At 44.0% G+C, this 72,089-nt stretch overlaps 1 protein-coding gene and 1 pseudogene across 1 annotated transcript; both read left to right on the forward strand.

The window, feature by feature from the left end:
- The first annotated feature begins 24,460 nt into the window (after positions 1 to 24,460).
- Positions 24,461 to 26,261, forward strand: LOC109434642 (elongation factor 1-alpha 1; annotated as a pseudogene).
- Positions 26,262 to 29,641: 3,380 nt separating this feature from the next.
- On the forward strand, positions 29,642 to 36,231 carry KLF10 (KLF transcription factor 10). Its single transcript, XM_074316375.1, has 4 exons — positions 29,642 to 29,805; positions 32,893 to 33,126; positions 33,236 to 34,148; positions 34,640 to 36,231. Exons 1-4 carry the CDS (start codon positions 29,770 to 29,772, stop codon positions 34,897 to 34,899), a joined length of 1,443 nt encoding a protein of 480 aa, XP_074172476.1. The 5' UTR covers positions 29,642 to 29,769; the 3' UTR covers positions 34,900 to 36,231.
- The last annotated feature ends 35,858 nt before the right edge of the window (positions 36,232 to 72,089 follow it).

Raw genomic sequence — 72,089 nt, forward strand, 5'->3', positions numbered from 1 at the left:
TCAGCAGCTCACAGGGCCTTGTGTGAGCTAACCCCGAGCCACCTCCCCAAGCCACCTCCTGCTCCTTCCCTCTCCCTCACAGGCTCCAGCCACACTAGTTTCTTTGCTCTGCCAGAAACATTATCAAGCACGCTCCTGCTTCAGACTTGACACTTACTGTTCCTTCTGCCTAGCTTGCTTACCCACTTCCTTCAGTTCTCTACTCAAATATTCCTTAAAAGTTGTGCTATACCCTTTTCATAAATGATTTCATTTCATCCTCAGTAGTCCTATGAGTTAGGTATCATAATAGACTGAGCCCATATGAAATTGCCAATATTTAATCATATGACTCACATGAAAGCGGTTTCATATTGTTCAAACTAGCATTATCCCCATTTTATATAACAGATGAAGGCATTGAAGCTTAAAGGTTGGCAAAAGTCACACAGTTGTAAAGTGGCTTAGCCAGGATTCAGTCGTTAGACCGCTCTTATATTCAAGCTCATGCTCTTACTGTCTAAACTGTACCATTTTTCTCCCAGAAATTTCCTATTTCCTTCTTGAATTTTTATCTTCCATTTTGTCCAGGAACATATCACACCCTCTCTTAAGCTGAGATACAGAGAGACTGAAACACCCATACCCCTACTTGAAGAACCCAGAGTCTTTCAGTCAACACAGATGCTACCTGTTTGGATATCTTGCATCTCTGCCACCATCCACTCCAAAGCCCTTGGTAAATGAGCCCAAAGGATGTGCCCTACAGACTAGATTGAGAAGAGGAATCACGAGCTGCTACTACGTGGGCACCTGGCCTGAAAACAGAGAAGTGACTCAGACACCGCAGAAGAGAAAAGAAAGCCTGAGAATTCAAAAACACTTACGAGGTCTGACAATTAAGTTCACAAACTTGTTGCAACAATGTTGCTAACCTTTTTTGATATCGGGGGGATTATTCATTACGAATTAGTACCAATTGGACAAACCGTTAACCAAGTTTACTATTTGGAAATGCTGAAAAGGCTGTGTGAAAAAGTTAAATGACCTGAACTTTTCACCAACAATTCACGGCTCTTGCATCACGACAATGCACCAGCTCACACGGCACTGTCTGTGGGGGAGTTTTTACCCAGTAAACAAATAACTGTATTGGAACACCCTCCCTACTCACCTGATCTGGCCCCCAATGACTTCTTTCTTTATCCAAAGATAAAGGAAATATTGAAAGGAAGATATTTTGATGACATTCAGGAAGGACATCAAGGCTAGTACTACGACAGCTCTGATGGCCATTCCAGAAAAAGAGTTCCAAAACTGCTTTGCGGGGTGGACTAGGCACTGGCCTTGGTGCGTAGTTTCCCAAGGGGAGTACTTCGAAGGTGACCGTAGTGATATTCAGCAATGAGGTATGGAGCACTTTTTCTAGGATAAGTTCGCGAACTTAACTGTCCGACCTCGTAGACAGCAAATAACTCTGTAACTCTCTCACCTGTTGAGAAGCCTCCTTAAGTAGTAGGCACAAGGCCAGGGGTTTGGGGATATGGACTGTCAGAGTCAATATCAAAAGGGAGTGTGATGTTAATAAACAAAAACGTAGGGCCTGTAGGGCACACCAACCACCATCACATGTTCCTCTCAACATACTTGCCATCTGAAGGCCAAATCTGGCCTAAGCTTGATTCTGTGATGTCATTTTGAATATCACTCCCAGATAATAGTGTGCATTACAAAGTTCACCAATTATGGCAAATCTCCTCAGAGAAAAAGTGGCTCCCATCCTCTGTTTATCTCTCTGGGTTTCCACTTTTCCTCGGATTTGGCCTGACAACTTATTATCCTTCCAGGTCTTGGATACTTTTAAGATTTTTAGAGTAAGTGTTGTACCAGGAGCATCATTCTGGAGCTATCTCACCATGTTACTGAAAACGGTAGTCCAGTAAATATTCTTAAGCAGAGGAATCACGTAGTATCATACCTTTGGTTTTGTTTGTTAAAAGATGAGTCTGATAGTTGTGTGAAGAATGGACTAATTGGTGGCAGAATCTGAAGAAGGGAGACCATATAAGAGGCCATTGCAGTAGCCGCAGTGAGAAATGGTGTTTGCTTGCCTTGGCCTGGAGAGGTGGCAGTGGAGGGAGACGGAAAAGAACGAATCCAACAGTTACTGTTAAGGTACCTGCATGGCTACTGGCAACCTGCCTCAGTGGGTGAGCTGAGCAGGTGCTCCAAGAGGTCCATCCTACTTTCTCGACCATATAGCTAGTGGATCAAATGACCACTAAAATCCTTCTCAGCTTGATGATTCTCAGATTTGATATGGAATAGCGATGACACATATGCAGTGTTTAATAGTTATGCTCAATTTCCATATACATGCTCTCATTCGATCTTCAAGAAACCCTGGGAAGTACGTATTATTTTTCCTATTTTAAAAATTAGAAAATTCAGGCTCAGAAGAGTTTAAATTATTAATTCAAATACTAACTAAAATTACAACCAGGATTCAAATCCAGGTCTTCTAACTCCAGAACCCATTTGTTTCCTCTATCATGAGAGTAAATTACTCTTCTGAGCAAAAGTGCCAAGACCATAAAGCTGAGATGAATAAAATCAATGCTGTTATTTTCAAATAAATAAACATTACATATCATTAAATTGACACACATGAAATTATAACAACAGCCCATATTTTAATGTTTACTGTGTGCTAGGAACTGATCAAAGCACCAAGTATATGATCATATTTGGTCCTCACAAGAACCCAGAGAGGTATGTACTATTATTAACTCCATATATGGAGTTTCTCCACATTGGAGAAACTGGAGCATAGAGGTTAAGTGTAGTGCTTAAGTTCACACAGCTGTCAGCTATGGAACTGGGGTTAAAATCCAGGCCACTCTGACTCCTGAGTCCACACTTTAACCTATAACCTTTGGAGAAAACACTTTAAATACTAATTGTAACAAACTGTGGACATGATCATATAGGATTCCCAGGAGCCTCTTATATAGATAGATTCGATTTTGTTTTTTAAGGTGGTTATCTCTGAGATATTGCTCAGGCTGGAAAATCTTACAATATATTAAGGATATTTAATTTCACTTATCAAACTATGAGTTTGGACTCTATATAAGTTTCATACTTATGATTATAATAATAGTATAAAAATATGAAAGCTAGAAATGATGTTGGGAATGCATAATCATTCAACAAACATTTATCATACCCTCTGGTATGGCAGGAAAGAGAGAAATTAAATACAGCCCCTGCCCTTGACATATTGGTGGATTTAACAGGCAGCGTCTAGAAGTGAAGCTTCATTTATGAGTTAAGATTTATGATGGTTAGACCAAAGAAGAGTATTTTTCTCCCTCCAAAAACACAAATTCAGATGAAGTCTTCCGTTTTAGTCTTTTAACTCAATTTTACATAAATAAAATTGCCTTCATCACAAACAAAGAGTATCAAGCTCTGCTAAGAGCATACTTCACAGGAGGAAGTAGAAAGTGGGAACCTTTGGGAAGGGCTGACCACACAGAGCAATGGCCATAGTTACAGCATTTTTAAATCTGAAGGACAGTGCAATTATAACAAGTGCTGGAAAATCATGTGGCTTCAAAAGTTCAGTAGCCTTTTCCCTAAGTAAATGGTGGAAGCCCTATTGCTTCACCAAGTCTTATAAAAAGAATTCCAAAGAATCTGAGTCCACAAACATCAGCTTGTCAAATTTCCACAAAACTTTCTTCATGGACCAGTGTTAAAATAAAAAAATGTCTCTATGTGAAAACAGCTGAAGAAATGCTATATCCATGATCTGAATTCTTCTTTTACTCTACACCTAGAGCTTGCTTTATTTAGGCTAGAATCAAGTACTTTAATCCATGGCTCTGACAATAATGTCTAGTTAGGACAGCATTCAAACATCAACCGAGATCCACGTGAACAGATGTCCTTCCCTAAGGAAAGGACTATTGCATTTGAAGGGCAGAAGCCACCTCTACGCTCTAGGAGTCACATAGAAAGGAAAAGAGAAGCATATTGGATCTCAGACTATCTTGCTACTAGTATCCGGTGTCACTGCAGGGGGTCACAAATGGCCCTGAATCAGTCCAACTGGCAGATGGCTGAATAGCCTACGGGGCTATCCTAGGCTTATCTTTTTGGCTGCAAGGCTTCTAGCTCCTGCTCAGACTTGCATGAGGAGTGGTGGGGAAGTGTCCGAGCTGCCGGATTCCATCTGCAAGCAGAGACTGTACATCCCCGGTAACATCCAATGAGCTTCTAAGCAATTCTTTCAAGAGACTAGATAGACACCCGGAGCCAGACTTTATCAGACTTAGCAAAGTTTGACCCTTATAAAACAGTTCCATTTTCCAGAGTGTTCTGGCTTGCTTAGGGTTGAAAGCTGGACTCGGCCAGCTTTGAAATGTTTATCCTCCACCACCTGCTCCAAAACCCAGGATAAGTGGCCAAGGCTCATCGGCCACATATGTGTGGGGTTCCCTGACACCCCAGGGTCACATTACTGCAGAGATGGCCACCAACATGCTTCTGGGATTTTAGCTTCTGACAGTTTCCATTATGGCTCCTCTTATAAGCTATGTCTTTGGATCGTACTGGGGTCTTCTCTTGTACCTGTTGCCTCCAGGAAAACACTACATATTTTATGACTATATAAACACTGTTCTTCAGAGTTCCCTGGGGCTGAAGTGCAATGACAATGGTCATACCACCTTGAAGCACAAGTAGTTTACCTGAACCCTAGTCAGCAAAACATTACTCATACCTTCTAAATGTAAGGAACTCTTCCAGGAAGTGGGATGTGGGGGGAGAAAATACAAAGAAGCAAACGACACAAATACAAAGTAAAAAATGTGATCCTTACTTTCATGCAATAAAAGAGGCAAGATCTAAAACACGTACTTCCTGTGTCTCTTCTCCTCTGTGAAGTCTGATCACTGCCCCCAATTCAGTCCAAAAGATTTAGGTTAAAGCGCATTTATGAGTGGACCATACAAAATTGCCATTTTTCCGGTCAAAAAGGTAGAATTGTCAGCAACTTCATTTGGTTCAACCTACTAATCCGTCTCCCAAAGCACCTTGTCTACTGATCCATCGTGGCCCTGTTTTCAATCTGTCTTGCCAATAATCACGTATTTATATGACCTCTTCCTCTGTTTGATTACAAAGCTCCTTGGAAGCATCTGCAGGTAAGTACTGCACCTTACACTTAGTAGGGGAACAAATAAATGGGCAAACATTGTGTGTGTGTGTGTGTGTGTGTGTGTGTGTGTGTGTTTCTAAGCAATGTGCTGATGAAAGGCTGAATCAACAAGGTCCCTGCCCAGGATGAGCCTGGGTCTCAGTGAGACATAAAGAGAAAATTTCACATTGAGCAGTGGCACTACTGGCACTTTGTTGGGGGGGTGGCTATGCTGTTTGTTATAGGATGCACAGGCCTCTACCAGCTCTATGCCAGTGGTATTCCCTCGACCCCAAACCCCACCCAGTCATCACAATCAAAAATGTCTCTAGATATTGCCAAATGTCCCTGGGGAACAAAATCACCCTGACTGAGAACTACCGCCATCCACTGTGGATGTGCATATTGCCAGTGTGGTGAGTCAAAGAAACTTCCCTGAAAGGATGACACCTGGGGTAGGCCTTAAAGACATACAGGAACTACCAAGGTGGAGCAAAGCAGAGGCCCCTGCACAAGCCAAGACACGACGGCTTACCTGCACTTTACCTTGAGCTGCACAGGTGTGAGCCACACATGAATGAAAGGCAGTTTTCAAAAGTAAATTCAAACAAACAAAATCAGCCTACTCACTCTCTCTCTTTAAAAAATAGATTACACCAAGTCTGGTTTCTGATATAACCTGCTTTCCATGAATTATTCTACCTTCAGCAATGCTTGGCCCAGACGTAGGACCTTGATGAGTTAAGTGAGGTCACTCACAGCAGTTTTAATGCTTGTGCAGAAACAGCATCAAGAGGTACAATAATATGATCTTCTCTTAACAACGTACTTTACAGGACTTTTTTTCCTCCACTTTTTTCTTTTTGCATTAATTTTTTTAAGTGCTTTCATGAGAGGTTGAATACAAAAACAAAAGACTATTTAACATGCAAGCACACAGAGTACTAATGAAGCATGTAAGCCCCATGCAGCCATTGACATAGAACATCAGCTCTGCCTTCGAAGCCCCCTGTGTGCTGCTCCTTCCTGATCCCATTCCCCCTCTACCCCCAAGGGAGAAAGATTTTAGTGTTCACATTTATTCATTCAACAAACATTTTACGGACCACCTCACTACGCTATGGGCCAGGCTCTGTGCTGTAAATTAGTGAGCAAAACAAGACCTTCCCCTCCCTTACTTAAAGCACTTTCACGTCAGTCACTTCAATTTGATGTGATGTTCTCAATACCCCAATGAGATACATATAAGCAACTAATAATTACTCTTTCCTCCACCCCTTCACAGATGAGGAAATGGAGGCTCAGACTGTTGACTTGTCCCAAGTCACATGGTAACTAAGTGGCAGAACTGGAGCAAGCAGCCACAGGGTTGCCTCCCTCGGGTCCACCTCCCTCCATTGCACCACGTGTCCTCTCCTCTCTTTTCCTCTCCTCTCCTCACCCCTCCCCTCCCCTCCCCTCCCCTCCCCTCCCCCCCTCCCCTCCCCTCTCCTCCCCTCTCCTCTCTTTACCTCGTTACCCCTCCCATGACTGCATACAAGGGGTTCAAGTCACTGTTACCAAATGCCATATTCTGCAGCTAAAGCAAGGCAACTGCAGAGCACGGAGACGGGTGGGATTCAGAGACCCCTAATGGCCCACCTGGATTCAAGACAAAGCAGCCTGAATGTTGGGGCAGGGGGCAGTCTCTGCAGTGAAACAGCCCCCAGCCAGGCAGCCTTGTTCCCAAACATTGGGTCCATATCAAGCCCCCATTTTAAAGTTGCACTATATCATACAAACAAAGCCTTTTTTTTGCCTTTTTATTTTGATTGAAAAATAAAGTTATTTGTGGTTGGTTTATTGGCTACTTAAGTTGGATAAACTTGGAGCCATTTATTTATGACTCAATTTCTGCTTCCTTTGTTGGTATTCTTTGGTAAAGACCTCCCTGTAAATAAAAATACCGATGCCTCCAATGGCCCAGATGACAGTAAAACAGCTCTCAGATGCTGCCCAAAGGTGAGGAACAGCTTATATTTAGTGCAGCAACTCTGATCAATTGGTAGGAACTCTCTGGTGTGTTGTCTTGAGAAGGTTCCAGTGTTATGATGTATTCGCAATCATGGGCTCTGGAGAAGGGAGTGGGGCCCCTTATGTCACATATTTTTCAATGCTGATGTGGCCCTGTGATCAGTCAAGATTGATCAAGCACCAATGTGAGCCTCAGACCAGAAAGGTCCAGGGTTCCCGGTGGCTGACATGTTTCTCACTATGTGAATCACATACTTCCAGAGAGACAAAGACCTGGTCTTGATTCCAGACCCTTTCAAATGACAATATAGCCTGACAAGAAAGTCCCAGCTTCAGAACTAGATGTGACTTCTTGTGATATAGTAAGAACTGTGTATTTGGTCTCTGTCCCCAGTTCCTAACGAAGAGCTCCTAGGAATTTCCTGCGTGACAGGAGCATCTTTTGTTCTAATGAGGTGACTCTTGGTGGACTCCTGCATAGCTTCAGAATGGGGACAGATCATTAGAAAGACCAAGCCATGATTAGAAGCTTGGAAATTTCAGGGTGGCCTGTTTGCTCAGTGGTTAGAGTGCAGTGCACATAACACCAAGGTCGCCGGTTCAATTCCCACATGGTGCAGTGAGCTGCACCCTCCACAGCTAGATTCAAAACAATGACTTGACTTGGAGCTGAGCTGCGCCCTCCACAACTAGGTTGAAAAAGACTTGACTTGGAGCTGATGGGTCCTGGAAAAACACACTACACTCTTCCCCAATTAAAAAAAAAAAGTCCCTGCTTCAAAGCACCAGAGGTTCTGAGACACGTGTGTAGCAGAATGGCTTGGGGGAGTTCTTGAAAAGACAAATTCCTGAACCTCATCTCTCAAGATTCCAGCGTGGGGTCTGGGTGCCTTTTTTAACAAGCCCAATAGGCACAACTGATGAAAATGAAAGCTTGAAAACCACTGTCCTCTACCTTGTGAGCAACTAAAAAGTTATTAATTCAACTCGTGATCTGCTGTTGGAAACCCTCGATCAATAACCTGTCATTTTGGGACTCTGGGACGGTGAACCAGGTGCTACCCATGCTAGCCCAAATTCCCTCCTGAGCTGGTCTTTCATGGGTCTTCCATCTCCCTACCTGAACCCTCCCTAAAGCAAATTGGAGATCCACTCCCCAACTCTTCTCAGAGGGAGCTGGGTGTGGCTGGACGGCAAGAGAAATCTCACGCTAATACTGCCAAGGGGCTACTGGATTGGGAAAGTCAAAGATATGCTCCACCCTGTAAACTGGGTTTACCGGTAACTCACACAAGTGATTTATGTCATTCAGATGATCACCATCAAACAGTATGCACCTGACACCCCAAAGTGTGTGGGCATCCATGCAGGGCACTTCGTGAAGCAAGTGAAAATGACAGGTACCTACCTTAGAGGCCAGGGATGACCAGACTCACAGATCCTCCCATGTTCCTTGTTTGCCCTGGGGCTCTCAGACCCTCCCCCAGCCATCGATCCGCCCACTCACCTCCTACCCAGCACCATGGAAACTTTTGACCCAGCCGCCAAAACTACTGGCAGTGCCAGCCTCTAGCTCCTTGGGTGGTGAGACCGGCAACTGGAGAAGTCTCTGAGGAGGATGGGACAGGGCCTCGAGTGGCCCAGCTAAGGTGCAAGGCTCTGCTGAGAAAAGACCTTCCTGCAGAGCTCCACAGGGTCAGAGTCCAGGCCAGACTACCCCCTGCCCACGCTTGCCTTTTCCGCCTTTGCCAACAGACTCACAAAAGAACTGAAGAACGCTGAAATGCCCTTCTCCCGCTGTCTTCTTCTCCTTGTATTGGTCACTTTGAGCAGTACTGACTGAACAAATCTGTGGGCCAGGAATCCTCACACTTTAACGCGCCCCGACCACCCAAGTTGCTTGTCAGTGAAGCAGATTCCTGAGTTCCACCCTCAAAGAGCCTGACTCAATAGGTGGGACTGGGAAGCTGCATTTTAAAGAGGTGCAAGCAGGGATCCCCATGTTGTGTCCTAGGCAGAATTCTTGTGGTGGGGGGTGGAAGAGGAGGAAGGGGCAGACCAGAATAAGGCTTCACAGTCTAGTTGGGAAGGCAGATTGCACATAAATGAAAAAGACTTAAGGACAGGCAACACACATAGTCCCACTAGGACTCTGGACTGAGGGAAAGCTTACCTGGGTCCATTTATCTGTTCATGGTTGAATCCCAACACCTAGCAGAGCTGGTACTGGGGTAAGGGAAGAAAGGCACCTAAGACACACTTCAAGTGTTTTAAAATGTAAGGAGGTGGTCACTCTCAGGTGCCTGCACGTGCGTGACCCTAGAGGGAGCATCTGCTTAAATTTTGTACCCTAGGCACCTCACTCATCTCACCCTCCTCATAGCCCTGGCACCTGCAACCACGCCTGGCGTATAGTAAGCACTCTGTAAATACTGGGTGGGTGAATGAATTAATCTAATTAACAGACATTTACTGAGTACAAATCATTATACAAGGTGTGGGCAATTGGGTGTGGGGGCGGGTCCAGGAGAAAATGGCAGCCTAGAAATTAACTGGACACAGATCTAGCTCAGGCAGAAGCATATGAATCTAGAAGGCCAGCAGGCATGGAAATGAAAATGCAAGGGAGCTAAGACTGGTAGAAAGGAAAGTGCTGGAGGCAGGAGTGAGGGGGTCTAATATGTCTCTGCTAGACGACATGCTCCATGAAAGCAGAGACCCTGTCTCTTCTGACATATCCCCAGTCCTGGCACAAAACAGGCACATGGTGGGCACTTAATATACGAGGTCAGACAACTAGGTTTGCAAACTCATCCTAAAAAAAGTTCTACATATCTCATTGCTTAATATCACCACGGTCACCTTCGAAGTACTCCCCTTGGGAAGCTATGTACTGATGCCAGCGCCTTGTCCATCCTTCAAAGCAATTTTGGAACTCTTTCTGGAATGGCCATCAGAGCTGTCGTCGTATTACCCTTGATGTCCTGAATGTCATCAAAATGTCTTCCTTTCAATATTTCCTTTATCTTCAGGTAAAGAAAGAAGTCATTGGGGGCCAGATCAGGTGAGTAGGGAGGGTGTTCCAATACAGTTATTTTTTTACTGGCTCAAAACTCCCTCACAATAGTGCTGTGTGAGCTGGTGCATTGTCGTGATGCAAGAGCCATGAATTGTTGGCGAAAAGTTCACGTTGTCTAACTTTTTCACGCAGCCTTTTCAGCACTTCCAAATACTAAACTTGGTTAACTGTTTGTCCAGTTGGTACAAATTCACAATGAATAATCCCTCTGACATCAAAGAAAGGTTAGCAATAGCATTGCAACAAGTTTGCAAACTTAATTGTCAGACCTTATACATTTGTCAAGTGACTGAATGGCAAGCGCCAGCCTGGAAGTTCCAAAGATACACCCTGGTGTGTTGTGCAGCTTTATAATTTAATGTAAGTCCAGAAAAGCGGGTGCCTAGAATTAAGTGATGTTAATAACAAAGGCCCACTAAGGATCGAGCCCAGTGGTTCCCACACTTGGTTGATTATCAAAACCTCCTCAGGAGTGTTTGGAAAATACTGACTCCCAAGCCCCACCCCAGTGGTACCAAATCAGGATCTTAAGAGATGGGACTCAGAAATCGGTATTTGAACTCCCTCGGTGCAGCTCATGAACACCCAGGCCTGGGCCATTGCTCTAGTCAGGAGTAAAGACCAGCTTTTAGAGAGCATTGGGCCCCAGGCTCCAGGAGTGGTCACAGCCCTCACACACACCAGGAGAGGCTGGGAAGCAAAGGGCAGCCCCCCTCTCCCCAACCCCTGGCAACCACCATTCTACTTTCTGTCTCTAGGATTTTGATTACTCTATCTTGTTCAGGCTGCTATAACAAAAATATCATAGACTGAGTGGCTTAAACAACAATTTATTTCTCACAGTTTTGGAGGCTGAAAGGTTCAAAATCAAGATGCCAGCAGATTAGATGCCTGGTGTACACTGCCTTCCTGGTTCATAGAGGGCTGTCTTCTGCGGTGTCCTCATGCTTGAAGGGGCGAGGAACTCTCTAGGGTCTTTTTTATAAGGGCACTAATCCTATTGATTACCTCGCAAAGGCCCTACCTCCTAAGACCCTCACTCTGGGGGCTAGGTTCTCAACATTAGATTTAAAGGGGACAAAAACATTCAGTCTATAGCACTCAGGCAAGTGGAATCATACAGTCTTATTGTGACTGGCGAATTTCACTTAGCATAATGTGTCCAAGGTTCATCTATGCTGTAGCATGCATCAGTAGTTCCTTCCTTTTTAAGACTGAATATTCCACTGTATGTATAGACCACATTTTGTTTATCCATTCATCTGTTGATGGACACTTAGATTGCTTCCATGTTTTAGCTACTATGAATAATGCTGTTTTGAACACAGGTGTACAAATATGTCTTTGTGACCCTGCTTTCAGTTCTTTCGGGTATATATCCGTAAGTGGAATCGCTGGATCATACGATAAATCTTTTTTAAATTTTATGAAAAACTACCATACTGTTTTCCACAGCAGCTATTTTACATTTCCACCAACGGTGCACATGTTTTCCAATTTCTTCACATCCTTACCAACATTTGTTATTTTGCTTTTGCTTTTTTGTTTTAATTATAGCCATACTAATGGGTATGAGGCAGCATCCCATTGTGGTTTAGATTTGCATTTCCCTAATGATTAGTTATGTCGAGCATCCTTTCCTGTGCTTATTGGCTATTTGTACATCTTCTATAGGAAAAATGTCTATTCAAGACCTTTGCCCTTTTTTCAATCAAGTGTTTTTTTGTTGTTGCTGTTGAGTTTTAAGACTTCTCTATGTATTCTAGAATTAATCCTTTACCAGATAAATAAATTTTTTCCCATTCCATAGGTTGTAGTTTTACTCTGTTGATAGTGTCCTTTAATGCACAGAAGTTTTTAATTTTCATGAAGTTCAATTTCTTGTCTTTTATTGCCTGTCACTTTTGTGTCATATCCAAGAAACTATTGCCAAATCTAAGGTGTACGACTTGTTTTTAAACTTCTTTCTATGTGTCTCTCTGTTCCTTCTGCTGCACAAAGAGAGGCTACACTAGCTTTAATGAAGCCAAGGGATATACTGCTCACAAAGCTTTATCCCAGTGTGAGTGTAGTAGCGTTTGGCTGTCATCGCACGCATCTTTCTAGCAGCACACCCAGCTGCTCAGTTTCCTTTTCTGGCCTCTACGAAAGCCAGAAGTCGCATCAAAGGATTGGATGCCAATGGTAGAAGCTTCACTGATATTCATTAAACTTTGAGGAGAGTTGTGATCCCCAGCTTCCATTTAGGACCCAACCGTGGGGTTTAGAAACCTGATTTTAGGTAGTGCCAATCTTACTGCTATTTTCTTTCAAACACAGCCATAACCCCTGCCCACTTTTCTCTGGCTCCTTCCCGAGTCCTCTTCTAGCACCCCTGATCTTCCTGCCCTCTACCCACAGCTGGGGTGCCTGGGAAGTTTAGGTGTGTTCCACAGGGGACATGGGACATGTGGCTCTGAGAATGTCTGAAGCTGTGGGCCCTTGGGGACCAGCTCAGCAGGCCTTGATTCCCCTCACGAAGAGAGGAGGCCTCCATCCTTCATGCTGCTTTCAGGCCCAATTTTTCCCCCAGGTAAACGATGAGGAAACAGGTGAGCGAAGGAAAGCCCCTAAACTCCCAAACTCAGGAGCCTCCTTCCCCTTAAAAAACAAGAAAGCTAAAAGATTACCTCCTCCCTTCTGACACTGTCCACTCTCCACTTACTCCCCCATCTTTGCCCAGGGAAATAAAATTCCCAAGAGGCTGCTTCTTCCACTGCACCAAGCTTCTTATACTCCCCAAAGGAAGAAGCCAGCCAAGTGCCATCCCTTAGAGAAATTCCGCTTTAAAAAGAGGTCAGTTGTAATTAATTAATTGATTGATTGATTAATTGATTAAAAAGTCAGTTGTCAAAACGAATTGATTTAGAAGCACAGTCCCTAGAGGTCTCAAGCTGGTTGTAGAACGGAAGCCTGGGTCAGGCCCTGGAAGAGAATTAACAACCTGTGACCTTTCTTGGCCACATTCTTGTTAGTATGTTTGAGTCTCTTACACAGTTGTCTAGGGAAAAAAAGAAAATCCACCCTTTGTTGTGGAGAGCTTTGCAAACATTTTTAGAAGTGCTTTATGTGCTTGTGTTTAACCTTTATTTAATTGGTCCTAATTTACTTTACTAATTAACACTCAATTCCAGGAAAAGCTCAGGTTCTAGGTGTACAGCCTGCTGAAGAAGCAAGTAAGAAGTGCAAGCACCCAGCAGGACGAGTCTCACCACAGTTCAGGTGATGAGGAGCTTTAAACATGTGAAGGGCATCCACACCGAAAAGGTTTGTTTGGGGTGGGATCCCCACAATGGTAGAAGTGGGAGTAGTGGGAGGGAAGCCACAAGAAAGCCACTTGGCACAAAGAAAAACTTTTAAACAAGTATAATTATTTTAAAATAAAAATGAAGTGCCTCAGGAGGAGGTCAGCATCTGAGCACTGAAAGTATTGAATCAGGGGGTGGAACCTATCAAGATGCTGGGAAGGGTTTGAACTGGTGTCAGAGGAGATCCAGCCCAGGTCTAGTATTCTGTGATGAATGTTTGGGCTAGAAAGCTATCTATACAGAGATATCTTCTGTCAAGGGAAACGCTTTTCAGATTGGACTAAGGAGAAAGGATTTCCAAAAGTAAAGACCTGTTTCAGAACACTTCCAATCATTTCAGCAGGTAGTTAAAAAATAGAGCATTCATGTAAACTTATTTGCAAAACAGATGGCATGATGCATGTAAGTCACAGGGCTGCTATAAATTTTAAATAAGACAATACAGGAATGTGCTTGGAACAAAGCTTTGGCTCAACAAGTGTCAGCAATTATCACTAGTATAACAATGCACAAAAACTAGCTGGTCGATTTCTTTTTGAGGACATGGGCACTAGACAGCTACAGAAATGATTAGGAATCTATAAAAACGGATGATTAGGAATCTATGAAAACGGCCGGTGGTAGAGTAGGGGGAGGTAGGTTTTGAGTTTAGAAACTAAAACTTGGTTAACATGCTCACTTCCCCCAAGTACAGGAAATAGTAACATTGTCTATAATACTATATTCAAGTATAGGGTATAATAACTTGTGTTAATGAGCATATACTTCACAGTGTACATTTACCTCTTTTGTATCTATATGGGTACATGTGGCATAAATATATGTATATTTGTAATTACTCAAGTGTTAATTATCCAATTCCTTGAAGTTAGGAAGTTGAGTAGTGAAAATATTCTCTAATAAACCAATCACTTAAGAAAATGGTCCTTACTAAAACATCACTTCTCAACTGCTGCCCCTACTTCTTCTACGATAGGGCTTTAAAAGTCCAAGTGAAATAATATATAATATATAAATATACATATAGATATATAAATGATATATAATTTTGTCAGAAAAATATATGTTGAGAACAGTAACACACAAAATTTATTCTTTAAGGGGCAGACGGATGGCTCAGTTGGTTAGAGAGCGAGCTCTCAACAACAAGGTTGCCAGTTCAATTCCCACATGGGATGGTGGGCTGCATCCCCTGCAACTAAGATTGAAAACGACAACTGGATTTGGAGCTGAGCTGCGCCCTCCACAACTAGATTGAAGGACAATGACTTGGAGCTGATGGGCCCTGGAAAAACACACTGTTCCCCAATATTCACCAATAAAATTTATTTTAAAAAATTTATTATTTAAGGGTTAATGCATACTTGCTGTAATAACCTAGATTTGTTAAATCCAAGAAAACATATTTTAAATATTATTTAGTTTCATTTTTCAATATGAAGTTCCAGTCAAAGTTTCCCCGCACTGATTACAAAAACCATCATTCTCTTTTTAAATGGATTCATACTGAATGTCCTTGCCTGGTAGCAATTACCCTCTGATGTGGGAAGAGAAAAAAAGAGAGGGAGTGTGAGCAAGCACCAGCGACCTTTCTCGACAGTTGCCTAATTCTTTAGCTAAGTGGCAATGTGACACAAACAGACCCACTGTCCTTTCTTTAAAGTCTTGTGAAATGGAGGGAGAAGGACATTTTCTGTTACTAGAGAAGGCCCTAGACAGTTACCCAAGTTCCCTTGCAAGACTTTTGCTGGAAGAGTTTGCAGTGTGAGTTTGAAGAAGAGAACAACATTCAAATTAGATACTTCAGAGTTCAAACCTCAACTTATCTTCAATTGCCACTTGAATGAATTCTTAGAACTGCAGAGCTAGAAAACATTTTAGAAAATGATCCCTAGGGGTCAAAACCATGTTGCTTCCAGTCAAATCCATTTTGGGGAAATCGCCTCATTTCATAGGTGAGATAACTAAAGAGAAAGTGGGTAAGTGACTTTCCCTAGGCCACGCTGGCTCTTCATGGCTTGACTTGGAACAAAGACCCGAGTCTCCTGAATCTAGAGTTGTGGTTCTCAACCTTGGGTGCACATTGGATTCACCTGAGAAGCTTTAGAAACTACTGATGTCTGGGTCCCACCTCCAGAGATGCTGACTTAATTGGTCTTGGGTACAACTGAACTGGGGATTTTTATTTTTTATTTTTATTTTATTTTATTTTTTTAAGATTTTATTGGGGAAGGAGAACAGGACTTTATTGGGGAACAGTGTGCATTTCCAGGACTTTTTCTTTCCAAGTCAAGTTGTTGACCTTTCAATCTTAGTTCAGCTTCAAGTTGTTGTCCTTTCAGTCTTAGTTGTGGAGGGCGCAGCTCAGCTCCAGGTCCAGTTGCCATTTTCTAGTTGCAGGGGGCACAGCCCACCATCCCTTGCGGGACTCGAGGAATCAAACTGGCAACCTTGTGGTTGAGAGCCCACTGGCCCATGTGGGAATCGAACCAGCAGCCTTCAGAGTTAGGAGCATGGAGCTCTAACCACCTGAGTGAGCCACCGGGCTGGCCCCTGAACTGGGGATTTTTAGAGAGCTGCCCAGGTGGTTCTAACATGCAGCCAACGTTGAGAGCCATTGATCTTTCCTAATCTTTGCTCTTGCAAAAATAACATTTTCCACTATAGTCCTTCCTATCCTCCCAGTTTTTCCTCCCAATGAATACTATTCCTTCTCTACTGTTGCCATAGCCCAACAATTTTTAAAGCCCAAGGCCAATAAAGGCAGAGCTGTGTGAACTCAGGCAGCAGCAAGTGGGAGGAGGGTAGCAGGGCTGGGGACACAGCGGGATGAAGTGGAAGGTATAGGAAACCGTCGTCCACCCGCCTGCTTACACTGGACAGATGGTCTTTTTCAAAGCTGAATGTACCAGGGAAGCAATAGCAACACTCTAGCAGCAGCCACATCCCCCAGTTTAAGTTTAAATATTCTCCATATGCTTGGGGTTTGGATTTCCTCCTGGAGCAGCAGGCAGCAGAAGCTAACCACCCCGAGTCCTAGCTGACAGCAAATGACTTTTGGAGCTGAAAATGACCGACTCTTGTGGTGACGCAAGCATGAAGGCAGGCCCTACACCAATCCGTTTCACTACCTATTTGCTATTCCCTCAATGTGAGATGGTCTTTTTATTGCACTTACTTGGTGTGTAAAAATGAATGTTGGATCCGGGCCTAGAAGGGCAGCGGTGAGAAACAAATTTAAAAATGAATCTTTCCTTTTGAGAAAAGTGGTCAGTACAGGGAGAAAAGCCTCTTCTAGAAGCCCAAGCCCTTGTTGTGCTGGACTTTGTGTCCACCTTGGTCATAACGGTGACTGAGCTTTCCGCAGAGAGAGCTGCAGCCTGCTCTCCTCCCTGTCTCCAAGGCCACCGCTGTCAGGCCCTCAGATCTCACAAGAAGCTCTGACCTTGCCTCCAGGAAAATGCACCAATCAAGACTGGCTGTCTGTAATCCAAGAGAGGCTGGTAGATTCCAATGATGCTCTGTTACACAGTAGATAGTTCTTTGGAGGTGGGTGCAGGGCACTACCGCTTGTTCCGACCACTCCAAACGGGAATGCAGGCTTTCCCAGCTGGGCAGACAACCAACATTGTGGTCATGTGCACACTAGATCTGACTGCACAGAAGGTAGCTTCCATTTTTCTGAAAGATGCGAGACTCCTTTCTGAAAGGAGTGATGACTACCACTCCTTTCCTGCGTGGGCTTTCACCTGCAAAGTTGCACACAATTCTGCTTTCCATCCTAAATGATGGGAACCCAAGAGTTCACTTTAATGATATCCAAACTCTCTTTTTAGTTTTATCCAATCATTTCTGGAGCATGCATTCCACAATTTCTTGAAAGAAAGGAAAATAGAAATGGCACTTTATGACTCAGGACACAAGAGCTTGAGTAACACTCTCCTTGTTAGCATATATTAATTTTGTGACGTATTCTAAGACCACAATACAAAGCACTTTGAAACTACAACCAACTGAAGTTTCGAATTAGATGTGTAAGCTAGTTAGAGGCCAATTGCTCCACTGTTTGGTTTAGAAGGCTGGGGAATCCATTTCTCAAACATTATTAGAGTGGAGCCTCTTATGTGACTAATTCTGGGCAGTAGACACAGAAGCAATAAAGGGTCTAACCCTCCATGAGCTTACAGTGTAATGGAGGACAGACATACTTGAATTATAGATGACCTTGCTGTATGGTGTGTCCTATAGGAGAGATGTACAATTAAGTGACTTCCTGAGGTTGTCTCTCAAATCAATGATGTCACCAAAGCTGGGGAAAGCAAACCTCCTGATCTAAAATATCCTAACACATCTTTGCTAATGTTGCCCGCATTACATTGGTACCCAGCAGCTGTCTGCTAGCGATCTATCAAAGGTGAATGTAGCAAGAAGCCAAAATGAAAAGAAGTCGAGAGCAGCCCAAACAATGTCAAAGAGAGGAAGTCCATGAGCTGTCATGAGACAACAGTGAGGAACATGGCACCTGAAATCGGGAGTTAACTTTGGGGTACGTCACGTAGGGCTGGATTACGAAGGCCCTTGTACGTCTAGTAGAGGAGAGTTTTTTTTGGGGGGGTCGTTTTGTTTTTATCTTTTCTGAAAATCTCAGGTGAAAAATTTGAGTTAAAAACTCAGTTTTGAAACCCTTCATTGTTAATCTATGCAAGGTTCTTCTTGTTTTACTTTTTATTTTTTGTTCTTACCTCCAAACCCTAATTATATTCCCTTTGCCCCCATAGCACCCACTCTAATACGTTTAGTATGTCTTTAGATGAGCATGCATACCTTCTTCAAAAGATATATAATTTCTATGTGAATGTATCTTTACAAAAATGATAATGTGCTATAAATCCTGTTCTGTTTCCTGTTTTTCCCTCAATGCTAGGTTTTTAAGACCCATCAGTTTTGCTACAATATGTACATCTGGTAGACATTTTTTGCTGCTATGTAGTTTTTGACAGTGCACATCTGCCATAATTTACTAATCCCTTTCTCTAATGATGAACTCTTAGGCTGCCTCCAACATCCAGCTACCCCAAGGAATCCCATGATAAACATCCTTATGGACCCATGGAGAATTGCCTTAGACTATAGATTCCAGAGTTTTTCACAGGTCATAGAGCATGTGCATACTCAGTTTCAACAACTGCCAGATTGCTTTCCTGAGTGACAGTACCAGTTGACAGTCCCTCCAGCAGTGCCCCAGAGTTCCATCTTCCACATTCTCAGCTGCACCATTATGTCCCTTCAGATATAGGTTGTTCTTGGACATTCTGCAAGCGAAGCTTAGAGTAGATGCAATAGGTCACAGGGAGCTATCCAAGGCTCTTCATCTATGAATGCCATGAGAAAGGTTGTGCTTTAAAAGAACTGTGCAGGAATGAATGATCTGACCCATAAAATCAAAAGATGCAACATATATGTTTTCTCTGGGAAGTTTGGGAGACATTTAGCATTACAAATGCAAAATATTTTCTACATCTACTTATTTTTTTGGTACAAATATCCCATTCAATATTTGTTCCCACTCCCTATGTTTGGTCAGTTTCTGCTGATTTGGCCTTTAATAGGATTTGACTTGGCCATGGCCAGTCTTCACCATGTCTGGTAGAGGTAGACAGGGAGGTGGAGCTATAAGGATCAGAGTCTCCTCCTGAACAGAAGCCCGGCCTCCCTCCCTATCTTCAGCTATTATCCTCCTTGTGTTATCAAGATCTCCAAGGGATTCTATGTACATTAGAGTTTGAGAAGCACTGCTTCAGTCTTTGCCAAATATTTTCATATTGATTATCTTATTTAAACTCTTTCCAACACCCCTGGTTTCCTTGGATATAGTATTATGTAACTCCCATGTTGAGGAAACTGAGTCAGGGCAGGTTAAAGTGACTAGCCCAAGAGAATCCAGAAAAGCCCAGTGGAAACTGATTTCTAGACTCTGTAACTGCCTCCCAAAGTCATATTTTGCTTATATTGCCTTCTCCCCATGCCTCATGTCCCCTTGTTCCAAAAGGAAAACATCCAGGAAGAGCTCATTTCACAGCCAAACCAAAGTGGATTGGAGGTGAAGCCTCCCAGTCTTGTGGGCCTCAGGGATGCAAACTGCCCACTGAGACCAAGACGCACTCACTGCTATTCAGCTTCAATCCTGCTTCACCGCAACTTCGAGTTAGGAAGGGCAGAGCCAAATCTTCATGGAGTGTGAGGTGGGTGGAGACATTGGTGGGTCCCTCCGTTGAGTGAAGTGCACCAGGTTCCATTTTTCCTTCTTAATTACAGGTTAAGCAGAGGGGCCTAATCTGGGCTTCCCCAGACCCCCAAGGCATTTGTGGAGAGAATTCAGGAATCCGTGAATTTAGCATTTTTCTTCACCATAACTACAGGACACTAACCACAGTAGCATCAGCAGGACATGTAACTTTGTCACTAATAGAAATCATAGACATTTCCATATTGAATTGCAACAGTCTCACATCTAGAAATTTCGTTTTTGCTTATCACAACTTCAATATTACTTCAGTTATTAGATTCACACTGGATCTTGTTATTGAATGTGTTCATAAGAAGGTACAGTATTGCTAAATTATAATTTTATTTTTCATTATTTTCATAACTGTATATTAATACAATGGTTTCCTTTGTAATCTTACAAATTTCATTTTATGAACTTAAAAACATTCTGAGAAGGAGCCCATAGGCATAATTAAACTGTAAAAGGATGATGTCAAATTGTGGAACCTTTATTACCTCCCCCAGTCTGTTTTTGGTTGGTTTGGGTCACACCCTGTATTGTTTTATATCTGTTATCAGTAGCAACATAGCACTTAAAACCAAAAAGACTTATGTACTTGTCTTCAGGGGTGATAAAAAGGATTTCCTAAGACTATGCACTCCTTTGGACAGCAAGGCTTGGTGGGAGTGGGGTTGATGAACCCCAAGGAAGAACATTTATGACCTTTGCCCTTCTAGAAGATGTCAACATTCAGAAGACTACAATTAAAAATGCCATGCAAGGGCTGGCCCGGTGGCTCAGGCGGTTGGAGCTCTAAGCTCCTAATGCCGAAGGCTGCTGGTTTGATTCCCACATGGGCCAATGGGCTCCCAGCCACAGGGTTGCCTGTTTGACTCCTCGACTCCCACAAGGGATGGTGGGCTCCGCCCCCTGCAACTAAAATTGAACGTGGCACTTTGAGCTGAGCTGTCGCTGAGCTCCCGGATGGCTCAGTTGGGTGGAGCGCGTCCTCTCAACCACAAGGTTGCCAGTTTGATTCCTCGACTCCCACAAGGGACGGTGGGCTGTGCCCCCTGCAACTAGCAACGGCAACTGGACCTGGAGCTGAGCTCTGCCCTCCACAACTAAGATTGAAAGGACAACAACTTGACTTGGAGGGGAAGCCTGGAAGTGCACCCTGTTCCCCAATAAAGTCCTGTTCCCCTTCCCCAATAAAATCTTAAAAAAAAAAAAATGTCATGCCACATGGTAGACCGAGGGTCCACTAACTGAAGCTTTCTCTGGTTACTTACCCCTTGCAGAGAAGCTGGAAGATGTTCAGCCTTTGAAAAGGAACACCCCTCCTTTCATACCTATGACACTAGCCAAGGTTACCAGGATTCTGAAGTCTGAACAGAGAAAAGTAACTGGGACTATCCAGAGAAAATGAAGACGCATACTTTTAAGTAAGTTCTACCTTTATTATTGATGTGCGGAGAGATGTTCATTATCAAGTAAAAAAAAACAGGTTGTAAAATAGCATATTCTATTATATAGAGAGGGGAAAATAAGAGGGCAGGGCAGAGAAAAAGAGTTTGAAAAATATATATATAAAAATGTGAACAGTGGTTAACTGGGTAGGGTGATTACAGATTTTCATCTTTTTGTTCCTTTTTTAACTTTTTATGATCGGCATGTATTACTTTTGTTTAAAAAAGGCAATCAGGCTATTTTCATTTGTAAGAATCAAAATGTCAACTAACTAGATTTTACTGCTAGTTGCAACTTTGCAGAGCCACTTAACCACTTAACTACTTCACATGTTGGGGAGATAAAAAAGTGTAGAATGGAGAGTGGAAAATTTTAATTCTTTACACACACAAAAAAAAATCCTAAGGTAAAGTGTTACAATATACTATGAACGTTATACTGTGGGTCAAATTAGGTCTTCCCTATTCTTAGTGAACCAGGCAACAACTGGTGCATAGCAGATGCTGGGTCAAGGTGAACTCCCTTCCTTCCTATTACACATTTCTTTCCATCTCAGCGCACTCAGTACAGTTCTCATGGGGCAAGGCCGGGGGAGCACAGGGTGTGGGGGGGATTTTTCTTCCAGATCTACATACTTCCCACTTCTCCAAGTTAAAATAGAAAAAAGATGTCTTACTCCAATTTCTCTTCCTCTTCTACTTTATCAGTTTTTCCAGTCCTCCTTCTTGGGGCTTTCTCCCAGCTCTTTCAGATCCTTAAAATATATATAATATATTAGATATATTTTATATATATATATATATTTATTTATAAAATGAATATTTTGAAAACTGTGACTGTCACTCCAGAGCTGAATGAAATAAACACATACACATTGTTTCAGTTATCTCTTGTGGCATAGCAAACCACCCCCAAACCCAGGGTCACTCCTGCAAACAAGTGGGAGTAGGTGACTATTAGGTAGAGGGGAGGCTGGAAATGCCACCTGGGTTGCTCTTCCATTTAGTGTTTGTGATTCTGTGGGTCGGGAATTCAAGTAGAGCTCATCTCTGCTCCAGGCTGTGTCAGCTGGGCCTGCTTGGCTGGAGGGTTCCAGGTGGCCCTGCATCTGAAGTCTTGGTCCTGGCTGTTCTTTGGGGTGCCTTGGTCTCCTCCACATGGCCATTCTCCCTTCAAATGTTCTCTCATTGTTCAGCAGTTCAGCCTAAGCTCCTCTGCCTAGTGGCTGGTTTCTAAGAGGGTGAAAACAGAAACTACAAAGGCTTCTTAAGACCTAGTCATGAAGTCCCACAGCACCACAAAGGATTCTATTGGTCAAAGCGAGTCCCATGGCCAGCACCAATCGAGGGCTGGGGAAACAGACTTCACATTTTGAAGCAGGAAGGGGAAAATTACATTAGAAAAGATTATGTGGAATGGGAGGGGTTGTTGTGGCTATCTTTAGAAGCAATCTATTTAACATAGAGATCAAGATTTAAAAAAACATTTTTTTAATGAACTTAAAAACCATGGTAATTAGTACAATGAAAATAACTAATAATATTCACCAAAATATTATTATATTCCCGTCAGTCAGACGGGATCTTTTTTTTTTCTAAGCTCACACTTTCACTTTCTGAATCAGCCCTTGCTTGCCTCTCATCACACCTTTATGTCACAGTAGGCTAAGAAATCCTAAGTGTAGTGTGTGTGGCATATACGAAAGAAGTCCTCACCGTGTTACCCCTTTGCCAGTATTTCACCATGTGGCTGTTCCCTCTTCTTCTTCCTGTGCCTGTAGTTCCCCAGAAGCCCACCCCTAGTTTTATCTTTTGTCCTTTGCTCTTTCTAGGGGATTTTATCCACTCCTCTAGCTTCAACTGCCACCTATATATTAACTACTCCCACATTTTAATCACCACCTCAGATCTTTCCCTCCTGGACGGCAGACCTGAAACTCCAACTGCCTCCCGGCATCTCTATTTGGATGTCCCACAGGTAATCTCATCTTTACATGTCCTAAATCAAATTTGGCATTTTCTTCCTCTCCATCAAAATCTACTGCCTCCCTGTGGTCCCTTCCTTGGGTCTTGTTTTTGTCCTGTTTCATGCAGTAAATGAAGCCAGAAACACAGCAGCTCTCCTCCACACCACCCTCTTCCTCATGCCTACACGCAATCAAGTACCAAATCCCGCTAGTTCTTGATGTAGCTCGTCCATTTTTTCCGAGCCTGCCACCATTTCCTTAGTTTAGGCTAGCATTATCTTTGCTGCCTACATTACTACAAAAGCCTGCCCACTGGTGTTAGACCCTCACCTCTCTGGTCCATTCTGCACTAGGCCAGAATGAGCTTTCTATACCACCACTCCTGGCTAAAACCTGAGGGTGAAAGTTCCACATCTATATTCCTTAGTATGGCACACCAAAGCCCTTCATGTTCTGGGCTGCTTCTCTTAACATCCTGAGCTTCTCATCCTACCTCTCAAATCTGTAATCCAGACAATTCAGAGCATCCTGAATTCCCCAAGTTCTCTCTCCTCTCCACCTCCACCCTTCTATTCCTCCCGCTTAGAGATTAACCGGGGAAGCCTTCCCTGACCCCTTCCTTGGCCTACTAGGACATTCTGGACACACCCTTTTCTTAGCATTTATCACACTCCATACTGTCTGGCTCACTTATTTACTTCTCCCACCATACCGGAAGCTCCTTCAACAAAGGAGCGGTGCCTTTTTTATGCTTATTCCTCAGTGTTCAGCTAGTGCCTGGAACATGGTGGGGCAAGGAATGAATGGTGATGATATCCATTGATTGGAAGGAGCAAAGAGAAGATGACTCATGGGTACTATGTGTTTTAAAATCCATAAATGAACTGAGGGCTTTTTACATGTAAGCCCCCACCCCCACTTCCTTCATATTCTGATAGAAGGAGAAACCAGCACCATCAGTAGGAAAGGTCAGCATCTATCTGAGGCACTGCTTACTACTACCCAAGAACTTTATTTAACTCATGCCCAAGACGACAGATTTCCATGCCTGGTCCTGCAATAATACAAGCGAAGGGAGAGGTATGAAAGGATCCAGACTTCTGCCCAGGCATTTGTCCACATTCTGTCTGTAACTCCAGTAGGTCTTCAGAGACAACCTCCAATTTTATTTTCTCCATTTAAAAAATCTTGCTTTTTGCAACAGGTTTGCTACCAGAACACAGGTGTAGTGAAAACCACCGCTGAATCTAACCCAAAATGGGAAAGGAAAAGACACACATCAACATCGTTGTCATTGGACACGTAGATTCCGGCACGTCTACTACTGGTCATCTGATCTACAAATGTGGTGGGATCGACAAAAGAACCATCAAAAAATTTGAGAGGAGGTTGTTGAGATGGGAAAGGGCTCCTTCAACTATGCCTGGGTCTTGGATAAACTGAAAGCTGAATGCGAGCGTGGGATCACCACTGATACCTTCCTGTGGAAATTCGAGACCAGCAAGTATCATGTGACCATCAGTGATGCCCCAGGACACAGAGACTTTATCAAAAGTATGATTACAGGCACATCTGAGGCTGACAGGGCTGTCCTGATTGTTGCTGCTGGGGTTGCTGAATGTGAAGCAGGTGTCTCCAAGAATGGGCAGACCCGTGAGCATGCCCTTCTGGTTTACACACTGGGTGTGAAACAACTGATCGTTGGTGTTAGCAAAATGGATTCCACTGAGCTGCCGTATAGCCAGAAGAGATATGAGGAAATCGTTAAGGAAGTCAGCACCTGCATTAAGAGAATGGGCTACAACCCTGACACAGTCACATTTGTGCCAATTTCTGGTTGGAACAGTGACAACATGCTGGAGCCAAGTGCTCACATGCCTTGGTTCAAGGGATGGAAAGTCACCCGTAAAGATGGCAGTGCCAGGGGAACCACCCTGCTTGAAGCTCTGGATTGCATCCTGCCACCAACTCGTCCAACTGACAAGCCTTTGTGTCTACCCCTCCAGGATGTCTACAAAGTTGGTGGTACTGGTACTGTCCCTGTGGGCCGAGTGGACACTGGTGTTCTCAGACCCAGCATGGTGGTCACCTTGGCTCCAGTCAATGCTACAACTGAAGTAAAGTCTGTTGAAATGCACCATGAATCTTTGAGTTACGCTCTTCCTGCGGACAATGTGGGCTTCAATGTCAAGAATGTGTCTGTCAAAGATGTTCGTCGTGGCAATGTAGTTGGTGACAGCAAAAATCACCCAGCAGTGGAAGCAGCTGGCTTCATGGCTCAGGTGATTATCCTGAACCATCCAGGCCAAATCAGTGCCAGATACGCACTGTGCTGGACTGTCACACAGCTCACATTGCTTGCAAATTTGCTGAGCTGAAGAAGATTGATCGTTGTTCAGGGAAAAAGCTGGAAGATGGCCCCAAGCTTTTGAAATTTGGTGATGCTGCCATCACTGACACGGTTCCTGGCAAGCCTACGTGTGTTGAGAGCTTCTCTGAATACCCTTCTCTTGACTGTTTTGCTATTCATGACATGAGACAGACAGTTGCTGTGGGTGTCATCAAAGCAGTGGACAAGAAAGCAGCTAGAGCTGGCAAGGTCACCAAGTCTGCCCAGAAAGGTCAGAAGGCTAAATGAATATTATCCCCAATACCTGCCACTCCAGTCTTAATCAGTGGTGGAAGCACAGTCTCAGAACTGTTTGTCTCAATTGGCCATTTAAGTGTAATAGTAAAAGACTGGTTAATGATTACAATACATCGTAAAACCTTCAGCAGGAAAGAATGTTTTGTGAACCATTTGTTTCTTTGTGTGGCAGTTTTTAAGTTATTAGTTTTTTAAAATCAGTACTTTTTAATGGAAACAACTTGACCAAAAATCTGTCACAGAATTTTGAGACCCATTAAAACAAAGTTTAATGAGAAAAAAAAAATCTTGAGTTCCTAATATGGAACAGACACTAGACCAGAAAAATGATGATCACATGGCCACCATCTTGAAGGAACTCATATGTGGGTGGAGCACGGGCAGTGTCGTAAAAGAAGTGTGGACAGAGTGCGATGGGAGCACAAGAAAATAAATTCACCTTAGAGTCAAGAAGGAAGGCTTCAACAGGGTGGCAAAGATGCCCTTATAGGAGAAAAATATGTAGTTTTCCCCAAACAATGGTTTCCTTGTCTACTTTAAAGACAATCTAGATTTCATATGGTAGCCTATAAATTCCTCAGTCCTCTGGCTTCTCCTGCCTCACTTTCCAACTCTGTCCCCTCCCACTTTCCCTGGCACCCTCTCTACCTCAGGCCATACTGCATCACACAGGGCAAGCTGCTTCCTGCTGCAGGACTCTGGCACAGCTGTTCCCTCAACTAAGGTGTACTCTCTCTGGATCTGCCTATCCTCTCATTAGATTTTTCGCTTAAAAGTCTCTTCTTCAAAGCAAACTTCTCTCCCAAATCAAACCAGCTACCCACAGTCACATCACCCTATTGCAATTCTAGGCATTACAGTTAACTAACTTACCTGCATAAGTGAATAAATGTGTGTGTGTGTGTGTGTGTGTGTGTGTGTGTGTGTAGTTTATTGTACTTATCTTTGTCTTCCTATCCAAGGTTTTGAGAGCAGGGACCTGTCTGTCTTGTTCATTGCTGTTTCCCAGTGCCTAGAACACATAGTAGGTGCTCAACAAATATTTGTTGGAGTGGATAAATGAGCAACACAATATTTATTGAATGAGGATGTGGCTTAGAGACATGTAAGTGCACCATATGTTTGAGGAACAGCAAGTCATTTGGTATGGCTGTGACTGGGGTATGTTGGAGTGGGAGATCAAGTTGGGAGAGTAGGGCAGACTATATCCTAGGCAACAGGAGCAAAGAATCATTTCTAAGTAAGGAGTGTCATGATGGGATCGTGACTGTCAAAAAGCTACTCTGGATGTAGTATGGAGAGTCTGGGTACTGGGAACTGGCTGGGGTCGGGGTGGAGGCTGGGTTGGGAGATTAAACATGGTTTAATCCAAGGGAGAGCTGATGACAGACTGACCTAGAGCAACATTTGAGGGATAGAAATGGAAAGCAAAGGAAGAGAGACATTTTTGAAGTAAAACTGCTGAGACTTGGGGACCAAGTGGACACAGGGAGAAAGGAACGGCTGGATGAGAGACAGTGAGCTCATACAAGGAGCAGAAACAATTTAGTTTTGGTTATATTGAGTCTGTGGTGCCTGGGGAACATCTTTCTCTGAATCTCTAGGAATTGTGCCACCACCACACTGTTCCTCCTACCCCTTTTCTCTTTTCTTTCCTGTTTTGAATCACTCCCACAAGCCATGAATGCTCCCTGCTTCTCAGTGAGTTGGGGCACCATGCCAGCAGTCCCACATTCCTGAGGAAGGGACGAGGTTCAGACCTGGAGAGCTGGCTGTGGCCACCCAAGGGGGGCGGCTCCCTGACAGGAAGGAAGGCTGGCCTGTAGGCTGCACACAGACAGGAGCTTCCTCTGCTGCAGCAGGTGCCCAGGGCCAGCTGCTCCAACCCCTCAGGCTCGGATCAACAGGATGGGACAGCCCAGGCGGAAGGAAGCCTGCAGGGAGGGACACCCTGCCGACAGAAGCGGGGAGCGGATTGGGGCGGAGGAGACAGGAAGAGCTGCCTGGGCTGCTGAGCTGGCGCCCCTCCAGCAGATTCAGGCGAGGCAGTGACAGGAGGCCATTCAGTCCTCTTGCCCTCCCACCGTGGGCGTCTCTGGCCCTGTCAATCATATTAGTATTACTACTGTTGGCTAGCCTGAGCCTTATACCAGAAGAAACCATCGGAAGATTTTCATAAATTTGGCAGTTTCTAAAATAATTGTTCCCTTTCTGTGCTCATTCTGTGCTTACTGGGAAAGAAAAGACACTTACTTTTAGCCTTTCAGTTACACAGAGTGGTGAGACAGCTCAGGGGAGTGATCTTTGCAATGCGCGCAGCCTATCCAAAGGAGATAAAATCTCCGGTTTGCTTAAAGCCGGTTTATCACTACCCAACTCTCCAACAACAGCTGCTGTGAACCGGCATCAAACGGCTAAAAGGGGGTAAATAGGGAGCCAAGAGCCAAAGCAGAGGCAAGCGCTCCTAATCAAGAGGCCCGCCCGCCTCGGACTAGCCCAGCGGGGTGGAGATGGGGGTTGTGCGTAAGTGGAGAGCGAGTGGTGCTTTGAAGGGGCGCTGTGTCTCTGACCTAGCAGACATCCCAGCAGCAACCCCACCCCCAGGCGTGGCGAAGAGGGCCCCAGCCGTGCCGGGGCGGGCCCCTGGCGACCCTGGGTAACTCCTCCCCACCCCATCCCCACAAGCAGTTTCCAGGCAGGGCGCTTCCGGAGGCCTTGGCTCAGAGTGAGGGTGGGGGTGGGGAACACCTTTGAAACAGCTTGTAGACTGCAGTTTAAACTTTAACTACACCGACCGTCTGCATCAGAAAGGATAAAAACTCGGATCTACGGCACCCCATCACTCCATTGGTCCAGTTCTCGAGCTCCCCGCAGTCCCTACACCGTTTTCTCGGCGTCCTGGAGGGAGGATGGGCGGGGCGGGCAGGGGCGGGCACTACTGCTAGCGACTCAGATAGGGAGGGCGAGTCCGCGCCCGCCGCCCGGGCGTAGGCTGGGGGCCTAGTAGCAGGTGCCGGCTCAGTGACAGGGCTCCCTTCCCTCTCCTCTCCGCCCCCGTGATCCCACGGCTCAGCGAGGCAAAACCCAGCATATGTTCGAGAAATGCAGCCCAGTCGGTCAGCAGGCTCTGCTTTCTCGCCAGACGCTCAAGGGGACGGTGCTTCCAAATGCAAATATCTTGGCTCGGACCCTTTAGCCGCCACCTCCCCTGTCCAGCTGCCTGGTCCTGTCCACCCCGCGGCGGGCCGAGATGGGACCCCGCGCCGTGGGGACACGGCGGAGCCGGCTACACTCCCCACCTCCCACGTGGGACCGCAGTGCCTCGGCGCTTCGCAGTCGCCGCGCCCCCAGGCTAGGCCCCCGCCCACGTCACCGCCCCCTATGCTAGGGAGGGAGACGACAGGCGAGGAGTGGGCAAAGAGTAGGGGGTGTCACTGAGTCAGTGGGCAGCAGGAGTTCCCTGGGGCAGGGCTGATGGAACATGCTGCCGGGGATTGTGTACACGCTCCACTGACATAAGCTTCACGCTGCCGGGCAGCTGCTGATCACGCGTGGCGCCGCTAGTCCATTGGCCGGCGCCTCACACACCTTTGTCGCTGATTGGCCGGCCGCAGGCTCCGCCCCCACCCCCACCCGCGGCGCGCGGCTGGCGGAGCGGCTACCTGAATGGGGAGGGTGCAGACGGCGCGGAGCGCGGCGGCGGCGGGAGTGGCGTCGAGTGTCTCCGGGCTCCCGTCTGTGGCCAAGCAGCTTAGCAGCCAGTCAGTTCGCCGCCGTCAGACAGGCAGCCAACCATGCTCAACTTCGGCGCTTCTCTTCAGCAGGCTGCGGTAAGTCACCTGGGGATGCCTCTGTCCTTCCTTGCCTCGCCACGTCTGAGAGCCCGCAGGGGCGCGAACCCCGAGCCCCTGACATCAGCGGCGCCTGAGAACCTGGGCTGCAGCGGAGTCGTGGGGGAGGGGGGCTTCCTGCCTGCAGACTGGTCATTGGTGAGGACGTGTATCGCGAGGGGGTCAGGAGGGGGGTTTAAATCAGGAGACAAGGGAGAGGGATCTTGCTCAAGGTGTAATGAGAGGAAGGGGCAACTCCACAGGGAGACTTGAGGCAGGTAAGGAGGAGGTTAACTAACTGGAGGAGTCGAAAGAGTGAGGAGGGGGATGCTGCCTTGGCGGTGATAGGAAAAGGTATGGAAGGGGAGGGGGGAACAAGGGGGCCACCCTGCACCTGGCGCCGGGGAGAGATGCCCCCGCCTGGATCGGGGCTGCAACCCAGGGTGGGAGGGGGCTGCTTGCATACATTTGAGGGGCCAGGTGTCCACGGGAGAGGAGGAAGGCTACTACCTCTCTTGGAGATCTGAACCGAGGCTTGCAGGACCTGGGCTATTTAGCAGATAGCTGGGGGCTGGGGGGTGGGGTGCCGGCGTAGACGCGGGGGAATGGCACACTGCCGCAAATTGCCGAGGGGGAGACAAGGAGTGGACCCCCCCAGACGTCGGCAGGGGACTTCTCATTCTCGGTGGGGGCAGGTGGCCACCTTATGAGAAACCCTTGGAAGGGGTGGGGAGCCGCCTCAGGGATGGGAGGGTGGAAAGCGGGACCCAGCAGCGGGGCGGAGAAGGTGGGCGGGGGAGCCGGGGCCGCGAGACGCGGGGGCCGCGTGTCTAGGCGGGAGCCGCCGGCCTTGGGGCCGCGTGTATGGAGCCGGGGTCTGGGGGGGGGGGCTGCACGTCTGGGAACCCGTGGAGACGCGTGGCGGGCGGGGGCCGGAGCTGCTGGATCTGCGGGGAGGGAGACGCCGCGTCTGCCGGGAGAGACCGGGTGGTCTGTGGTCCTGCGGGCGGTGTGGGCGGGAAACGCCGAGGGCTTGGCCGGATCCCCGGGGGCTACGGCCGGGTGGAGGGCGGGGGCCGGGTTTCCGCGGGGACCCAGCTCCTCCTCTGGCAGCTCAGGCAGAGGCCGGGGGTGGGACGGGAGCGGGTGCGCCCGGGGAGCTTCTCGTCCCCGAGTGACCCAGCCCTGGCCTCCGCCAGGGGCGGGAGCGAGGCCCGGCCCCGCTGTCGGTTCCTAAGGGAACGGCGGCTCGCAGGGAGCTGGGAGGGGCGGGCGCTCCGGGAGCCGGGCGTTCGCGGCCCCGCCCCTCCCTTCGGGCTCGGGCGCGCACTGCCGGGCGGTTGGCGGCGGTGCCCGCGGCCCCTCCTCCAGGCCGGCGCGAGGGCGGGGGCCCTAGAGCTCAGGAAGTAGGTGAAAGGTGACGGCGCGGCAATTCCCAGTTCACGTTTCCGGCGCCGCCGGGAGCAGCGGCTGATCACGCTTTGTTCACATGCCTCGCCCCCTCCTCCTCCCCGCCCCCGCCCTTGGCGGCCCAGCCAATCCGGACTGGGGCCGCCGGGACGGCTGGCCAATGGCGGGGGCAGGGACTCAGGGACGTGCGAGCCGCGAGGAATGTTCCCAGTGACTCACCCGTGAGCCTCATTGAGGTTAGGGCGGCCCCATTCGTCTGTCCTCGCCAGCGAGGATCTCCCCCGCCGCGCGCCTCCGCCCCTTGTCTGCCTCCCCCGTCCGCGCCTCCGCCCGCGCTTCCCTTTCCTCCCTCCAGCCCCACTCCCTTTCCTGCCCTCCCCTCATCTCTCAGCTCACACTAGCTTCCCTGCTGCCTGCCTTTTCTCTATCCTTTCTTTGCACTGGCGTCTTGAGGCTTTTACACATACATGCGCTGTCCATTGCAGCTTACATAAAGGCGCGCGCAATTATGCAATTGCATTGTTAGATAAATTTCAAGAGCAATGGCTCGTTTTCTAAGCATTTCAACACTGAAGGTTTACGGATTTTTTTAAAACGAGCGTTGAGAATAACACTTTGTAACGTAAAAAATGTTTTTCGGTATTTTTACACAATCTCTACCTCGACAAAAAGAATAGGATCACATTAATGGAAAATGGGAAAGATGGGTACTACAATTTTAAGTGCAGTTTAAGGAACTTGAATATGAAACATTAAACACTTGGTAGAAGGAGCTGTACAAATAGAAAGAATGTGCTCTTGTCATCAAGCAGTTCTTTAAAAAATTAAAATAGTTTTGTTTTGACTATTGCATACTCCTTACAGTCGGGGTTTTTGTAAATTCAGAGTGGAATATTAAATTTTCTGATTTTCCTTGTTTGGGTATTACTGCATTAGCTGGTCATAGTTGTGAATATCAAGCCATTGTTAAATAGATCCAGTTAAAGGGAACACAGATGTGAAGCTGACACTTAAATAAAATAAAGCTTTGGAATTTTTCCATAGATTATCAAAAATTTTTAGATATCAAATAACTTAATACACTTTTTTGGAAGAGACTGAAAATTTCATATCCTATTGATTTTATCTCACAATGCAGTGTCTTTTTAAAGGTCAGATCCATTTCAACAGTCCAGAGCTCTGTCTACTACACTGCATTTTTAAGAAAGTTTTGGCTTTTGTTTTCTGTTAGGAACTCACGTCCAAGGTCCTCATGCTGTATCTGTAGTGTTGAAAAAAGATAACTTTTTCAGAGCCTTCCCTTAGTTATTTTGTCTGACCCCAGTTGCAGGAGGCCACTCTGGAAAGAATATAAAACTTTCTTTTTTTTCTAAGCTAAGAGCTTTAATTTTTTGGATCACAAATACATTGATACCTTTGGCCTTGGTCCCCTAATGATAAATAAGATGCTCCTCTTTACCTCATGGTGATATCAGTGTTCAAGCCTAAGTTTGAGAGGAACAATGAGGAAGATTTTATTACCTTTACCATCAGAGTAGGGGTGAGAGAAAAATTCTTATTTCAGATTTTAACTTGGAAAGTTGTGCAAATAGTAAAAAAGTAAAAAAGTACATTGCTCTGTGTCTTATTTCGATGACAAAAATATGCTTATAAGCATTTAATCTTTTGTTTCTATAGGAGGAAAGAATGGAAATGATTTCTGAAAGATCAAAAGAGAGTATGTATTCCTGGAACAAAACCGCAGAAAAAAGTGATTTTGAAGCTGTAGAAGCCCTTATGTCAATGAGCTGCAGTTGGAAGTCTGATTTTAAGAAATATATTGAAAACAGACCTGTTACTCCAGTATCTGATATGTCAGAGGAAGAGAATCTGCTTCCGGGTACACCTGATTTTCATACAATTCCAGCGTTTGTAAGTATTATTGTTTTTAAGATTAATGTAAATGATGTAATTTCTTGTAATTTACATAATGAACTTTACTTTAAATTTCTCACTCTGTTGCCTGTATATTTCTTTGTAGTGTTTGACTCCACCTTATAGTCCTTCTGACTTTGAACCCTCTCAAGTGTCAAATCTGATGGCACCAGCACCACCTACTGGACACTTCAAATCATTCTCAGATACTTCCAAGCCTCACATTGCGGCACCTTTCAAAGAGGAAGAGAAGAGCCCACTACCTGCCCCCAAACTCCCCAAGGCTCAGGCAACAAGTGTGATTCGTCACACTGCTGATGCTCAGCTGTGTAACCACCGATCCTGCCCAGTGAAAGCAGCCAGCATCCTCAACAGTCAGGACAATTCTTTTCGAAGAAGAACCCACCTAAATGTTGAGGCTGCAAGAAAAAACATACCTTGTGCAGCTGTGTCACCAAACAGATCCAAATGTGAGAGAAACACAGTGGCAGATGATGACGAGAAAGCTAGTGCTGCACTTTATGACTTTTCTGTGCCTTCCTCAGAGACAGTAATCTGTAGACCTCAGCCAGCCCCCATGTCCCCACAACAAAAGTCGGTGTTGGTTTCTCCACCTGCAGTGTCAGCAGGAGCAGTGCCACCTATGCCGGTCATCTGTCAGATGGTTCCCCTCCCTGCAAATAACCCTGTTGTGACAACAGTTGTTCCTAGCACTCCACCCAGTCAGCCCCCTGCCGTGTGCCCACCTGTGGTGTTCATGGGCACTCAGATGCCGAAAGGTGCCGTCATGTTTGTCGTGCCCCAGCCTGTTGTCCAGAATCCAAAGCCTCCAGTGGTGAGCCCAAATGGCACCAGACTCTCTCCCATTGCCCCTGCTCCAGGGTTTTCCCCTTCGGCAGCAAAAGTCACTCCTCAGATTGACTCATCGAGGATAAGAAGTCACATCTGTAGCCATCCAGGATGTGGCAAGACGTACTTTAAAAGCTCTCACCTGAAAGCCCACATGAGAACGCATACAGGTACCAACCATTATTTATGTCTTAGAAATTTAAATGAAGATTTTTTTGGCAGTAATCACAGATATAATCTAGGCATATTAAGGAAGAACTTGTCTTATTAGCCAATTCAGTGGATGATATTTACTTTGCAAGCTCCTCTAAAAGATTTCATTAAAACAAAACATTAAGGTGTTTTGTTGTCATTTCTCAAATAATGGTTCTTTAAATGTCTTGAGTAGTTACTCTTTAAAGCCTTTGTATCAGAGTTGAGGTCAGAAAACTTTTATGTATTGGGCTTCTTTTATAAGGAAAAGATTTTAATAAACATGACAGTGAAAGTTAAAAATAGTGTGATACACAGTATAGTACTCACTTGACAATTTATTAATTTAGTAGCTTTTATTTTAAAATGTATCTCTTGAGATATACATTTAATATCTTTAGATATAATTAAGTATGTAACTTAAAGTGATTTAATAAATGTGTAGTAATAATTGAATTTTGTGTTTCAGGAGAAAAGCCTTTTAGCTGTAGTTGGAAAGGTTGTGAAAGGAGGTTTGCCCGTTCTGATGAACTGTCTAGACACCGACGAACCCACACAGGTGAGAAGAAGTTCGCCTGTCCCATGTGTGACCGGCGGTTCATGAGGAGCGACCATTTGACCAAGCATGCGCGACGTCATCTGTCAGCCAAGAAGCTACCCAACTGGCAGATGGAAGTGAGCAAGTTAAACGACATTGCCCTACCTCCAGTCACTGCTCCAACGCAGTGACAGATCGGAAGGTGAAGAATTAGTACTAACTTTGGTCACAGCTGGGAGCCAGTGGTGATATAAGACTGCTTCCACTGCAAGTCTGTGGCCCTCCAGTGGGGGCTGTGAGCAGAAGCCCCGCAGCTTGGGGAGAAGGCCCAGACTGGGTTAGATGACAAGTGCTGTGGTCACAGGCCAGGTCACAGAGTGGCAGGGTTCATTTCTTACCACATAAGAGAGATGAGAAAGCCTTTATTCCTTTAAATATTTTTTGAAGGTTTCAGATGAGGTCAACACAGGTAGCACAGATTTTGAATTTGTGTGCACAATTTGTTACTTTACGCTTGTCATTTATACTTGAGACCAACTGTTTTCAATGTGATTCTTCTAAAGCACTGGTTTCAAGAGTATAGAGACTGGAAATCAGCATTACGGTACAGAGATGGAGATACAAAATCAATTTTTAGTATTACAAATATTGTCATCTTTTCCTAGAGTTATCTTGTTTACTATTCCTAGTCTTTCCAGTCAACTTCGTGGACATAGTTGTTAAACATATCTAGAACTAGCATTTTTACACTATTGCTGACATTTGGAATTGATTAGCTGTATATTGCTAAAGAGGACCCAAAGACTTGGAATCCTCAATAATTTAATTGCTTTGAAGTGTAACTACAAATTTTTTGCATTTCTGTTTTGAAAGTTTAACAGATGACTATATCTAGGCATTTTATTATGCTTTGAACTTTGCCTGCCGTTTCTTGTGTAGATTTGAAATTGTATACCAATGTGTTTTCTGTAGAGACTAAGATACACTGCACTTTGTTTAGAAAAAAAATTCAAAGATGAAAATATATATTGTAAAGAAGGGATATCACGAATTTTAGATAACTCCTTGAAAAGGATGGCGTATGTCATCAGTAAAGTACCCTTATGTTATGAGGATATAACATGTGCTTTATTGAACTAGAAAATTAGTGACCATTATTCACAAATGGACAGTTATTGTCCTGTTAATTTATAGGAGTTTTGGTGGGAGATACGGAACTGGGTGGGTGGAAAAATTACTGGAACATTCGCTTTTGTTAACAGTATTTCTGTTATATTCTGTTGTACACATAGTGGTAAAACAAAAGTAAATTGTTTAAAATATATAGTGAAAAAATGTCCGTATATCTTCCCTTTTAACATTTTACTCTGTGTTGGGTCTAGATTTCTGACATCAAAACTTGGACCCATGGAAAACAAAGAGAGTTTTCTTTTAATAAAAAATCCTTGTGATTTACAATTTGCACAATATTTCTTTTGTTGTACTTTATATCTTGTTTACAATAAAGAATTTCCTTTGGTATATATAATTGGTTGATTGCATTTGTTGAAAACCATTCTCTAACCTTGACATTCATCACTACCAAAGGACTTAGTGTCTGAATTCCTCTAAGGCCCTCCTTCAAATTTGGAACTGAAGGAGTGTGTCTTTAACATATGAATCAAGTTAGTACACAAATTTAGAGAGGCCAGGTATCTTATTCATTAAGATAATATAAGAGCCTGCCTGTTCTAAGAAATCAATACATTTTAATTTTTAAACATTCTTGTGCATTTTGATGATTTGGGGTTGAAATACAGCTCTGGCTCTCAGCAAAGCCTTGTTAAGTAGCATTAAATTAAAGGGAACACCACAGTGTAATTACAAGCAATGAGACTGCTGTGGCAAAAGAAAAAAAGCCTGACCTATTAAATAGAGTAAATTATTCACCTCTAAAGATTAGATTAGCTCAGACCATTAAATGATACCTTAAATGCAGTAAACGTACTGGTACTTAAGCACCGATCAAATGAAAAGACCTGATGTATCTGCTCCTGACATCCAACCATCATCATGTTCCAATGATCCAGCATAACCCTCCTTCTGATACATCATTAGGTCAGTTAGTAGCCTAATGCTACATCACAATGCCTACATCATTTACCTCCTTCATCTCATCACTTAGGCATTTTAGTATCTCACACGTTCATAAAGAGACAAAAGAAAGGTGAGTGCAGTACAGTAAGATATTTTGAGAGATACCACATTCACTTAAGTTTTATTACAATATATTGTTATAACTGTATTTTGTTAATCTCTTACTCTAATTTATAAATTATACTTTATCATAGTATATGTAGAGTTTGGTACTATCTACCGTTTCAAGCATCCATTTGGGTTCTTGGAACATGCCCTCCATGGATAAGGGGGGACTGTGTGTGTGTGTATAAGAAGGTTTATTATGAGTAATTGGGTCATGCAATTACAGAGGCTGGCAACACTTGCCCCAAGATCTGCAGTGGGCAAGCTGGAAATTCAGGAGGGATATAGTTCCAGTCCAAATGCTGGCAGGCTCAAGACTCAGGAGGAGCTGATGCCTTTCAGTTGTAGTCTGAAGGCAGGAAATAAATGGATGTTCCAACTTGAAGGCAATTGAGTAGCCACAGTTCCCCCTTATTCAGTGCTTTTGTTTTATTCAGGCCTTCAACTGATTGAATGAGGCCCACCCACACTAGGGAGGGGGATCAGCTTTACTCCGTCTGCTGATTCAAATGTTGATCTCATCTAGAAACATTGTCACAGACACACCCAAAATGATGTTTGACCAAATAATATGGGCACCTCAGCCTAGGCAAATTAACATACAAAATCAGCCATCACACCTGGATTCTAGTCCTGGTTACAATGATAACTATACCTTGGGAAAGCAGCTTTGTCATGCTGGATCTCAGCATCCACCTTTAAGAATGGGCTAAACACAGCTACCTTATTTAGCTCATAGAGCTACTGGCAAGCTCAAATAAACACTCTTGGAAAGTATAATACATTCTCCATTTGTTGGCACTGTTACAGCACCCATGTATGGGAAAATATGCATGGCAATAAACGGATTAGAATGCCAACCTGGGTGGCCACCCATTCTGGAAAAGGGAAGCCACCTAGATCTGGGATGATTAAAGAATTCTGATTTCCCGGGTTCCCACACTTCTACATACATATCTAGTTATTTGGGTGATCCATTTATAGTAACTCATTACAATGAGGCCAGTCTAATAGGAAAGAAAGCACAAAATATAAAGACATGGCCATTAGCATAGCTAAAGCATGGACATTCATCAGTTGATTATAAAGTACAAATTTGTCCCGTTACCATGAAACATTCTACGTACTGAGTGATGAGTTTAAGTTCCCTTTGTTCGCCTGGTGTCAACCCCAGCTTGAACGATTTCTCCAAGCCTGAGCTTAGAATTCATGATAAAGTGCTCAATATCAGATACTCTTTCAAGCATGGGCTAAAAATTCTATACAAAGTTCTAGGAGTCAGAATCCCAGGGAAATGAGTGTCAACATGAGTGACAAAAACATCGTGCCTCCTGGGAAATTAACAGGCCACACCTGTGCCAAATCTGCCCAGATAACATGGCCTTCTTACATGGATACACAGAGAATTCCAAAGAAGCATAATTCTCTCATCTTTGGCTTGGAAGGAATAAAACTAAGCGGGGCCACATAACTGAGGTCTGTTGTTTTAAGCTTCCCCTGCCAGCTGGCACCCTAATTTTGACAAGACTTAGAAATTCATTGCTTTCTACCCAATGAATTCCAACAATCCCTGGGTGACCTTGATTGACCAGCTTGGCAGTGGGGTGCTCAAAGTGGGGGAAATACCCTAAAATATAAGAAGGTAATACCTCATCTTGGATTTTCTTGTTTTAATTTCATTTTTAATTCTAAGCTGAGCCAATGGTCGGTGGAGGCTCAGCCTAAGTTTGGAAAAAATCTGTATGAGATTCTGGGAAGAAAGAGAAGTGAAGAAATAACATGAAGTAACAAAGGGATGACCCAGTGGGATGCTTTGGTAGAATCCGTTTTCCATTTCTCTGATTAGATTATCTGAACCTTGAATATCACTTTCCAAAAGGCACCCTTTTAGTTTGCACAGTCTCATTGAAAAGATAAATACAAGCATTGAGTGTTTCTTACCACTGGACAAAGTAAAACAGTGTGACCTTGTGAAAGGAACCTTCTCCTGGGGTCATGGAGCCTGTGTGTTCGTATCAGCTCTAAATTGACTGAAATTTTGGACAATTTAACTATTTCATGGCTTTGTTTCATTATCTATAAAATGGGGATTATAATGCTTTTCTGATCTGCTTCCCAAGATAGATTTGAAAACTGGAAACAAGCAAACAAATGCCAAGTGGGCTGCTCTAATACCAGGGTTGGGTATTGCGTTTTTACAACTCAGATCAATCATTAAGACAGAAGAGGCCCCTAGAGGTGGGGCCAGCAATCTGATGTCAGTTAGAAATCGTCATGACACGGTCCCTGTTAGAAAGGAAAGTCAAATACCAAATAGTTACAAAATTGTCACAGTTCTGGAGGCTAGAAGTCTAAGATCAAGGTAGCAGCAGGGTTGGTTTCACCCTCAGGCCTCTCTCCTTGGCTTGTACATGGCCGTCTTCTCTGTGTGTCTTAATATGGTGTGATCTTCTTTTAAGAACACCGGTCATATTGGATTAGGGCCCACTCCAATGACCTCATTTTGCCTTAATGAACTTTTAAAGAACCTATTTTCAAGTGCAATCACATTCTGAGGTACTGGGCCTTCAACATATGAATTCTGATAGGGCACAATGCAGCCCATAATATTAGTCAACATGTATCAGTCAATAGTGTTCCATCTTAATGCATTTAACAATAGCATTCTCTAAATTGGTCTTAAGTTCCTATTTCTAGTACAGTCATGCCTTGGTATCCACAGGGATTGGTTCCAGGGCCCCCTGCAGATACCAAACTCCCTGGATGCTCACGTCCCTTATAATAAGTGGTGTAGTATTTGCAATATAACCTATGTACCTCCTCCTTTAGATAATCTCTAGATTGCTTATAATACCTAATACAATATAAATGCCATATAAATTGTCGTTATACTGTATTGTTTTGGGAATAATTAGAAAAAAAACAAAGTCGGTCCATATTCGGTACAAATACAACCATTGGAGTCCTAACTACATAGTATACTTGTACATCAGCAAAAATGTAAAGATATTTTTCCCAAATATTTTTTATGTGAGATTGGATGAATCCACAGGTTCCAAAGAACCCAAGGATATGGAGGCCAACTCTCTCTGGTAAATATTTTTATGAGAGCTAAGTATCCTCAACCCCCTAGCCAATGTCATGTAGTGATATCATGCCCTGTGCCGTGTGTAATTCCCAGCCATTAGGGAGACATATTTGTTTTTCTTTTATTTTTTATTATTATTGGGGAATGTTGGGGAAACTTTATCCAGGATCCATCAGCTCCAAGTCAAGTTGTTGTTTTTTAATCTAGTTGGTGGCGCAGCTCATCTCCAAGTCTAGTCGTTTTCAATCTAGTTGTGGAGGGCACAGCTCACTGGCCCATGTGGGAATCCAAACCGGTGACCTGGGTGTTATGAGCCCTGTGCTCTAACCAACTGAGCCAACTGGCTGCCCAGGAGATATTTTTCAGTTATGCACTCAGGTATTTTTTAATCATGGAATACTCTTTATCCTCAACAAAGTTTTCCTTCATTACATACTTAAGCATTATTCGCGACAATCCCTTTTTTTTCTCTGAATTATCTCAAAAGATAAGCTTGTCCTGCCTCAGAATCCTCTCCCTGATTCCAACAATATTGTGAATGGAACAGGCACCATGATGGTCTTTTGGTACCCATGTTTGTTCGGTTTGATTTTTCTAAGGAACTGTATATTTTCTTTCCAAATTTGAGCTCAGTTCAACCAGGAACCTTTAGTCAAGGCTGTAGTCAGCCTTGCTGGTTGGAGATACAATCTAGGATGCTTTCTGATATTATTCATCACATCCATTATATTCTTTGTGTGGTTCTAATACCAATGCTTTTCAAACAGAAAGGGAACCTGAGTCCCCATCCCTGTAGAGGTCATAATGCTGAGTTCCTCAAATATTTCAAGCTCTCGGCTTTTCAGACACATGGCAGCATTGCACTTCTTCCTTGTGGCTGGACAGGGTCATGCATTCAGGTCTGGTGAATGGCTTGTGAATGGAAACGACAGGTGTCACTTCCGAGGCAGAGTCTTGAACTGCCGGTGTTAGGCTCTCCAGAGCTCTCTTTCCCTCTGCTGTGGTGACCAGCAATATTCCAGCTAGTCAACCTTAGCTTAGGAATGAGTATGGCAAAGATCATGAGTGAGAACTAAATGTCCGAAGTTTTAAGGCATTGTTATTAGGGGGGTTGTTTGTTGCCGAAGCATAACCTTGGCTTATAAATGTATACCGACCAATACAACACCTTTTATCCTGTGAGGCTGCTATGCTCCAAGTCAATTATTCACCTCCCTACAGGGACCACTTCTGCATATCATGAGGTATTGAGGGGGGTGACTTTAAAGAACAAATGGACCTGTGACACAGCTTCTCCACCCCCCCCACCAAATGGATGTCTTACATTTGCATAACTAAGAGGTGCCAAGTCCCAGGTCATGGAAAATGAACAAGGAAGCTCTGCTACAAGGTGTTTGGTATTATTTGTGGCAATCCCTTTTTTTCTCTTGTAAAAAAGTGCCTGTGTAGTTTACCTAGAGAGAAGCGAGCCGCCTTAGCCCACCCCCTTCATGCCCCGCCATCACCCTGGTTGAGCTGGTGGAGAGAAAGAAAAGATTATCAATCACTGTTTTAATAGGTGCAATGATGTCATCCCAGATAATCATGACACTTTCTGGAATTAATGCCTTAATTTTGATATTCATAAGTATTTAATGGAGATAATCTACTCCTTTCACCGGAAGCATCCTGCATTTAGGAAGAAGACTGGAGGATGGAATCCTCTGGGCAGTGCGGAAGGAATCAGGGAAGGGTGAGCAGGTATCTCCCAGCATTTCCTACCTAGCAGCTGTAGGGAGTAAGAAAGAAAGTGCCTAGGGCTGACAATTGCCGCCTTATGCCTGGTTTTGGTGGTAGGGGTATCACAAATGTTAAATGGGTAAAACGCTGATCTCCTCCCCTAAATATTTTCAGAAGACAATGTGATATGGTGGTAAACAACATGCGCTCTGGACTGTTGGCTTTCAAATCCTACTTCCACCATTTACTGGCTATATGATTTAGGGTAAGTTAGGATTAAGTATGAGGGTGAAACGAATCGGCACACATAAAGCTCTAGGAATGCCTGGCACACAGTGAGAACGGCACATAAGTGTTTTTGAGAATGGTGATATCCACTTTTCAAACACCCAAGCCACAAGGATCCTGTCTGGGTATGAGATTGATCTACTTGGGATCTCTGCCCTATGGGCCAAAAAGGGGTTCAACCTTGAGGACTTTAAAGACACAGTTTTTGGAGTGACACATGTGCTGTTTTATCATAAAGACTCCAAGATCAGGCAAGACAACTGTGTCTCTGTCCCATACTTTGGGCTGAAGCTGGAGCTACAGGCCAGCTTCTTCTCCCCAGACCTGTTGCTTGGGTGAGGAGGTGTTTAATCTTTTTTTCTGAATCTGAATGTTTTGCGGATTGTTCGGTTTTGTTTTCAGTCTTTCTTCGGCAGCTGTGTAGTCAATCCTTTTTAATGGGAGTAAATGTGGCTGTGTTCAAACCACCCTGCATCTCTTGGCCAGTGTGTAGACACCCTGGGTGGCCTCCGCAGTAGCCACCAGTCAATGTGGGAGAGACTTGGAGCAGGAACTTGGCCGGGGCCCTAGTTGCTCTGTTCTGGTTTGGCTGGCTTCTCACTGAATCTGCCCAGTGGCCATGCTTTGGACAGGGTTAACAGGGAGGAACTGCTGTGGGTCAGGCTGGTCAGAGCAGACTTAGCCCAATCGCAGGCTAACTGCCTGAGGGATCCCAGGCCAACCAGAAGATCAAGGTGAGACTTAAGATTCTACTCTCTTCTGCTTGGAAAGTTGAAAACAAACGTGATCCTGGCTTCAAACCTGGTTTCCCCACTCACCTAATCTTGGGCATATTGTTTAACTTCTCTGAGCCACATTTTTCTCCCATGTAGAATGGACATGAGAATTAATACTAACCTCAAACCAGTTTGTTTGAAGGATAAGTGGACATTGTGTTTGACACAGGAGGTGCTCAAGAAATGTTAGCATTGTTACTTTAACTCCTACCTCCCCTGTCCATTGCAACAACATCCTATCATGCTTGTTTCTGCTCACATTACTTCTCTTGTCTAGAAATATCTCTTTCCTCTCCACTGTACATCAACAAATCTTGTTCACTATTAATGTCTATTTCAGGGCAGGAAAGGGGAAGGGCCCTTCCTGGAACCACTGGGAACTAGTCTGTATTGGTTTGCCAGAGCTGCTGTAACAAAGTACCACAGACTGGGTGGTTTAAACAACAGATGTGTATTGTCTCACAGGCCTGGAGATCAGATGTCTGGGATCAATGTCTTGGCAGGAGTGGCTCCTTCTGGGGGCTGTGAAGGAAAATCTGTTCCATGTTCCTCTCCTTGCTTCTGGTGGTTTGCTGGCAATCTTTGGTGTTTCTTGGGTTGTAGAAGCATCACCCCATCTCTGCCTTCATCTTCACGTGGTGTTCTCCCTGTGTGTCTATCTCTGTGTCCAAATTTCCCTTTTTTATAAGGACACCATATATATTGAATTAGGGTCTACCCTAATGACTTTATCTTAACTAATTACATCTGCAACAACTCTATTTCAAAATAAGGTCACATTTACAGGTACGGGGTGAGGATATATGAATGGGGTGGACACAATTCGACCCATAACAGGGTTCAATTACTAAAGCAGGGGTTCCTCAGGATTCCCAGTGCCAGCGTCTGGGCACCAGTGATGCCATCTGCTTTCCTCTCCTGGCTATCCCCCCACCCTCCACCATGGTCCACTCTTACTCATTCTGGTCTAACTGCTGGCAGGGAACTTCAGATTTCCCTTTCCCTCCACTGTTGGCTCCTAAGACAAACCCACAGGACAGGCTTTCCGTGCAATTGACTACTGAGAAATAGATGGGTACTAACAAATCAGGAAAGACCTGAACCCATGTAGCCCATGGGGCCCATGGAGCAGCTGGGGATCCCCAAGGAAGGGAGCTGGACCCTGTATTTCTGACATCCGGGCTCTTGTGCCCTGGGTCAAGGTGAAATACAGGGTGGGTGGGAGTTGGCTGCCCTAAAAACCACATTTTCTTCTAACCTTGAGATTCTTTTGGAAGGGTGAGTCCAGGGTCTCAAACCCAAATATCTATGGGAAGGGTTGGGTGGATACTACAAAGGAGCCAAGCCTCACATACAGGAAATGAGCAGAGATGGCCAAAGTACCAATGTTGCCATGTGGGAAAGCAATTAATAGTCTGATTTTTCAAAGAAGCTGTAAACATAGATTTTTTAAAAACATTTTTTATTGCAGTGGAATATACATAACATAAAATTTCACCATGTTACCCATTTTAAGTATACAATTCTGCGTCATTCACAATGTTATGAACCACCATCACTATCCATGGAAATCTAGATTTTTATATCAAATGTCCTGATTTTTAACTTTTGGCATTTAATTCATGTAAAAATAAACCCTTTATGTTGGCCAGTTTGGAACTTCTAGGCCTATTCAGTGATTATTTGGTATTTTTTTCCGTAGGAGGTATTTTTTCCGAAGGCTGGGAGAATGCTAGGCAAGGTGGGCCCCAAATGCTGGAGCTCTGAGGCCTGGAGCCAATAAGCAAGGTCCCTAAGGCAGAGCCTGGGGGTAGGGGGAAATTCCCTCAGAGGAGCTGGGGCCCTCCAGGAGCTGCTGCCAAGTTCACTGGCCAGTACTCAGCATAGGCATTGCACTGAGGGGTCATCCTTTTTTTTTTTCCTGAACTAAGTAAGCACCAAGATTTCTTGTACAGAGTAGAGGAAGGAAGCTCCTAAGAGGACTGATTCTGGGCTTGTCTCCAGTTTGGCAAGTAGAAGCTGGAATGGACTTAAGTTGATTGTTAAAACATGACCTTTCTTGCAGGCCTAGTGTCCTGGAGTGGTTTGCAGCAGTTATAGGTGAGATCTGTTCATAGCTTTTCATACTCTTGGTCCCTGATCCAAGGCTCCTGACTCCCCTACCCCCTCCTGCTCCCAGTGGTCCCTGGTGGCCATTTGAACCCTGTCCTCCATGTTTATTTCCAGAAATGGGGCTCACTGAAATCCCCTCTTTGCCTGGCCTGGAGAAAGGCCCTGAAGACTCGTTCCCCTGAGGCCTGGGCTACATCCAGTGAGGGAAGCCAAAGTATGGGGCATTGCCAGCAGACACTCAGTCCAAAGGCCGCATCCAGGGGGAAAGTGTCCCTCCCAGAGGGTCTCAGGGGATGGAGGGGGAATCTAGATGTACAAACGAGAACTGCAGAAGGCAGCAGCAGAGCAGAGTAAAGGTGAATGGAAGCTCAAGGAGGAGGGAAAGGGTCTAGAGCCTGAGCCAGGAGAAGGAGCTGGAATTTCAGCAGCTCCGGGTTCCTGTCCAGTGGATCTCTGTCCCCATATGGCCCATCTTGATCCCTCCTCTAGAGGACCACGGGCATATTAGATGCTACAGCGTCTTAGGATGTTTACTCTGAACCTCATTTTCCCACAGTTTTCTCAGAAGTCTCTGCCCTGCCCACCAGTTTTTCTCTCTCCTGAATGTCTATGTCCTAAGCTCCTCAGATCCTGACTAAATCCTGTCCTGACCTGTTATCATCTTGACCCATGACCTGTTGTCACACTGATTCATGTTGGCTGATTTTGTCTCCTTCCCTGGGCAGGGCTTTGGGGTGGACCAACAGGATGGACACAAACCTGTCAAGTTACCCAGGACTCTCCCTCGACTAACCTACCTGAGCTGAGGGATTTATTGCTGGTACAAATGACGCTCCAGGACTTCTCTGGACCTAGGCTTCACAACAACATTCTCAGACCAGGCAAGAAAAGGAAGAGAAAGAAGGAAAAGACAGGGGGAAAAAAGCAAAACAATTGGATGCCAGGGAAACCTCACTGGCCTGAAATCCCTCCCACAATAACTGACAAGCAGAGCTGCCTGCTGACTGTGCCACCGGCTGGCATCCTTGCCCAAAGGTGCGTGCCTACACTCTTGGAGCACAAATGCAGGATGATGTGACACTATTTGTGTGGCTCAAGAAGCCTTTTTTATGACAACGGGTGTGGCACTTCCAATCCTTACCCTGAGTGACCTCTGTTTTCATTGGCTGATTCCGGCACAACAGAACCCTGCATCCAGCCTGCTGTCTGGGAGCCTACTGGAAACGAGTCATCCACATAATGCCCTTGTTTTTAGAGTCAGGGAAAGGGGGAGAGGTGTGTAGATAAGAGAGACTGAAACATGTTACGTGATGACCGTTAATATTGAATTGTGCTTTCACTGAGCTACACAAGTGTTTACTGTGGTCTTACTCTGTGCAGGCACTGCTCTGAGTTAATGTTCTAAAACATAGATCTTAAAACCACTCGTGAGAGTCCCCTCATGACTCACACAGTGGAGACCAAACTTCTCACGGCATTCAGGGCACGTCACAGTCTGACCTGAGCCTCCTCTTCTGGCATCCTCCATTACTGCCGCTTCCGTGAACTTCTGACACACAGGGGCCCAGTGTCCAACAGATTTCATTCCTGCCATAAAGGAGCTCAGAGCTGGGGTGGACAGAGGCCTTGTCGCAAGTCAGGTTTGTATGGCCAAGCTCCCCTGGAAAGAGCCACTTAGGCTGTGTTTGGTGACCAGAGTGGAGGCAGAGAGGTTGCTGGGCAGCAGAGCCCAGATGGCAGCTGTGACCATCCTCCTCAGCTTCATTATTCCTCTCCTACCCTCCCTCCCTGCTCTCCTAGCCAACCAGCTGCTGCTTTCCCTGTAGCAGGCAGTGTCTCCTCTTGGAAGGGAGGAGAAAGCTCTTTCAGGCAACACACTGTTTGCTTCCACGCAGAAGGGGCAGAAATGGGGCACTCGCTCTGGGCATGACCTTCCCAGCCCAGCCACCACTCACCCCTTCCTGGTACAGGCCTCTGCTTATACAATTGGCAAGGTTTGGGTGGGGTGCGAGAGACAGCACTGATGGGGATAGCTGCAAGGTGGCAGCTGCGTGCTGGCTGGGCCCCTGGCCCCCACTTTTGTTTTGTTTATTTTGTTGTTTTGGAGGGAGAGGGTCTGATTCTCAGTTTCCTGGTTCTGACAATAGGACTTTTCAATGTAGTCATAGATGATCTCTCAGTGATAGACTAGAATGATAAATTCCACTGTTGTGTAAAGCAGCATGTCAATTTATTGTTTTATGGTGTGTGTGTGTTGGGGGCGGGGGGATTAAATAACGTTGACCGCTGTAACAGAGAAATCCAGAAAGGAGGCTCATTACCTTTTAAAGAGGTTAGTGTGGTTTCTGTCCCACCAGTGTTCCTGCTCCTTTGACCAGTGCTTCAGGATCCAGGCTCATTCCATCTGTGGCTCCCTTGGTCTCAGCAGGATCACCCCAGGGGTTGTCTCCATGTCAGCCATCCAGGGAGGCAACCAGCAGGGAACATTCTGCACCAGAGGGTTTAGGGTCTGTCTTAGGATCTAGGGCTGCTGGGTCGCTTAACACAACAAAAATGTGTTCTCTCACGGTTCTGGAGACCAGAAATCCAAAATCAAGGTGACTGACTGCAGAGTTGATTCTTCTGGAGGCTCTGAGGGAGAATCCTTTCCTTGTCTCTTCTGGTGGCAATGTCCCCTGGGTATAGATGCATCATTCCAATCTCTGCTTCTGTGCTCACCTCGTCTCCTCCCCTGTGCCTCTCTCTGTCTTTCCCTTTGCTTTCTCTTATGAGGACACTTGTCATTGGATTTACAGCCTACTCTAATCCAGGATGATCTCATCCCAAGATCCTTAACTTAATTACACCTGCAAAGACTGCCAAATAAGTCATTGTGACAAAAAGAGAAATATGTGTTTGGTCTTCACCCCCAGTTCCTGACAGAGAGCTCCTAAAATCCTTAATCTCCTGAGTGCTAGGGGTTGCTAGGAGCATCTTGTTTTTGATCTTTGACCCCAGTTCATGACACAGAACTCCTAAACCCCTTGGGATTTCCTGAATGATAGCAGTGATAGTTTGTTCTAATGAGGTAACTGTTGGTGGGCTCTTGGATGGGGGCTGGTCATCAGAACCAAGTCACGATTAGAAGCTTGAAACTTTCAGCCCCACCATCCATCCTCCGGGGGTGAAGATTGAATTATCAATCTGTCATATCTACTCGATGAAGCCTCCAGAAAAATCCCTAAACTATGGGATTTGAAGAGCTTCAGATTGGTGAACATATCCATGTGTCAGGAGGGTGATGCACCCCAACTCCAAGAGACAGAAAGCCCTGCACTCAGGACCTTTCCAGACCTCGTCCCATGTACCTCTTCATCTGGCTTTTCATCTATATAGCCTTTGCTATATCCTTTATAATACACCAGTAAATGTGTTTCCCTAAGTTCTGTGAGCCATTCTAGTAAATTCTCAAACTTGAGGAAGGGGTGTGGAAGACGCCAATTTATAGCCTATTGGTCAGAAATAAGGGTGACAACTTCGGACTTGCAACTGGCATCTGAAGCAGGAGGCAGTCTAGTGGGACTGAGCCCTTAACCTGTGTGGTCTGTGCTAACTCCAGGCAGTTAGTGTCAGAACTGAGTTAAATTATAGGACACCAAGTTGGTGTTTTTTGAGAACTGAAGAATTGGTTGGTGTGGGAACCCCACCCCCATCCCACCTCCTCTCCCATATTTGGTGTGAAAAATATTCTGTGGGTATAGAAAAAATAATTTTTATTTTAGTCACATTTTGAGGTTCTGGGTGGACATGAATTTGGGGGACTATGAATTCCATTACAGCGGCATACCTGGACATGGTGCACCTCTTGTGCCCACTTTCCACTGGCCAGAGATTAGTCACATAGCCACACCTAAGTACAAGAGACACTGGAAAATGTAAGCTAGCCCTGCCCAGGACAATGAGAGAACCAGTTTCGGGAACAGCTGCTCGTTTCTGCCACATGGAGTAGGGTCCTTGTCAAGGACCAGGAAACTCAAGCTTCCAAGGGAGGAATAACTCTCCCTTAGGCAGAACCAGATATATAGTGATAACAACTGTTACCTACTAGCCTCCCTGGTTTGTGGCAAACACTAGCCAATATGCCATCAGACATGTTCTCTTAAATACGTACATTTCAAGGTCTGCTTCATGTGCTTGTATGTGCTAACAGAGCTGGTTTCACCACTTTCCCTTGGGTGAAATCTTTCAAGGCCCATGTCCAAAACACTTGGGCCCTTTGTGAATCATTCCCACCCCTCCTAGGCAATCTCTCCCTCCTCTGCTTATACCCTTGTCAGGAGGAAATTTGTAGTGGATGCTCCTTTCATGAACCAGTATTTCCACAGACTATATAATAAGCCCCTCCTAACTTCCCTCTAGCATGACACTGCCTCAAGGGAGGCAAGACCTCTCAGGTGGTGATTTGGAAGGTGGAACCCAGGCTTTTCCTCTTTGTTTTTTCTTGGGTGCTAGTTTCCAATGAGGAGCACAAACTATGTTCTGCTCCTCCTGCTGAGTGAGCAGGCTGGTCTGCAGATATAAGCCAGATTTTCCAATAGCAAAGTAATAAAGCTGATATTTTTCACCCCAAATGCCTCACTTCTTTGTCATATTTCTCATTTGGCTTAGCACTCAGGCTAGGAAGAGAGGTGCCAGTGCTGAGACCTAGTAAGTCCCCGAAACCTCTGCTATAGCCCTTTAACTTCATACGATACAATCACGAGCCGCTGACTGACGTGACACATCCTGAGAAATGTGCCATTAGGCGATTTTGTTGTGCGAACATCATAGCGTGCATGTACACAAACCGAGGTTGTGTAGCCCACTACTGTAACTGTATGTGCAACACACAGTAGGTTTGCTTACACCAGCATCACCACAGACACCTGAGTCATGTAGTGTAAGTCCTGACAGAGGGCTTTTCTTTTGGTAAAGCAAGGGCCTGACAAGCTTTGATTGCTAAGACATCCACTTCAAAGACAGCACCCACTTCAAAGAGGGCTATCTCAAACACACTGCTAGCCCCACCACTATGCAGTATAGATAGCCAGTCTGCCTCCCCACCACCCCTCTTTGTTTGGGAGATCTTGCTTTAGATAACTGTTTGGGCTACTTGGTTTTTTTCTTTTCCTGAGCTTTAAATTCTTGCCCCTGTGTTTCAAGTCACTAATAAAAAGGAAGCCCTCAAAACCCTAGGCCCCCACGCTCAACCCTAATTAAAACAGAACTCCAGGCCAGAGCTCAGCTCACTCGGGCTCTCTCTTTCTCTCTCTCTCTCTCTCTCTCTCTCTCTCTCTCTCCCCCCCCCTTCCCCTCCCTGCATTCCTGCAACCTTACTCCTGCACTCCCCCGCCCCACCCCAAGCCTTGTACAATCCAGGTCCTGAAAACTTTTTTTCTTCAAGGTTTCCTAATAGTTATCACTGAAAGTTGTCTTGCAATAGTAGTAAAAACCACAAGGGTCCCTACAGTCATAACACTGGTACAGAAAGTGGAGATGTGTGTGGGACGCTCACAGGGAGGGGGGAAGGCGAGGTCCGTGCCCCCAGACATTTCTAGCCCGAGGCACGACTATCCTACACAGGCAAAACACAGTAATGCTATGACCTTCCAAGGGTTATGTCACTAGGCAAGAAGAATTTTTCAGCTCTGTTATAATCTTATAGGACCACCGTTGTATATGTGATTTGTTGTTGACTGAAACATCTTTATGCAGGACATGACTGTAGTTAGTTGAATACATACTTATTTTTAAGGGCCCTGCACAGTGCCTGACACATAGTATGCATTCATGTTTGTTGAAGGAATCAGTGAAAACTGGAAAACTAATATACATACAAAGAAACATCACCTCCAAAAAACACAGGGAACTGCAAAAATAGGACATTAAAAATTCTGGTTTTCTGGAGCATAATTTAGCAATATTTGTCAAGACCCTAGGAAATACTCATTCTTCTGATTCAGGAATGCTTCTTATAGGAATTTAATCTACAGAAATTGATAGATGTGTACACAGAATTATGTCCAAAGGATGTTGGCCACAACGTTAGCTAAAATGGCAAATGTTGAAACAAACTAAATAATTTTTTTTATCAGTCAGGGTTCTTTGTTACAAGCAACAGAAATAAGTCCGACTGCTTTAAGCAAAAAAAAAAAAAAAAAGAAGAAGAAAGAAAAAAAGGAGTGATGGAAAAAGAACTGACTCTGGGTGGTGAACATACCATGTGATATATATAGATGATGTATTTCAGAATTATACACCTGAAATCTATGTAATTTTACTAACAATTGTCACCCAATAAACTTTCATTTAATAAATAAATAAATAAATAAATAAATAAATAAATTTAATTTATTAAAAGGTAGTGGATAGTTCACAGAATCTCTAGGAAAACCAAGATGTCAGGATTAGATGAGTCCAAAACCAACAGTCAGAAGACTCAAGCCACAGTATGTTTAACAAATACCCTCCTGCTGACACCCCTAGGCACAAACACTGCAGCTAATGCTGCCAGCACTACAGCTGCTGACTGGTGAATTCTAGAACCTTCTAGAGCTGCCACCTCTGCCCTACCTTTACTTGGGTAGAGGCTTTGAAATCCCTGCTTCTTCACAGTCCAGATTCCATTCCAAGTTGGGGCAAATTCATCTCATTGGCAAAGCCTTGGGCATGTGCCTACTCTCGAGCTGTAAGGGAGCCTGGGAAAGTGTGTGTTATTTCCAACTTCCCTCATGGGATGCAGGCTCTGTCTCATTGGGTGGAAGAGTCTCTAAATATAGGGAGAGGGTTATGACACGAAGGGTACTGCGTGGTCCATAAGATGATGAATATCCACTACAATGTCCCCTATGAGGATCAGTAAGTACATTATGGCATATCCAAATGATATGATTCTATGAAGGTCTTGTTAAAAAGTCATTCTTTACAAGAAGATATAATGACCTAAGGAAATTATCATTATATAGTAAGTGAAAAAGAAATTGCATTGTGAAATGGTATAATCCCAAATATATTTTTAAAATGCTATGGACATAAAAATGGAATTATACACAACCGAATGTTAATAGAAGGACTCTGGGTAATGGGACTATTGACGATTTTTTTCTATTTTTATACTTGTCTGGGATTTCCAAACTTTCTAAACAAACACACATTTTTATAATTAGAAAACAAGTAATGCAAAGATTTTCAAGAGACTGGGAGTGAGCAAAACTGAAACGTCAAGTGAAACATGTTAGTAACCAGCTCTTCAGGAGCGTGCTAGCACTTCACTTGAAGGACAAAGACTGACAGCAGTCTGTTTCAAATCATCAGACACACCAATATCGGTGTAAATCAATGACAACTTAGGAGACACAGTCAGAGCTGACTTAGATTTTTCTTCATTTTCCATAACTATCAACTTGTCTATTTCACTTAGAGGAGGTACTTCTGTAGGAAAAGGCCTGTAGAGCTGTGTGGGCGTGGAGGCACTATTCTGTACCTTCTCCACATCTGGGAGCATTTAATCCAGAGAACACAGTAAGTATATGTATACAAGTATGTAACCGGCATACCTCGGAGATATTGTGGGTTCCCTTCCACACTACTGCAATAAAGCAAGTATTTCAACAAAGCGAATAGTAATATTTTTGCTAGTGGAGGGTCTTGCATTCAATTTGTAAAAAAAATAAGCAACACCTTGGAAGTGCAATGAAGCAAAGCAGAATAAAACGAGGTATGCCTGTAAATTACACGGGGGCAGGGGTTGGTGGGGTGGACAGCAGGGCTGTTTTGGGCTCGAGGTTTGGCTGTGGGAATGGCGAGATCTAGTGGGTCACAGGTGGAAATAAACTGATTGCTTCAATGAGACTGAGCCCTAAGAAATTTTTCAACTAGGGAGACTTTGGTGTGTGAAAGGAAAGGCCAAGCTTTCAGGAATTTGAAAGATGGGAAAAAATTGTGACGACCAGTGGTGTTTTCAGAAAAACAGCTAAAAGTAAAATTGGGGCAAAATTCAAAATTAGCCTAAGAGTATACAGCCAAAGGTTACTGGCATTGAAGAGAAGGAAGAAAGAAACCAACACTCACTTATTGAGTACTGCCTGAGAACCCAATAGTAGGTTAAGGGTTGTAGAGTGTTACTTATCTTGTTTTAATGGGTTAATCACTGTGAAGGGGCCCCCAGTGGAGCTGAGGCCAAGGGCTTGAGGGTTTCAAGCACAATTTTTCCTTTCGAAGGGCTGCCAAATTCTCACCAATAAAATAGTTTATTTTTATCAAACCACATAAAACAGAAGGAGTTTGTTAAAATGCCTATTGTTCTGTTCACTTCAATTGGAGGTGCACATTAAAATGCAAATTGTTAGGTGCACTGAACCCTCTTAATGCTCTGGGAGGGTTGGAGATCTGCTTTGTAAATATGCTCCTGGGTGAGTGGTAAGCACAATCATATTTGAACCATGTGGCCAGCTGCCTCTCCCAGACCTGACCCGAGCAAAGGCCCAGACCTTGATCATGGCACTGGCTCTGCCAGTCATCAGGTGACCTTGAGCACATACTCAACCGATTTGTACTGTCAGATGGGGTTATAATACCCTTGTACTTCCTGGAGGATGAAATGAGATAAAGCAGATAACAAAAATGAAATCGTGTTGAAAGTTACCCGCTCTGCATACATGAGGCAGTGTGACCACATCAGATAACTTTTTTGCAAGGTTTAGAACTCACTGTTCCACTGGGGGGGACGCTGTACTGCTTTCACTAACTAGAGCCAGCCCAGGAAGGGCGAACCTTACCCCTGGGAAGGCTGGATGGCAGCTCTGTGTTGTTTAATTGGGTTAAACCACCAAGAGTTCCTGTGGCCTCTCCTGGGGCTGACCCCAGCACCACCCTCCTGGCACAGGGTGGCATGGCTGTCTGCACGTCTGAGGTTGGTTCCTGTTCTGCCAAATTCCAATCCTGAGAGCCCAGCTTAGTTGGCCTGGCAGTTTGTTGGACAGAGAAACATCTGACTGCAGGGTGGCCGTGCTGAGTTCAGGGCCAGGGCTAGGACTTCTCAGCTGTGGCTGAGCCATAGTGCAGGGTAAAGGGAGGCGGCGAAAAGGGCAGACGAGAGATGCCAGGCCCCACGCGAGCGTCCAGGAGGAATTGCTCTGGCCTCAGCAGGCTTCAGCCCTCCAGGAGACCCTTCCTTTGTGAGCTAACCCCCACCCCAAATGATGGCTAAGCAGCCTCTGGTATTTATTCATTTATTCACTAAATAGTTGCTGATCACTTACCAGCCATCGACCCTGTGCCAGGCTCCAGGAAGGCCACAGTAGACGACAGCATAGCATTTCTGTTTTCAAGCTGTTTGTCATTTAGTGGTTCTTACCCTTGAGTTTAGATCTGGAGAGTTTGTTTAAAAATCTGATTCCTGAGCCACAGCCCTAAGCTTCTGATTCCACAGGGCTGGGAGGGGGCTGAGCATGTCAAGTGATTATGGAGGGTGGGTGGGTCGGTGGGACGGTCTCCCCACCAGGCTTGGAGAAGCACTGCTCTGGCCCAAACGTTTTGAGAAAAAACCAGGTGAAATGCAGCCTTTGAGAATGTCACTTGTGTCCTGGTGACTACCAGAGGATTAGCTTTCAAGGGAGGAGAGGGCGCCCCCTGGTGAACAAGGTGGGTTGTTGGGAGTTGGAGAAGGCGTTTCTCTAGGGGCAGTCACCTGCTTTCAGCCGGGTGGGCTCTTTTGCCTGAAAGCCTCCTTTTTGGGGATGCTGATGTTAAGACCCATGTGAGGTGTGATGTTTACCTGGCAGGATGGCTCACTGGGCCTGGATTTCCCTGTGCTGAGGGACTGTCTGCAGTTGGCCTGCCTGATGCCTTTTAGGTTATTTTCTGGATGTCTTGCCCCTTGATTATTTTCCATCCTGGTTTTCTGGCACACTGTGAGTCTAGGTAACTTTGTACTTCTCACTCATTCTAGATCTTAAACAATATCTCTTTTCAGAGTCAGAAAGCTGTTGTAAGTAACCCTGCCCACTCTCAAACCTATTTTAATGCTTTAGGAACTCCGTTAAATTCAGACAATGAAATCAGGACTCTATTCCCTCCTTTCTTTCCCCTGCAAGTTTTAAAATTCTATATCAAAACTACAACAATGATTTAAATGGAAAATAACCAGGTTTAAAATTTTTTTTAGTCTGGAGGAAAACAGATTGAGTCTTGTGTCCAAAATACATTTGGATAAGATTTTTGCTGTGTCTGGGGCAAAGGTGTCTGACAATGCCAACTCTAATTATTTTTAAGAGTTTTTCTAACACTTTTTAAAAAATGGGCAGTTTCTGAAAATGTTCTAGAAAAGAAAGTGAAAGAATAGAATGAAAAAAACGAAAGGCAAAGCTTCCATTCTCTAGAAAGTTTCAGATGATTTGTTGTGTCCTTGGGAAAATAGCACTGATGCTGATTGCAATGGTTTGGAAAGGGTGGAAAACAAACCAGAGCTCCCCTCAAGTGCCACCACTTCGTACGTAGTCTTGAATAATCTCCTTAATTTCTGAAAAACTCAGTTTCCTGACTGGTGAAATGGAGATATGAGAACCACTTTGTAAGTTCATTAATGAAGAATAAATAATTTCTGTAGAGTTTAGCACAGGGCCTGACACAGAGATGTAACAAATAAATGCCTACTGTCATAATCACCATCACCACCACCACCACCACCACCACCATCATCATCATCATCAACATCATCTCCACGTTAGGAAGTCTACGAGTTTGTTTTCTGTAGTAAGATGTGGCCACTTTAAGGAATATGTTTTTTTCCTCATATTTACAAAGGTGGTAACCCCTTTAGTCCTGTCATTGAGCCAAGCTTTGGGGGGTTGTTTTCAAACTAACACTTACTGAGTAGATAGAATAACACCAAGTAGAATAGAGGTTTTCAGGGGCTCACGGGTGTTATTATTTAATGGAACCAGTTTCAGTTTAGGAAAATGAAAAAGATCTGGAGATGGATGGTGGTGATGGTTACACGCCAATGTGAATGTGCTTAATGCCACTGAATTGTACACTAAAAAGTGGTTAAAATGGCAAATTTTGTTATCTACCTGATAGCTTAGGAAGTGCCCTTCTGTGGTCAGCCCAAGCCAGGTTCTATCTAGTTCACCGAGCTCTGAACTAAGCATTTTACATGCCATTTCTCTTTTAATTCTCTCAATACCCCTATGTGGTTAAGTTCTCTTATTGTTAACATTCAATACAGGTGACGAAATGGAGTCAGAGAAAGGGGAAGTAATTTGTCAAAGTCATGCAGCTATTAAGTGGCAAAGCTAGCTGTTTAATTCAGGTCTACTCTTCTTGTTTCCTTTGAGTAAATACTTCACTCTGATCGCTGGTCTCTTTATCTATATAGAAAAATATAGGATTGTTTTTAAGAGCAATGAATGATCAAGAAATTATTCAAAAATTGAAATTGCCCACGAGGGGAAGCAGAGTTTGCCATCCCAAAATATGCCTTTTGGGATATTATTTTAAACTGATGATTTTTAAGAAACAAAAGGTTCAGGAAAAATCTTTGACCTTCCCCCTGGCTGCCTAAAAGAAGTCAGATAGAGGACCAGCTCCAGGCAGGGAGCTCTCATCACAGATAACTATAGTTTAATATGAACCAGTGTGTAATAGACAGGGAGGAGCCTAGCAAGGTCCTTTGGATCAAAGTCCTCTCTGTGTCCCATTGTTAAAGATGGCCCAGCAAACATTTATTTACCAAACATTTGCTTTTCCATCTCTAATGTAAATTGCCTTTCCTCCCCTTTGAAGTCCCAAACCAGAACCCTCCCCACCCCCCACTTTCGCTTTCGCTGAAGGTGGCATATAAGCCTTACCTGCCGAATTTGTCCTCAAGTCTCATATTCTTATGGGGACTCCATATGTACATATGCAGTAAATTTGCCCATTTTTGTGTTAATCTGTCTCATGTTAATTTGACTCCAGCCAGAAGAATTTAGAAAGGTAGTAGGAAAATTAATTTTTTCACCCCCTCAACTGTATATGTTTCTCATTTTAAATCACTATATCATAGATGCCTGTGACACACTTTGCTGTGTAAGGCTGCTATTTATGTTTCGGATTTATCTCCTCTTCTAGAGTGGAAGTGCAAGAGCTAAAGATGAGCATATCCTACAATCTGTCTGTATCATAGCATATAATTTAGAAAGCAAACCCGAATCACTTCTGGATATATATACTCAAAAGAATTAAAAGCAGAACTTGAACACATATTTCTACACCTATGTTCATAACAGCATTATTCACACTGGCCAAAAGTGGAAATAATCCCAATGTCTGCCGATGGATGAACAGATAAATAAAAACTAGTATAACCATACAATGCAATATTATTCAGCCTTAAAAAGAGAGGAAATTCTGACACATGCTACAACATGGATACACCTTGAAAACATTATGTTAAGTGAAATAACCCAGTCACAAAAGGATAAATATTATATGATTCCACTTTTATGAGGTACCTAGAGTAGTCAAATTCATAGAGACATAAAGTAGAATAGAAATTTTCAGGGGCTCAGGGAGGGGGCGGGGTGTTAGTATTTAATGGAATCAGTTTCAGTTTAGGAAAATGAAAAAGATCTGGAGATGGATGGTGGTGATGGTTACACACCAATGTGAATGTGCTTAATACCACTGAATTGTACACTAAAAAGTGGTTAAAATGGTAAATTTTGTTGTCTACCTGATAGCTAAGGAAGTGCCCTTCTGTGGTCAGCCCAAGCCAGGTTCTAGTGAAAGTGATGTATGAGGTTTATATGTCCACACTTCAGCTAGATGTCAGCCTCAGAGAATCAGGGATTATGATGGAGGAAAGGAGAACATGGAGACATGAGAACTCACCTCAGGTACTTCCTGTTAGCTTGGGGACACAGATGACAAGCTACAAACTCCTTTCACAGAATGCAGAAAAAGAAGACATGAACTCACTGCATTTTGCCGTGTATAATGTGCTCCCATGTGTAATGCCCATCCACGTTTTTGGCCCAAACTTTCAGGGGAAAAAAATCTTTCATTTTAATTTTTTAATTCAAATTTTTATTTGTTTATATTTAGGTATTTGTTTTTGTATTATAAAGGAATTTTAGCATTTATTTATTGCACTTTTAACTTGTAAGCATAAATAAAAGAGTTTAAAACATTTATATAGATACAGAATTAGTACTACCCATGTATAAAATGCACATTTTTATTTTTCCCTCACAAATTTGGGCAAAAAAGTGTGCATCATACATGGCAAAGTATGGTAAATAAATGCAGAAGGCTTACATATTTTTTCCTAGCAGTGTAACAGCTGAAACCATCAGTAATTATCAAAGTCGCAGGGTTTCTATTGAGAGGACGGAGTCACAAGCCTGTCTTGGAGCATCCCAGTCCTTGTAGCAGGAGCAGATGTGGCACCTTCTTTGAGTTCTGGGGCCCTATCCATCCACCATCTTGTGGCTCAGCCCGTTTCCTCCTTCTAGATAGAGCAGTGAGCTGTAACAATCCTCCACTGCTCTCCCACCCCTCTCCGTGTCACAGGAAGGACCAAGCTCTCAACCCAAAGTGATAGGCGAGGAAGGCACTTATTTTAACTGGTTTTAAAGAAACACAGGCACCATTTTTTGACTCTTTGCTGTCCCCTCGAGGAGGGCTTTGACTGCTCATGAGTTTTGTAAACTTTAATAAACCTTTGTTGCTACATTGACTTCCAGAGCTGGCCAGGCCTGGCTACGTTTAGCAGGAGAACTTCTGACCCTGGCCTCGAGAGGAAAGGGTATCTGACAGCCCCCAGTAGCTTAGGCCCAGAGATAATTAATGCTCCTGGCATCTCCACATCCACTGTTGCTCTGCTTGTAATGCTCCTTAGTGCCGGAAACCCAGGACCCAGCTCACACTGTCAGAGCTTCTCCTGGTGTCTGCGGCACACTACTGTGCCTGCTGGGCTAGGCTGGGCTGGGATGATGAGTCTGTTTGGCTCGACCCCTCACTATTTCCAAACTCCCCAGTTCCTGGAACATGAAGTATGTGGAAATTATGGATTTCCAGTCATTATTAGAAATAACCACTATGGAATCTAATTTTAAAGGAAAGTGTTATTAATCAAAACTAATGTGCCATGTATGGCTCCATACATGGTGAGGGTTAGAATTAAACTGCAGTTAAAAGTCAATCTTGCTGTGTTTAAATTCCAGTATTGATACTTGCTACGTAACCTTGGGCAAGTCATTTGACCTCTTTAGTCTCATTCCCTGTATCTGTAAAATGGGAAGAATATGTATATACCTCATTGACATAGTGTGAGAATTAAATGAGATATTACATATAAAGTGCTCAGCTGAGTGTCTAGAACAGAATATGTCAGCTGTTATTATTGATATTCAAGCAGAAGAATATATTTATTTATGTGTAACTTTGATTCTTGATGTTTTTGAAGACATTTTTATGCCAGATCTACATATCTTTTCAATAATCAATATGCAGTAAAAAGCAGAGAAAACCATGAAAGTATCAGAATGCAGAACACTGAGAAGAACTTCGCAGAATCATAGCTCTCCACACACCTGGGTGCCCAGGCCACTTATGTAAATGTTTTTATTTTTGTTTTTAACTTTCTTGCTTATTTTATTTTATTTTACTGGGGAATATTGGGGAACAGTGTGTTTCCTCAGGGCCCATCAGCTCCAAGTCATTGTCCTTCAATCTAATTGTAGAGAGCGCAGCTCAGCTCCAAGTCCAGTCACCATTTTCAATCTTTAGTTGCAGGGGGTGCAGCCCACCACCCCATGCAGGAATTGAACCGGCAACCCTGTTCTTCAGAGCTCATGCTCTAACCAACTGAGTCATCCAGCCGCCCTCTTGTGTTTTTGACACCTGGAAGCCTATGGACATTTCCAGACAGTGTATATGTCCCTAATCTTCGTGGAATCTTTGAGGAAGCAAGTGTGTCTGAGATGCCCTTGATCTTTCACTCTCCAAACAAGCAGTAATTTAAAGCATGTACTTGGCACTGAATTGCCTGTCTGAGGAGGCAGCCAGAAGCAGAGAACTTGAAGTTGTGAAATTTACCCTCCAAAGAATGTAGATCTAACACACACAGGGCTCCCACCACCATGCCTTTGCTGGGGGCCAGGTTGGAGTTCTCCATGTTCCTCAACCCTTCTTAGAAGGGTCATCTTTCAGGGCAAGACAGAAATGCGCTGGAGAACTAACCCCAAGAATGAAGCTAAGCCACATAATTGTGAACTAGAGGTCTTCTTTGCCAGGACCTGGAACAGGCTTAACAGATGCAGGAATGTCAGACTCTGGTGAAAAACTGTCTGCATACAAAAGCCAAAGTTTAGGATCTTGGTGTGAGATCCTCACAAAATATAGAAATGGTCAACAGAGAAGACCATTTCCATGGATGGGGTCAAATCATTTCAGCAACTGTCTGCCTCTGAAACCATGAACTATGGCGCTAGTTAAAGCTGTTGCTTGGTGACATGCCTACTGGTCCACGTGCCTACTACTGACTTTATAGGACTATTTCTTCTTCTTCTTCTTCTTCTTCTTCTTCTTCTTCTTCTTCTTCTTCTTCTTCTTCTTCTTTCTTCCTCCTCCTCCTCCTCCTCCTCCTCCTCCTCCTCCTCCTCCTCCTCCTCCTCCTCTTCATCTGGTAAGGTTAATAAATATTTAACAATAAGCTAAGCTTCTTATTTAAGTGGAAACCAAAAGCATCATCTCAAAAATCTTTCCAGGGCCAGCCCAGTGGCTCAGGCAGTTGGATTGCCGTGCTCCTAACGCCCAGGTCACCGGTTCAATTCCCACATGGGCCAGTGAGCTGCAACCCTCTACAGCTAAGATTGTGAACAACAGCTCTCCCTGGAGCTGGGCTGCCATGAGCTGCTGGAGGTCGGTGTGAGCTCCATGGGCTGCTGTGGGCTACCGTGTGCTGCATGAGCAGCCGGTGGCCAGCGTGAGTGGGCGGCAGCTGGAGAGAACTGGAGAGAGCTGCCGTGAGAGGCCATGAGCTGCTGTGAGCGGCTGACCGATGACTGGCGACCGACTGCCTCACCGGGGGGAGCGCAAGGCTCGTAACACCAGCATGGGTCAGGGAGCTGTGTCCTACACAGCTAGACTGAGAAACAACGGCTTGAACCAGAGTAGGGGATGGGGAGGGGGAAAAAGGGGGGGAAAATCTTTCCAAACTCATACCTCATACCATTCTTCACAAATAAGCTGTGTAATTTGTATGACCCTCTTCCCAACACCCAACACCCTTTCCTCTCTGCTCAATGGGCCACCCTATAATCCAAGCTTTGACAGGCTGTATAATCTACCCCCCAATTGCAGAGATGGCATAGGAATGAGCACTTTTCCCGGATGGCCCAATTAGACTTAATGCAGGGGTGTTTACTGGAACACGTGTGAAGAGAGGCTCTCTTTCCCAGCAAATACCTGAGACACTGGAATGTGAACCTGGAATGGCTGGTGGCCATTTCACCTCCTAATGGGAGGAGCCTATTTAAATGAAATCAACACAGACAAAGCAGAGACAAAGGACAGAGATGGAGAGAGACCGAGTCCTGATGACAACACTGGAGCCCTTGGAGACCTCATACATTTTCCTCTGGACTTGGCTACGTATACTAGTAAGTGAACCTTTTTAAAATTTACGTCACTTTGAGTTATGTTTATTGAATAAATGAATGGATGAATGAAGGAATGAACCTGGCCACACACCAACAAAAACCAAGAATACTTGCTACAGTCCCCATCAGTGTCAATGCCATGGCCTTGTAGAACATTTTGCTATGGAATCACAGTGAGTCATTCCCATGTTGTGGTGGGCATTGCTAGTTTCCTGCCCATTTGCTACCACTCCTTCCGGCCTCACTTCCTGCTCCTTGCTAACACGGCAGCCAGGTTTCAGCCTGCAGGGATAACTCATAATTGATCTCCAGGGTGTCTCAACACACTGCACCTTATAAGACTTTTAGGATCACTGGTCCCCACTCATTAAGTGACAGTAACCATTGTTGACAACTAAAAATGCCCTCCCACTCTCAAGTGCTCTCCCCCACATTTTCAAACTCCTGTGACTCCTTTTTGCTAAATATTCATTTTCCCAAATTCCCTTGCAACCAGGGGTGACTACATGATCTGGCTATTAATAAATAAGGGGAGTAAATATCTGCTAACAAAAAGTAAAATTCTTTCTTGTCCCCACTCTCTTTCTTTCTAATTTGAATATAGTGGTGTCAGGATGTGATTTTTCTGATATAGCAGTCTTCTTTAGACCATGAGTGTACTAGTTTTCTAAGGCTGCTGTGACAAATTACCGTAAACCTGGTGACTTAAAACAACAGAAATTTATTTTCTCACTCTTCTGGAGGCCAGAAGTATGAAATCAAGATATGAGCAGGATTGGTTCCTTCTAGAGGCTCTGAAGGAGAATCTATTCCATGCCCCTTTCTTAGCTTCTGATGACTGCCCTCTATCCTTGCATTCCTCGGCTCATAGAGACATCACGCTCATCTCTGCTTCTGTCTTCATATCAGCTTCTTCTCTGTGTTTCTCATACCCTTCCCTTGTCTTCTAAGGACACTTGTCATTGGAGTTAGGGCCCATCCTAATTCAGAACGATCTCATCTCGAGAACCTTAACTTAATTACATCTACCAATGAAGTCACATTCACAGGTTATGTGTGGGCATATCTTTCAGGAGGCCACCATTTCACCCACTACAATGAGGCAACAAGTGCAGGATGGAAAGTCAACATGTGAGAACACCAGAGAAGAATGTTAGAAAGAGCCAGAGCTCTTGATGACATCATCCACTCATTGGTGGTTTTTGAGCCACTCATCCAAGCCTAGAACTTTTCACCTCTAAGGCTTGTGTCTATTAATGAAGAAGTTTTAGAATAAGAGCTAGCAATTTTTCCTCAGACACGCATACGTCAGGCCTCTAACACAAAATTTCCCTGTAGTTCATTTGCTGCTTTCACCTAACAATCAACTTAATGGAACCTGGCAAATTCAGCAAAAAGACAGGGAAATTCAATTTAATTTAAATTACCACTTTGGGGGGATTAGAAAGAATGTAACAAATAGGAAAAGTAAGGGCATTGCATCATTCAGTGTTGATTCATTTTGACTGGAAATGGTAAATTTCAATTATTCATGGTAGAAGTTTGTAGGAAAGCAGTTAACACGCTCTGGGAACCTGTATTAAGGGTACACATGACTCAAACTACAGCGCATGAGCTCACAGTCCTCCATACAAAACTCTTCCTTCGGGTAAGCTATGGAAGAGGGGAGGCAAGAATTGAGTTCTTCTTGCAGCCAGGCAACTGGATTTTTTGTTATGTTTCTTTTAAAATTACCCAAGTAGCATAATACTCTGTCTTTTTTAATTTTTAAATTTAATTTCTTTACGTATGCCTTAAAATATGTAAAATTTTCTCCAGATGCATAAATGCAATTGTATGTAGTTCTTTATTGTTTTCATTTTATTATTGGCTTCCCCTTCCCTCTCTGATGTTCCCTTCACCACATGGTCTCTGCCTCCTACAACTCATCCCTGTAGCCCATCATTACAGCCAAGTCTGTGTCTGTTTGTATCTTTCTCCATCTGCATGCTTACCGCGTTAAGCCGTTAATCAAACCTGCACACGAAAAACTCCTAATTGGATATGTATGGTGAAGTCCTGGACCCTGCAAATGAAGCCACACAACCTGAGACTCAGGCATCAAGGGGCGCTCACAATGTGGGGGAAGCTCCCAGGACCGGATGGTGGGCCTGGCAGACAGGGCTTGCACAGCAGCAGAACTGCTGACCGTGTGGCATAACCAGATGCTGCCAGGTGGGTAGAAGGCAAAAGCCCAAGTGGCCTCTGTTCAGGGAGGCCTCCTCACTCAGCTGGGGCCCTGTGCACTCTGCAGGAGGAGCAGAAGGTGACCCCAGAGAACCAGCGTTGGCGGATGTGCCCTTTGTACTGCTCTCATATACTTTTTAGGCTCAGTGGAGCTGGTGAGTAGGACTGAGCAGCATTCAAGGCCAGTTCAGGTCTTCTCAGATTCATGCATGAGGCCTAAATATAGAGGAATAGTTTTTAAATTCTTCTGTATCTTCCCTTTGTTGCTTATGGAATTCCCTTGATTAAACTGGTATAGAGTGAATGCATTCTTCTGTAGTTGTTGCGTAATATTCCACGGCGCACGTGCTTCATTCCTGTTAGTGAGCGTCCATTTCCAGTTTTTCTTTCTCTCTCTCTTTGTCTCTGTCTCTCTGTCTCTCTGTCTCTCTGTTACTGTTCTGAAAATTTCTGCAATAAACATTCTCAATAAAAATGAGGCATGGGTGCTTTTATTGCTATGGAATGGATCCCCAAGAATAAGATTACTGCAATATGGATGAACCCTGAAAACATTACGCAGAAGGAAGCCAGTCACAAAGGACTACATATTATATGGTTCCATTTACATGAAATGTCCAGAATAGGCAAATCCAAAGAGACTGAAAATAGATTGTTGGTGGCAGCCTAGGGCTGGGTTGGGTGAGTGATTGTAGGGAACCGGGAGTGATTGCTAGTAGATGTGTGTTGGGCAGTGGGGGAGGTCTTTTGGGAGTGCTGAAAATGTTCTAAAATTGATTGTGGTGATGGTTGCACAACTGTGAATATACTGAAAACCACTGGATTGTATACCTTACATGGGCGAATTGACTGGTATGTGAATTATATCTCAACAGAGTTGTTATTTTAAAAAATGAGATTAGTGGGTCAAATGTATATGTATTTTTAATTGAATGGATGCCACCAGAACATTCCAAAGAGGCTATAGGTCTTCCGATTTTCACCAGCACTAACGAGAACACCTTCCCCCATATTCCCACCAGCAACAGGTCCTACCCTTTTTTCCAATTTGCCAAATCTGATGCGTATAAAGTGATATCTCATTTTGCTTTAAGTTGTATCTCCTGGGTAGATTCTCATTATAAAAGTTTCAACAATACTTCGATATACAAAGTAAGAAGTACAAGGCCCTTTTCATGTCTCATGTCTCCCCTAAAGCAACCATTCTCAATACCTAGTTGGGTTTCCAGGCCCCTTTTAATTCATTTATAAACTAATATACATACATATTTCACTTTATAATTGATAAATAGAATCACACTATAATGTTGTTCTATGACTTTTTTTTCACATAACAGTATGTCTTAGAGATCTTTTCAAATTAGTATATATAGTTCTGGCTCATTCTCTTTAATGGCTAAATGATATACCATGGTGTGGATAGACTCTAATTTATTTAACATTGGTTAATATTAGATTGTATCCAATGTTTTGCTATTTCAAAACATGTCTCAGTGAACAAACTTGTCGATATATTTTCTTTATTGAGGTGAGACTCACATAACATACAGTTAACCATTTTAAAGTGAACAATCCAGTGCCATTTAGTGCATTCACAATGTTGTACAACCACCTCCTCTATCTAGGTCCAAAACATTTTGTTACCCCAAAAGGAAATCCTATAGAAATTAAGCAATCACTCCCCATTCTCCCCTTCCCCGAACCCCTGGCATCCACCAATCTGCATTCTGTCTCTATGGATTGACCTATTCTGGATATTTCATATAAATGGAATCACACAATATGTGTTCCTCCATTTTCCTCCTACATTCTTCCACCCCCAACCTCCACCCCAAAGTGCCATGGCCTGGAGCACTTGGCTGCTCTCAGTCAGAGCTGCAGGTTTCATCTGCTGCCTGGCAGCATCTTCCAAATGGCAGAGGCTTGAGGCATCCCTTTAACTGAAGATGAGGTTCTTGCCCTGGGCCGGAAGAGAAGCCCAGTCTCCACACTGCTGCTAACCCCCAAGGGCAGCCTCCCCCAAAAAATCTTTGGCTGCAACTTTCCACCTGGCCTTGGCTTTGGGTGGAAAGAAGGCTAAGGAAACAGAGATGATAATGCCCCTCCTGGTAAACAGGGGGGGAAAGCGGTTGCCCTCAGCTTGCACCATTGTGGCAGCTGGCTGAGGGCCTCTGGCAGGCTGGCTGGGGCTGGGGGTGAGAGGGGTGCTCAGCCAAGCAAGCCAGTGGGGCCTGGTGTCTGTTAGCAGAAGTATGTCTTGCTGTGACCTCAGCCGTTCCACCCAAGGCCTGGGAAGCACAGGGAGGGGTGGGACCAGCCCCAAGGGAGAGAGAAAGCCAGAGGCCTTTCCCAAACCTGGGCTAAGAGGGGCTCTCTACGAGAGAGAGAGAGAGGATCGGCCTCAGGCAACTTAGAGGGAAGTGGGGTGGAATGTGTGTAGGGGGTCTTTTAAAATCATGTACATGTGCCACCAGGAAAAGCTTAGCCCACCTGGGAGTCCCGAGGAGGCGCTCAGTGGGTCAGACCTTTGGGTTATTTTTAACCCTGGAATCGGGTTACATACAGCATTTACCCCACAGTCTGAACAGCTCTGGAAGGCTGCCAGCTGTGCTGGCAGGAGCTAGCATGAGAGGGCAAAGCAGCTGATTCTCAGGTCAGGCCGACACAGGGAGAGCTGCCAACACAGGGAGCCAGCTAAAGTGCAAATACCACAGAGCCATGACCTGGGCCCAGCCCCCTACGTGAGCGTCTCCTTTCCCCTCAGGAATTGTCTCACTTTAATAAGAAAGGCGTCATAGAGTTAGATCCTCTGCAACACCAAGGAGCAGACACCCCAGACCCTGCAGTAGAGAGCATGGGGTGCATCTAAGGACAAATCTCATGTCTTTCTCTCAGAGAGAAGGCATCTGGGTACATCGAGGTAGAGTGGATGAAGGACCAAAAGAGAGTTTATAAGCAAAGGGCTATGGAGATTCAGCTTGAGATGATGTTTCCCAACTTCCCTTGCACCTGGATGTGGTCATGTGACCAAGTTCTGGCCAATGATATGTAAGTGGAAGTGATGATGTGCGCAACTCCTAGGTCATGTCCTTTAAAAAAGAAGCTGTTTCCTTTCTCCCATTCTCTTTCCCCTCTTCAATAGGCTGGGACATTGACATGTGCTCATGAGCCAGCTTTGAACATGAAAATGAGGGTTACTGACTTCTAGGAACAGTGAGAGACAGAAAGAAAACCCAGGCTCCTGGAAGACCTGTGGAGCACAGATGCCTGCCTGCCTGCCCTAAACTGTCTTTGCAGCTCCAGGCTAGCAAGTGAAAGAGAAATAAACTTTCTTGTTGGAGCCACTGCTGTTGGTTAATTTGGGGTGGGAGGGAGCAGAAGGAAGAGAGTGTCTTTTTGTTACAACAGCTAAACCTGTAATCCTAAGTACTACAAATACTAGTATGGATAATTCTTTTGAGAATGAAGCCTTGGGGGGCGCAACACTTGGGGATTCAAGTGGGAAAAGTGGAGACAAAAAAGGAGAAGAGAGCAATCAAAGAAGTGAAACTTTATAGATTCCAAAGGAAGGGAGTAGAGAAGGAAGAGGGCAAATAGGGTTAAATGCAGCAGAAAACTCTACCAAAACAAGGATCAAGAGACTCAGATTTGGCCAGTGTTTCTGCAGATTGACAGGGGTTTAATTAGGCATAGAAGCTTACACAAGAATGGAGGTAAGAATACCATTTCCGCCATCTCTGTGCAGACTTTTTGTAAATGTGTCACTTATTTGGACATTGATAGTCCTGCATTGGCCTTTTGATTAAAAACAAAAACAAAACCCCAAGGTCATGCATGCTTGTGCTCATGAAATTATACGAGTGTATATACTGGTGCTTGTCTAATGAATCATGATTTTTCTGGTATAGTATGCTACCAAAACAGAAATTTTAAATATTTAAGTATTTATATTTGTCAAAGCACATTGAGTTTTTTCATCAATTGACTTTATAATATTAAAAAGTATACATAGGCTGAATTGTGAGGTTGGTGAACTGAACTACACCAGCTAGGAATCTTTTGATTGCAAGTGAAAGATAACCCAACTGAAACTTTTTTAAGCAAAAAAATAATTCACTAGTAATTTCACCACACTGAAAAGGTCAGGAGTATGGCTGGCTTCAGGTACTGCTTGATCAGGGGCTCCCATTTTGTCATTGGGACTCAGTTTCTGTCTGTCTTTTCCTCAGTTCTATGATGTCTCCATTCTCAAAGCTTTCTCCCTGTGCTCACCAGATGGTTGCACCGCTGTTCACATCCACCTCACTTCAAGCTCAGGGGAGAACAGAAGTCTCTTTCTGAGAAGCCCCAGCGAGCGCATCATGTCAGCTCTGATGTGGTCACATGTATATCCCTGGACCAATCATACTGCTCAGAGGAAAGCAAAGCTTATTAACTGTGTGCCTTGGGTAAGCCAATTAACCTGTCTGTGTCTTAGTTTTGTCCTTTATAAAGTGGGAATAATAACAGTACTTATCTAATAGGGTTGTTATGAGGGTTAAATAAGTTAACATTCAAAAACTACTTAGCACAGTGCCCACCTCAGAGTAAGCACTGTAAGTACTTGTTGAACAGATACATTGCCCAGAGCTGAGTCACAAGTCCCCCATTGCTACCCCCGTAGACCACAGCGATGGTGAGGGTTTGGAATGGCAGGTGTGGGACAAATGAGAAATGGATCCCAGGTGGGCAACAGAGCCATGTTCAGAGGGCTGTAAAGGCAGGAATGGAAGAACTCATGGTTGGATGAGGTAGAGGATAGATTTGGGAGGAGGACAGGAGATTATAATCAGAGAGGGAAATTTCAGGGTCGGAGGCCCTTTTCAATTCTATGAAGAGGATTCAAGAGTGCTTATGTTTTGGGTTTCTGAAGTAGGGTTGGAAGGTAAAGACAACTGTAAGGCCAGGTTATCTGAAGATTTATCTGTGACAACCTTCAGAGATCTTTATCAACTCAATTGGGTGGAATTTTGTTCTAAAAATGATATTTTCAAAGAATGTTGGGTTTTCATATTCTAGGTTCTAAATATAAATATTTTAGCTTAGGTTTTAAATAGCCCAAAGCCCAAAGCATCTTTTTTTTCGGTAAGTGACCTGCCCTTATTTCTTTTTCTAGTCTATTTTTTTCTTTGAATCAATTTCACAGAATTTTAGGGCCCAAAGAAATCTAAGAGGTCACATCCAACCCAGCTCCTTCAGGCCTTAAGGGTAAAGAGATTTAACCTCAAATCACAGGGTGGTGGGAAGGGTTTACTTGGGAGGAGGGTCCTCATCCCTGACAGCTCACCCTTCATATCCCACTTCTGGGTCCTAGAGCTGGGACTGGAACCAGGAACAATGGGACAGAAAGACTGAGGAGCAGACAGAGCAGCCCCTCCTCTCCAAGGGGAGGCAAAAGGAAGGGAGAGAGGATCTGAGTTGCCCACACAACTGTCCCATCACTGCTGTATTTGTGATCGCATGTCCTTAAGCCTCCCTTCCATAGAGTCCTCTGAGAACCTAGATTCTTCTTTTACAGAAGCACTGCATCTTTCTTGTATTTTAGTTTAGAAATCCAGTTTGGATTGGCGATTGTTTTGTTTCCTGGAAATCTGTGAGAGATTTGCAGGGAGGGTTCACCTTGTCATGGTCTGCGTCTAATTCTCATGGGGAAATCTCTCCCAAGACGTGAGTCATTGTTTGGAAGAAAGCCTCCTCGGTTTCATCCCCATGTGAGCTCCAAATTGCTTTGTAGCCTGAAATCGCTTCCATAGCAATCTTGTTTGCCCAGCATTAATCCTATTTTTAAGCAGTTTCCTCTAGTGATTAAAAAAAGAAAAATGATACAAGGGAAAAATTGCAAAATACATGCCACACCGAAAGCTGTTTTGAGGTGTTTTCCTTTTTAAAATTATGTTTGTGAAATAAAACTATAATCACCATAATCTAGTGTCTGTATGATTTCCATAACACAAATACATTTAGAACCTGAAAATAGAAATTTAGGGGCCTATTTTGTTCCTTGTTCTCATTTTTAATCTGTCAAACCTGAATTTGATTTTAGCTTTTTTTCATTTTAGCTTTTTTTTTTTTAAATTTAAACTTTGTTTAAAATGTTCTATGATGCTACAGATTTTTGTAATTCGTATTTTGAGGCTTAAAATGGAATCTTTCCTGTGAGCAGATTATTAGGGAAATAGCTTTATTTTGCCCTGGTGTTTTCTATGGCCTCCATGTTCTCAAAACCAGAATATTCTTTCTAGCTACTTTATCTTGGAATTCAGACTATTTAACTTTTATCCAAATGGAAAAAATAGTTCAAAAAATAACACCTCTTCTTTAGCATTACATAACGTCAATTAACATCCAATTAAAGCTCTAGGTAGAGAAATTAAATCTGCCCTCAGATATTAAGACCCAGATTTCCTATTTTTCACTATATTGTATCTTCTGCCATTTATTAAAAAAGTATTTTTTCCTTTTTCTGATTGAAATATAATCAATGCTTTTAAGGCAACTTGAAAACCAGCATTATCTCTTGAGCTGATCCTAATTTTGAAATTCATCTTTTAAAAATCTTTTTCTTCTAGTTGAGACATAAACAATATGTGATTCTTAAAGCAGTAATTAGAAAAACAGGTCGAGATTTCATGCAAAGATATTGTTTCATCACAGTGAGATGATGAAATACTTTTTTCATTTATTAGAATGAAAAATTGCAAGCCACCCACACGTTAGGAAAATCCAGTTTATCCATATAGACTAAAGTGTCGCTATTATAAGTAATAGATTATGTAACATTTTTCCTTTTTATTTTCCTTATTAGCTCCTTTTTGTTTATAAATTAACCCAGTACGAAGAATGATAATTGAAAGGCTTCACAGCACAAAGGCTACAGAGAAAACAGCCCATTTTTAAGGACTTAGAGAAATGCTACCAATCTAACAGTGATCAAAAAAGGAAAAACATAAATTTCAACATACAGCTTGAGCTCAGTCACATACTTATTTGTAGCACTATATCAATATACAGGCTATCTCTAGCTGATATTCAGTTAATTTTTAATTTTCCCTTCCTTCCTTCCTTCCTTCCTTCCTTCCTCCCTCCCTCCCTCCCTCCCTCCCTCCCTCTCTCTCTCTCTCTCTCTCTCTTTCTTTCTTTCGCTTTTCAGCGTATTTCCAGAATCTCTATAATAAGCACAATACTTTTATAATCAAAATTAATGAAAGGTAACTTTTTAAAAAGAAAAATAGGTAATAGAAATGAAAAAAGAAAATACAAGGCCCAAAGACCACAGTAGCTGATGAGCATGTTTTGGGCTATTTTATACCAACAAGCCTCAGCCCAGGGATGGTTTCTGCTGTCACTAACAAGTTTTGCTCCACCAATAAAGTGTTCACACCTCTGCCTGGCTGCTGACACACGGCTTTGCTGTGGACAAACCATTTCATCTTCAGCGCCTCAGTTTCCCCTTCTGGATTAGGTCCCTACAATGTTAAAATCCTAAGATTCAATTTAATATAATTTAATATATATTTTTCCAGCACCATCTGTTGAAACATTCTACTTTGGAATGGGAAAAGATATTTCATGAAAATGGAAATTAAAACAAACACAAAAAAAAACACCAGCTGTGGTAGCAATACTTACACCAGACAAAATAGACTTTAAAATAAAGTTATAACATGAGACAAAGAAGGACCCAGTAATCCCTCTTTTGGATATTTATTTGAAGAAACCCAAAACACTACTTTGAAGGGACATGTGCATCCATATGTTCATTGCAGCATTATTTACAAAAGCCAAGATATGTAGGCAGCCCAGGTGTCCATCAATGGATGAACGGATATAGAGGTGGTACATATATATATATACAATGGAATATTAGTGAGCCACGAGAAAGAATAAACTCTTAACAAGATGGATGGACCGAGAGAGTTTTGTGCTAAGTGGAATAAAGCAGACAGAGAAAGACAAATGCCGTATGATCTCACTTATATGTGGAATCTGAAGAACAAAATTAACGAACAAACAAAACAGAAACAACCTTATAGATACTGAGAAGATTTTGATGGTTGCCAGATGGAAGAAGAATTGCCAGGGATGGCTAAAAAAAGGGCAAGGGACTAAGTACAAATTGGTAGTAACAAAACAGTCGTGGGGATGTAAAGCACAGCATAGGGAATATAGTCAATAATAGTGTAATAACCATGTATAGTGTCAGATGGATACTAGACTTATCAGGATGA

Source organism: Rhinolophus sinicus, linkage group LG12 (assembly GCF_036562045.2).
Source record: "Rhinolophus sinicus isolate RSC01 linkage group LG12, ASM3656204v1, whole genome shotgun sequence".
Lineage (NCBI taxonomy): Eukaryota > Metazoa > Chordata > Mammalia > Chiroptera > Rhinolophidae > Rhinolophus > Rhinolophus sinicus.

What these genes read in the sequence shown, in the direction of transcription:
- KLF10 (XM_074316375.1), top strand. Translation starts at nt 29,770, where the DNA reads ATGCTCAACTTCGGCGCTTCTCTTCAGCAGGCTGCG. An exon ending in CTTCTCTTCAGCAGGCTGCG is followed by an intron (nt 29,806 to 32,892) that starts GTAAGTCACCTG and finishes TTGTTTCTATAG; the next exon opens with GAGGAAAGAATGGAAATGAT. An exon ending in TTCATACAATTCCAGCGTTT is followed by an intron (nt 33,127 to 33,235) that starts GTAAGTATTATT and finishes ATTTCTTTGTAG; the next exon opens with TGTTTGACTCCACCTTATAG.